Raw genomic sequence first — 72089 nt, 5'->3', positions numbered from 1 at the left:
ATCCCACACACACACACACACCACACACACACACCCCATGTGACGCCCCAAAAATTATAATATATAATTGGGGGATCAATTGGTAAATTTTTATGAAACTTAGTTAATTAGTACATAAATTATGGGCTATAATTGAAATATAATAAAATTTGAACGGATTGAATTGGAGTTCGTTATAATATTTTGGGACAATTCATATTAATTAAGAAAATTAGGAAGGACGTAAATGGTATTTTGAGAAAAGTTTAATTAAATAAATAAATTAATAATAATATTATATATATAATACATAAATATATACATATAATAATACATATATTATTTGGTGAGAAAAGAGGAAAAGGATGAGGGTGGGGGCCACCGCCACCTCTCTCCTCTCTCTCATGATATATATATATATATATATATATATATATGTAAGATATACTTTATATATTAAAGTTACTGCTTCAGAAATTTGCAATTCCTCGCGGGCGAAGGAAGAAACAGGTAATTTATGTTTTAATTTTTATTAATTCATATAATTACATTATTTAATTAGTCTTTTTATTAAATATAGTTTATATTAAGCGATGTACTATTTAATCAGAGTATTTTATGATTTTGGCTATTTAAATTAGTATCGTATTAAATATCACATTTGCTATAAAAATGATATAGTTGGGTAATTAAAATATTAGATTTGTTAGCTTTAATTATTATTATAGCTAATTTACACAATTCCATCGGAATGATTAACGAAATATGTAATTCTATGTATTGTTGCTTAATTAAATTATATAGCAACGATAAATTGGTAGAAAATTCATAGAAATGATTTTAAAATTATATTTAAGAAATATTATGTTATTAAAGAGGAAAAATGAAGATTTGTATTTTGATAGAAATGGAACATTAAAGAATTATTAGATATTGTACAAATGATAGTCAATATTATATTTAAAAGAAATTACGATATTCTCGATATTAATTGTATGTGGTATAACTCATTATAGGATATGGGGGTAAAGTGAAAAGACCGAACCACCACCTATTGGATAGATAAAAGCGTTGTAAGGTCGAGGTAAGTAAATAATTAGTATTATCTATATATGCTTTCTGTATTTGTGGTTTTATTGTTATATGAATTTGTGGTTCGTGTTGACGTGGATTTATCTGAAAATATATGAGTAATGGATGATTTGATTTGATTGACGGTATTGTGTACGTGGAATGTGGAAATACGTTGCAATATAATGTTTGTTGTATGTTATGTTGTGGATGTCTGAAAATTAGAATATATGTATATATTATTTTACGTTACTAGTTGCTTACAAGAATGGTGATATGTGGAAATGAGGGAGTGGTGGAAATTGAATATAATTGTGGTGTGAATACCCCTTGACGTGTTGAAAATGCTATGTGCAAAAAGAAAGTGCTATGTGCGAAAAGAAAGTGCTATGTGCGAAAAGAAAATGCTATGTGCGCAATGAAAGAGCTTTGATGCGAAATGAAAATGCTATGTGCGAAATGAGATTGATGAGCCGGCTGTCAAGGGGGTTCACTTAAATTTATATAACGGTGAGACTGAGTTGGTGGGAAAAACACAAATCACCTTCTGGTAAACAAACTAGGAGAAATGGAGTTTGGTTAGTTGTCTCATTATGAGATAGTCATGTGGTGTAATAAAGTTGATTATATTGGAATTAAATTGATTGTATTCCATTCGTGTTGCTTATTTATCTTGTTTGGGCTATGGTTGACATGCATATATAGATAGGACTAGTTATTTGCTTACTGAGTGGCAAGCTCATTCCCCTGCTGACATTTTCTTTCAGGAATAGACTTTGAGGTGTCTGACTATTGAAGAATAGGTCCACGCGCTATACTCAGGCAGGTCGGGCCAGTATGCAGTTTTCTCCTCTGAGTCAGTTAGAGTACAACTCACATTTTGTTTGTACAGAGAGAATATAATTGTACGGATTACTTGTGGTGAATCACCTTGTGGTGTTTGATATGTATATATATATATATAATATTGTAGGTTGATAATACTTGCTATGACATGTTGGGATTACGTATGCAAATTGATTAGTTGATTATGTGCATTTATATATATGAATACAGGGATTACTATAAGTATGACGTTTAGGGTAGATATAGCCCTTGTATCAAAGGGGGTGTTACACCCCACACATACGCACACACACACACACACACACCCACATGCACAAACACACACACACCCCCACATGCACAAACACACACCCCACAGACACCCAAACACCACATAAAAAAAAAAGATGGAATAAAAAATTCGAAACAAGGAGGGGAATCATTAAGCAAAACTTCTCAAGTTTGTGGCCTATAAAATTGAAAAAGAAATGCAGTAGCTGATTATAACATATAAAAATATATTTGTTGACATTATGATCTCAACAGAAACCTGCTACAATAGATCTTAATTTTTAGAGAGGTTGATCCAGAAACTAGATAATATTAATGAAAAAATCATTGCCCTAATACTATTACATATGTAAACACACTGGGAAATGTTGCAACTTTCTTTGCTCCAATAATAACACTGGGTTCAATAGAGCAGTAATAGTTAAGCTCTTCTTGATGCCCACAGGCAGGCTTCTCCCAAAGCATCGAATAGCAACCAACAAGTAAAATAACTTTAAACTTAATAAAATTACAAAGCATCACTGCAATATTTCAACTAACAGGACCGATCACATATCGGAATCACACATATCATACTCAGTAAGTATCAGAATTGTTACAACCAAAATAATAAAATAATTATAATAATACATTACATCAAACTGAAAAACAGCAAATGCAGCAAACTATGCATTGTCTACTAAGCTAAAGTGGTTTTCATCAAGAAGCTCATCAATCACCAGATTAAAGATTGAATAGTGCACAGTGAGCAGCAGTTTAGAGGAACCTTAAAAGCACATGACATATCACCCAATGTAGAAGCTAGTCCTCTTCATGAGCAAAAGCACCATTCTCCCTCTTCCATGCGAGTACCCAAAAATCACGGTGATGCCACAGAAACTACCATGTGATTCAAGGGTGAAAATTATAGAGACCGCTATTAGCAAAAAGGAAATCAAAATGGCTAAACATACCAAAGTCAGGGTTCAAAACTACAACATTTTGTAATGGTCGTTGTCAACCAATTCAAGAATTGGTTAGCATATCATAACCACCCAAGCCAGTTATCAGATTTTATCAATCCTCCACTCATTTTTCCTTACTATATCCCCTCTAGTAAATTAAATCAATCCAAGACCACTTTTGCTAACGAGATATATTGAAAGAAAAAAAGAAGAGGGTAATGCACTCTCTCCAGTCTTGTTATTGCTCTTATTTCAATAAATACTATTTCATATCAGGTAAACAAAAATGAGAATACACATCTATGCAAGCACACAAAAATATTACAAATGACAAAAATAGACCACAAAGACACACAATACCCATAATGAGCATAAAATATTACGAAATTATGGTGACATCCTGCACGAGAAAAAAGATTGTGTAGATAAAAATGAAGACTTAGAAATTGAATGAGATTGACAAATATAACAAAACGTAGATGGCATTCGTTGGCGCTGAAGAGAAAAGCAACACCTCATTTCTTCTATTTTCAGAATGAAAGTAAACATGTTCTATCGTGACACACACACACAAACCCCACCCCAAACACACACACCCACCCACACACTCCACACGCATACACACACACACACCCCACACGCACACACACACACATCCCACGCACACACACACACACACACACACATCCCCACACGCACGCACACATCCCCACACACGCACACACACTCACACACACCCCCACATGCACAAACACACACACACACTCCCACACGCACGCACACCCCACAGACACCCAAACACCACATAAAAAAAAAAGATGGACAGACAAGGAAATAAAAAATTCAAAACAAGGAGGGGCATCATTAAGCAAAACTTCTCAAGTTTGTGGCGATAAAATTGAAAAAGAAATGCAGTAGCTGATTAGAACATATAAAAATATATTCATTGACATCATGATCTCAACAGAAACCTGCTACAATAGATCTTAATTTTCAGAATGGTTGATCTAGAAACTAGATAATATTAATGAAAAAATCATTGCCCTAATACTATTACATATGTAAAACACACTGGGAAATGTTGCAACTTTCTTTGTTCCAATAATAACACTGGGTTCAATAGAGCAGTAATAGTTAAGCTCTTCTTGATGCCCACAAGCAGGCTTCTCCGAAAGCATCGAATAACAACCAACAAGTAATGCAACTTTAAACTCAATAAAATTACAAAGCATTACTACAATATGTCAACTAACAGGACCGATCACATGTCGGAATCACACATATCATACTCAGTAAGTATCAGAATTGTTACAACCAAAATAATAAAGCAATTACAATGATACATTACATCAAACTGAAAAACAGCAAACGCACCAAACTATGCATTGTCTACTAAGCTAAAGTGGTTTTCATCAAGAAGCTCATCAATCACCAGATTAAAGATTGAATAGCGCACACTGAGCAGCAGTTTAGAGGAACCCTAAAAGCACATGACATATCACCCACTGTAGAAGCTAGTACTCTTCATGAGCAAAAACACCATTCTCCCTCTTCCATGCGACTGCACAAAAATCACGGTGATACCACAGAAACTACCATGTGATTCAAGGGTAAAAATTATAGAGACCGCTATTAGCAAGAAGGAAATCAAAATGGCTAAACACACCAAAGTCAGGGTTCAAAACTACAACATTTTGTAATGGTCGCTGTCAACTAATTCAAGAATTGGTTAAGATATCATAACCACCTAAGGCAGTTATGAGATTTTATCAATCCTCCACTCAGTTTTCCTTACTATATCCCCTCTAGTAAATTAAATCAATCCAAGACTACTCTTGCTAACGAGATATATTGAAAGGAAAAAAGAAGAGGGCAATGCACTCTCTCTGGTCCTATTATTGCTCTTATTTCAATAAATAATATTTCATATCAGGTAAACAAAAATGAGAATACACATCTATGCAAGCACACTAAAATGTTACAAATGACATAAATAGACCACAAAGGCACACAATACCCGTAATGAGCATAAAATATTGCGAAACTTTGGTGACATCCTGCATGAGGAAAAAGGTTGTGTAGATAAAAATGAAGACTTAGAAATTGAAGAAAAATGGCAAATGTAACAAGATGCAGATGGCATTCGTTGGCATTGAAGACAAAAGCAACACCTCACTTCTTCTATGTTCAGAATGAAAGTAAAACATGTTCTATCGTGACACACACACACACACACACACCCCACCCCAAACACACACACACCCCCACACACACACCCAACACGCACGCACACACCCCCCACACACATGCGCACACACACACACACACCCCACACCGCACACGTGCATGCACACACACACACACACACACCACACCCACACACCACAAAAAAAAAAGACGGACAGACAAAGAAATGGAAAATTCGAAACAAGGAGGGGGCATCATTAAGCAAAACTTCTCAAATTTGTCGCCGATAAAATTGAGAAAAAAACGCAGTTAATTTTTTCAGACGATGAAGTTTCATACTCTAAGTTGTCCTGCACCTGCAGCGTTTTCATGGCATCCGAAGTTCGTAGATATGTGTAAGAAGCACTTCGATTTGATGAAGGCCCTGGATTGGTAATTCTGCTTGCAAGGAAGCTACGAATAATTTTTCTTTATGAGTTTTCTCTAGACTATCATGGTCTTCTGAGTTGCCTTATAGATTGTTAAAGATCCCGAGCCCGCTTCTAAAATGATGTAGTCAAAAAAGTGTCGTTTAAAGGGGATTGGGGCATATAGTTTAGTTATAGTAATCTGGTAGGGGGCACTGGTATATAGTTTACGACGCCAAACAAGGGAGACACCCCCCTGTAACCCCCCCCCCATTAGTCGTCTCTCGCGCCTTCCAACTAGGAAGTCGCTCTCTCCCTCGATCGCTACGCTAGGCCTGCTACACTCTTTGATTTCCCATCCATGTAAAGAAGAAACCAATATTGTGAAAACAGGGTGTTAATGGTAGATGGGGTAATCTGGAAGAAAGGGGACATGTTATACTACCTGAGAAGGCCATGCCTCAGCATTCTTGATATTTGGAAGCAAATAGCGGATCAGTCTTAGACGATGCTCCTGTAAGCCCCTTGAAGCTCTATCAGACGTTGGCATGGCAGGTTTGCATGTCAGTGTGCATGGGTGCCAGCATGGTGTGGCACTCGAGCTAGTTAAGTTTTGAACCAGTTTAAGGCAGACGGTTCATCGTATTAGAGTGACAATTAGCCATGCAGAGGTGTGAGCAACAATACGTTGGTGTCGTAGCCTTGTTCTACAGTGGTGAATGATTGTGGGTATGTGTGGATAGGGGCTTTGCATGGAAGGTTGCGGGAGTTGGCTAAATGGTACCCGAGTTTAGTGAAGATAGCACTTGAGTTGCAACAAAGAAAGGTGCCGCCCACACAGACCGCATGCATTTGAAGTAAGACCAGATGTCATGCACTCATATAGGACACGACGTTCAAAAGGTAGGAAGTTGCACGTGCAGGCAACATCCAATGTTTAGACGACATCAAGTTGTGCGACAGGCAGCACCCTACGTGCGGCAGACTAGCAGACAATGTGCGTCACGGAAGAACGGGAATATATGCGCTCAGGCTGATTGATGATAGCAGTTATGTGTGGCACTTTTATGGTTGTTGTCTTCCCTATCGCATGTGCCATTATCCGTCATGACAACCGTCGATAGATAGGAGACAAAAATTTATTTTTTATTACTACAAGAAAATAGAAAATTATCAATAAAAAGTATTTAATAATAATTTTAATATCTTATCTCAATCAAACATATTTTACTCGCAAGTAATTACAGCCTAAACTATTTACATTTTGAGATATAAAGAGACACTGTTCTTAAGTTAATTATGTAATTGGTTGAGTGTGGAAAATACTTGGCTAGGTCCAATAATAAATGACGTCTTGATTCTCATAGTTAGATGATATTCTTGTGCCAAAAATGCAAATTTTTTATTTACAACAATTACAAAATATTAAATATGTTATACTATTTTAAAAGCTACATTCACGTACTCATTAATATTTTCAATAATAATGATTTTAAGTTACTTATTAATGTATTTTCAATAATAATACGCGTTAATGAAAGACAGATATAATAATATAAAATAATCATTATTTTTGTAGTATAATCAATATTTTTTTAATACATAATTAATTGTGAGATAAAATAATATATAATGATTATAGTTGATGTGATATATTTTTTTTCAAATGTATTTAAAATACTTTTTCTTAAGTTAAAGAATAGTTTTTACAAAATAATTATATCTGCTAGTTCACTTAATTAATTCCTGTATTTACCAGCTCACTAACTGTACTACTTCTCTTGGCGTTATTTTTTTGTTCACGACCATTAACTCTCTCAAGAGTTACTGAACTGGTAAATATAAGAGTTAATTTTTACAATTAGAAACTAATTATAATTTTTATAAAATAATTATCTTCAATAAAACTTTAAAATTCATTGTTGTAATAAAATAATAATTCTTGCCACTAAATAAATATAATTTGTGATAATATTAAAATTATCATTAATTATTTTTTATCGATAATTTTCTATCTCTTTGCCATAGATTTTATCTTTTTTAATTTTTTATTTCGATCTACTTTTTCTATATATTTTCTCTCTCTTGCCCCACGATTTTTACACCACATTTTCTCTCACTTAAGATTATCCACACGGCAATCATCTCAAAAAGCAATAGGAGATGAAATAGGAAAATGAAATAGAAGATCCAATGCCGAAATTGAATAGTGGGATTTTTTAAACTTTAATTGCATTTACTGTCATGTATATAAGAGGTGACAAAATAGTAACCTCGAATTAATTGATTTTTTACAATTGCAAGATTCTGATCGTCGATTTTAAAAGTGGCTAAAATATGGTGAGATGGACAAAATTGAGATTTTTTAATTTGAGGATTTTATTGATTGGACATTTTTTTAATTAGTCTTTCATCCGCTACATAAACACTTACATGTAAAAAGAAAATATCAAATTGCATAATATAAATGAGCAAAAATCGTCTATAAAAAATAAAATAGTAAATTGTTTCATGTGTTGTCATAAGGGGATATTTGCTCATTTCGTATATCAGATGAGTAAATTGCATTTAACCCCATTTTTTTTATAACATGGAACTTATTTCACCTACATGTGTGGGTTATATGTGATTATATTTTTAAATTATGTATGATTTAATTATATTTTAATTCAACACATGCCAGTCATATATTAATGTATTAACACGAAAATGGTGCGGATTTTTCTAATTGATATCATATGATATAATATTGTATTGATATAGCATTTTTTAATATTTCTCGTTCTTCGCCAGATCCTAACAGGAATAAGGTTCTACACAAGATTAATAAAAATATCGAATTTTTAACCTATTTTTTTTAACATAGGGGTTCTTTGCATTTTGATGATAATATAGGGGCAAAAATGCAATTTACCCTTGAAATCATCATCTTGTTCACGGGTCTGTCACTTTCTCACCCTCAAACCACAGTGAAACCTAATCTTCCCAACTTTACCGTTGTGATTTCAAGAAAGAAAAGAACAAAAAAACTTTACCGTTGTGTTCCCCGCGCCGGCGCATATTTATATAAGAGGAACATCCACGACCAGATTTTGAAAAATCAAAAATAGTGCAGAAGAAAAGCAAGAGGGCGCTCACATTGACATGCCCTTCTTTTTTAACAGCGGCGTTTTTGAACATCGTCTCAGACGTCCGGCCGCCTCCGCCGACTGCCCTCAGCCTCGATCTGTTCTTTCTTAAGGTATTTCTTGAGAGTCTGACATCACCTCATTGCATAAGAGTTCTTTTAAGTTTCTTGCATTATGGGTTCTTGCATTGTGAACTTAAGAGTATCTTGGTTAAAGGAAGTCTGTCTTCCCAACGGAAGATTTAATACGAGTACTTTTCAGTGTCACTGAATTGTGAAATTACGGCCTTACTCTTTTTCCTTTTTGTCTTTTTTAAGGTCTCGATTTGTTATTTCAAGGTTCTTGAATTTCAATTACACATGGGCTCTACTGTATGTCTTGGATTACGACTGCAGTCTGCGGACAAGTGTCTGGGACTTACATACAAGGATGCTGGTGTGGACATTGTTGCTGGATCAGAACTTGTTCAGAGAATAGGCAAGATGGCTCTCTGAATTGGAGGTTTTGAAGGCTTTTCCCTTTGGGTATGGTTGTTTTTTCATATGATTATATTCAGTAGTGATCCTGTTGTCATTTTGATCGCTAGTGTCTTGAGGGATATTAAAACATATTGCCTACACTCACAAACTGGTCAATTTTTTGGCAGTCTTGTTTTTCAGAGCTTCTTTCTTGAAGGCAGATTTGGCTTTGCTTATTCCACTTGCATTTTCTGTGTCTAGTTTTTCCTTTTTTCTTTTTGGCTCTGATTTCATTGGTCTTTTCCCATCTTATAATGTTATTTAATTGCATCCAAATGCTTTCACAGGGGATTCGTATAGAGATGGAGTGGGAACGAAACTTATGTTGGGTTTAGGGACTCGAATCGACGAGACTACTGGCATTGAATTGGTAATCTTTTGGTCTTTTACGTGTTCTTTGTTAATAATGCATGCGTTAATCATTGTTTCGAATCAAGTTTTCACGAGTGTTAATGATATAGTAACTCCTAGGGCAAAACCTTTGTTTTTCCAAATCTGCCAGGAGAACCTGCAGGCTTTGGATTGGATTGTCATCTTTGTCCGCTGGCTGATCTTCCCTACCATTAGGTTGGGAAAGAATGTGAGTCTAGCAATGTTATAACTTGCGTGAATGTTGTGTTTCAGAAAAGTTATTTACAAATATATATTTGGTTGCAGTTGTTAATATATTTTGCTTGTGTGAATGTATTGGCCATGATTTTCATTTTCCATCCGTATAAATTGCTGCCAATGATCCTTGGTTTACGTGGGACTTTGTTTCTGAAAATGTTTGGCTGCAGTTGTTAATATATGGGGCTAGGATATACTAGAAATATGATGATTTTTGTTAGTCACACCATGTCGATTATCTTACACAATCTAGCATAAGACAGTTGCTTGAAACTAATGGGACCCCACATGTATCTTCACTTAGATCAGCAACTATGAACCTACTTTAGGAACAGTAAGTAACACTTTGTTTTTCCTGCTATTATCTTTGTTGCCGATCAAGTTCACTTATCTTCTTTCTTAATGCATATATGTGATTCGCTGAATATGAGCTTGACTTTAAATATCTCAATTTCCTCTTTGGACTGTAATGGAACTTCGTAAACCAATTGATACTTGCTCAATTGATGGGCCAGCAAAATATCTTTTCTCAAGTGCATCAAGTGCGGTATTTGTTCTTATGCCTTTTAATTGGAGAGTGCTACAATGTTGTATCTATGTTGTTTTCTTCCATGTCTGTTCGTAATTCTGTCTTGATACAAAGTACAGAGATTCAATAGAGTCACACGGAATTGCTGTTATCAATTCTTTTATTTGCAAGTTTTATTTGTTGAAAAAAGCACTATACTCTAAATTTGATGCAGGCAATGCCGTCACTGAAGTCTCGCTGAAACCCATATTTATTTGCAAGTTTGTTTCTAATTGCATTAAAATTGTGAAATTGTTCGATAGGTTTTGGGTCCCACAACCCATTGACTAGGTAAGGTGAGTATTTATTTATTGGTGAATTTCTATCCGTACATATAAAGTGAAATTTTAAGAGATTTTCAAATAAAAATTGGACCATATTGAACTAATGTTGGAGGTGATATCTGGTTTTCTTTAGCCCTAACACATATAGCGTTCAATTAGCAAAGGGCATCACCCTACCTGATACATCATTCTCCACATGCATTAAAGTGAAGCATATAAGTTAGTATAGTTTTTTCATACTTGTTTATTAAAAGATTGAAGGCTAGAGTTTGAATTGGGTTTGCCAATTAGGTGCAAACTAGATAACCTCATATCGATAAGAATTGTGTGGGAATTTGTTGACATTTTAGAACCTAATGGTAGCCTTACGTATCTTCAGTCTTCTCTTCAAGTTTCTAACTGAAAAGCAACCAACGGCCCCTATCAATTCTTCTTTGCTGATTTTTCTCCTATATTTTGGAATCAAGAATGGTTGAGACCATTGATTTTATACTTTGTATAATTCAAACCTAAAATTTGCTGCTCTGATTTCTTTGGAAAGCCGTGCTTTCTCCATTCTGGTTTGGAAAGTATGGGATTAGGGAATTTTTTAGGCTGCTAAAAAATGTGAATGATGCAAGTATAGAGTTGAGACCTTAATGAGAGAACAAATACCTCATCTTTTTGTAAATTTATTTTTGGTTCGTTTATTATGTTGGGTTTTCTTCATGAGCTGCCTTAAAACTTTTTGTTATTAATACGTTTGACATTTGTGTATGATTTACAAAAACCATGTTAGTTCTTGTTATTAACATCTTATTTTTGAAGGTGTATTACAGAATAGTATGTTGGAACATCTATATTATACAATCATGAATTATTTTTTATTTGCGAACTTTGGGATTAAATGCTATGCTAATGTGGAACAGTTGTCGAGATGCCAATTAAAAATATATTTTTCAAGATTACTTGGTAAAACTTTTGTGAGTATTATTATGTACGTTCAAGAGTTCATCAATGATTTTTAAGGAACACAAAGTTTTGATAAGTTGAAATGTATTACTAGAAAATTGTTTCTCTCTTTTGCCCAAAAGATTTGTTTTCCTTGTCAAGTGTTCTTTTGTTTTCACGTAAAGTTCTTAAAATAAATTTTTCTCTTTGACTCAAAGATTTGTTTTTCTTGTGGGTGGTCTTCTTTAATTCTCAAAATCAGCTGTGGTTTTCTTTAATTCTCAAAATCAGCTTGAATTGCAGTAATTTCTTTCAAATTATTTAAAATAAATTTACAGCGTTTAGAATATTTTTTATATTTGATTATTCATGGGCATATATTCATTTAATTATTTTTTATAAATGCATGAATAAGTCACGTTTTTGGATTTTCAAGGAAATCTGTTATTGATTTTTATTTCCATAAAAAAGAATTGGATTCAAAACAGTTTTTGCAGCTCTTTGGAAAATTTTAAGCTGCATTAAGTTTTCTGTTTTTTAGCAAATTGCATTCATCACCATCTTTGTTTAGACTTCCAAAAAAGTACACTATTTTTTAGCAAATTGCATCCATCACTATCTTTTATTTTGATAAATGATAAAAGTCTTTTAAGATATATATACAAGTGATTTTAACACAAATAATGAGATTGGCATCTCGACTGTTTTGCAATTTAGTATGCAGTATTTGATTTCTGAATTTCGTGTGATTGTGTAATAATGATTTTTCAACAAATTTTTTTGTGATACACCTTCAAATGTTAGATGTCAATGATATGGACATATATGGAGTTTTTGTAAAATTTGTAGCAAAATGCAAATGTATGACAAACAAAAATTTCTAAGAAAGCAACATGAGGCCAAAAGCCAACATAATGAACAGACCAAGAATAAATCTACAAAAACATTGGAGTATTATCTCTCTTGTAGGCCTCAACTCCGAACTGCCTTGCGTCCGTCATGTTTAAAGTGGCCTTGGAATTCATAATCCTATTGCTTTCCCCATTAGAATGTTGAGAACGTGAAGGCATAATAGAAATCAGTCCGAATTTTGGGTTTGAATTATGCAAAGGATAATAAAATGGTCTCAATATTTCTTGATTTTTAAATATGGGGAAAAATCAGTAGAGGTGAAATGGATGAGGACAAAGGTTGCTTTTTGGGTAGAAATGGGAGAGAAGGATATAGGTTGTCCTATAGTTTACATGCCATTATGTGTTGCATACTTTTCTTATATGGTTGATTTTGCTCAAGTTTTCTTCTTTGTTTTTGCAGTTAAGTTAGCAGTGAAGATGATCTGAATGAAAGAGTCTGCTTAACAACGTTCATGGATTTGTCGATATCAGTTGTGGCGTTCAAGTAATTCTAAGTATGAGCCTCATGGGTTCGCCGTGGAAGTAAATCTTGCCTACTGTAAATAGAACCAAGCATGTTTGTAATACTTAGATCATAATCATGTATTAAGGAAACCAGAAACAGGGAAAGTATGTCTGGTTCATGCCTAAAAGTGATCCCTAGAGATCCTATGTAGTTGTTTCCTACTATCTTGTTAGTAAATATTTGATGTGGTACCATGTTTTGAGCAAGCAAGCAATTTTTCTTTTTCCTTTCTCATGTGCACTATTATACCTTCTCTATCTTTTTCTGTTTTTTTTTTTTTATTGAGAGGAACAAACTTCACTCGAATTATCTGGCTAACTCGCCACACATGACAACATCAAGTCCAAGGGGACAGTAGGATGAATCAAGTAAACGACCAAGTAGGAAACAGACTATATATCCAATAAAAAGATTAAATACAAAATAATATTTTAACACGATTAATTTGATAGAAGATATTTTTATTATAATTTACTTGGCATAGTAAAATTTAAAATAAATAAAATGTGAATAATATATAAACACTAATCTAAACTTCAAATCCATCAATTCAAATATAGTCTAAGTGTTTCAGTCCTATTGTGAAAAGACATAAGAGCAAAACTCTGTCAAAGAAGAAAATTATTTGCCATTAATTCCTAATTTCTCTAAACTAATTAAAGAATGAACACTATATTCTTAAAAATAAATAGGCAAATAACATTTCAACATTGTTAATTTGCCAGGAATTTTAGTTAAAATAAACGATTTAAAATAAATGAGCAATACTCATTTTAATGAATATTTTTATTACCAAGAATTTCTTATTCTTGTTTGATAAGATATTTTTTAATAAGGTTTTAAAAATTTTTATATAGTAAACTATAATATTAGTATAATATTAATTTATTTATTTACTAATACAAAATAAGGAGAAGGGTTATGTTGGAAAAATATTTGGTTTCAAGCAATCGAAACGATGTTTTGAAATATTACAATCGGATTTAAGAAATCAAAAGCAAATAAAGCCACGTTGGAACAAATAACAAAAAGCAATTAGAAATGCTATTTCTGACAAGAAATTTAAATTGAAAACTTACAACGAGAATCGTATCGTAACAATTTTCAGTCCACTTTGAAATCGTTAATTTTAACCGAATCGCAGAATTACTGCTTGCCTTGAAGAAAATATACACCTCGTAACAGCAGTGCACCGGGTGCAACGTAATTTCTCTCAGGATAAGACGGTTACAGTTCTTTTGGTTTTTAGCACTATACCGAAGAACACCTCGACCAAACACTCAGAAGCTCGTAATCAAAACTTGATCGCTCAAATCTTTAAAGAATGATAGAAATCGAGAAAGAGAGGGAGAGAGTTCGCAAAGGAAGAGAGATTGTGATTGTCGTTGTGTTTTTACAAATGGGAAGTGGCATGCCTTTATATAGGCATGCCCAAAGTACAGCCATAAAAGAAAATATAATGGCAATTAATCTCCCCCCACAAGAAACCGTGCGAAATGAATCAGCAATGAAGAAAGAAATTGCTGTTACACTCATATTCAATTGCAAATTGAAAGCAGCAATCCAATTTCTTTTTCAAATTGTAAATTGAAAACAACAATTGAAAATGGGTTTTGCGGTTTTTGATCCTCAATCAATCACATTCAATAGCAAATGAAATGAAGAAAATTGAAGGTGAATTCAATTGCTGCTGCTGTTACAAATCTGTGGGTTTCTGCTTTTGAAAATTCAAATTCAACAATCCCCCACAAACTCATAGATTTGAACTCAAGTTTCCATGACTTGCTTTCAACAAAGGTACCTTTCGGTTTGAACCACTGTCTAAGTTATCTAACGTCAGTTGTCACCAGGTTAAATGGAACTAAGCCTTGAATTTAAGCCTGTGAGTGTGACAACGTCTGTCAGTAACAACGAGCAACCAGCTTTGTGTTGATCTTTAGGGTTGACACTTAGGCCATGTGTCTTGATCCTGTTCATGAATGCTTTCAGGAAAAATCCAATTCCGTAGTTACGGCCAAACAACGACATTCACTTAGTTGGGCGTCTCCAGGGATGCACTGCTAGCATCTCATCTTATAAGACTTGACCCCATTCAGAGATGAACTCTTACTATACTTGCAGTAGCAGCACCTTCTAGAATTTGAGGGGATAGACTCCAGATACAAAGTATTAGTCTATTTGGTGCTCTAACATACCCTTACGACTTGTTGATACCACATTGAACTTTTTTTATAGGATCTCCACTCAAAAGGTTGGGTTGCCGTCGTAGATATATCACTCATAGGTTTTCAGTCTCATCTCCAATCTAGACTTATGAACTTGCGATAGATTCAATCCTTTTGTCAAAGGATCAACCACATTGTCCTTTGTTCCCACAAAGTCAATACCTATTACTCTATCTAACACTAATGCCCTTATAGATTTTAGTCTAACTTAGATGTGTCGTTTGGTCTTTTGATTGTATTTACGACTCCTCACCTTTGCTATTGTAGTTTGGCTATCATGGTGAAAGAGGCTGATTTACAACGGGAAGTTGTGATAACAACCCAAATAGCCATTCTGCCTCGGTACAATTCGTATCTAACGCACATAACTCGGCTTCAAACGTAGACCGAGTTATCAAAGTCTGTTTTGCAGACTTCCTGGAGACTGCGTCCCCACCTAAGGTAAAAACATATCCTGAGCACCTATTACTCCCGGAGTTTTTGGCTATCCAGCTAGCATCATTATATCTCTCAAGAACAACAGGGAATCTGCCATAATTTATGGCCAGTGACACCGTGCCCTTTAGATACCTTAGTACTCTATCCAAGGCACCCCAATGAGTTTTGTCAGGACAACTAGTATATCTAGCCAGCTTAGAGACAGAAAAAGATATATCTGGTCTCGTGCCATTTGCCAGATACTGTAAGCTCCCAATAATTTGGGAATACCTTAGCTGTGCAACCGAAACACCACTTTCATTTTTGAATAAAGCTACAGAAGGATCATATGGTGTTTTAGCAATTCTGCTGTTTTGATAACCAAATTTCTCAATTATCTTCTCAACATAATGAGACTGAGAAATGGCTATTCCATCAGTTGATCGAGTCAACTTGATGCCAAGAATCACATTAGCCTCACCCATATCCTTCATTTCAAACTTATTTTTCAAAAATGACTTGGTTTCGATAATAATATCTAGACATGACCCTATTAATAGAATATCGTCCACATACAGATATAGAATTATCATTTTATCTCCTTTAACCTTGCATTATATGCATTTATCATTCTCATTTACAGTGAAGCCGAACGCAAGAATAATTTTATCAAACTTTTCATGCCACTGTTTGGATGCTTGTTTAAGTCCATATAGAGACTTAACAAGTTTACAAACTTTATGCTCGTTACCATGAGCTACAAACCCCTCAGGCTGTTCCATGTAAATCTCTTACTCGAGTTCACCATACAAGAAGGTTGTTTTCACATCCATCTGATGAATTGGGAGATTATACCCTGAAGCAATTGCTATAAGCACCCGGATTGTAGTCAATCGAGCTACCGGAGAATAGGTATCGAAATAGTCTATCCCCTCCTTTTATTTAAACCCTTTAGCCACCAATCTGGCTTTAAACTTATCTATGGTCCCATTAGGTTTCAGTTTCCTTTTAAAAATCCACTTACACCCAATAGTAGTACACCCCGGAGGAAGATCGACTAGCACCCACGTTCCATTAGAAACAATGGAGTCCATCTCACTTTTAACAGCTTCTTTCCACTGCTTGGCTTCTGAAGAAGCCATAGCATCTTTGAAAGTTATCGGATCATTCTCGATGTTGTAAGTGACAAAGTCACTTCCAAAATATTTAAAATAAATAAAATGTGAATAATATATAAACACTAATCTAAACTTCAAATCCATCAATTCAAATATAGTCTAAGTGTTTCAGTCCTATTGTGAAAAGACATAAGAGCAAAACTCTGTCAAAGAAGAAAATTATTTTCCATTAATTCCTAATTTCTCTAAACTAATTAAAGAATGAATACTATATTCTTAAAAATAAATAGGCAAATAACATTTCAACGTTGTTAATTTGCTAGGAATTTTATTTAAAATAAACGATTTAAAATAAATGAGCAATACTCATTTTAATGAATATTTTTATTACCAAGAAAATTTCTTATTCTTGTTTGATAAGATATTTTTTAATAAGGTTTTAAAATTTTTTATATAGTAAACTATAATATTAATTTATTTATTTACTAATACAAAATAAGGAGAAGGGTTATGTTGGAAAAATATTTGGTTTCAAGCAATCGAAACGATGTTTTGAAATATTACAATCGGATTTAAAAAATTAAAAGCAAATAAAGCCACGTTGGAACAAATAACATTCCTTAAATTGGGCTGAAAATACTAATTTTTAAAGGTGGAATGCTAGTTTCCAATTATCGCATGTGGGCTGAAAATTGCTAGCAGTGGGCCACAGCCTAACACTCCACAGTTGATGCCCATAATGATGTGATTGTTCCATAATTCTATCTTATTTTTTATTTTTTATGTTTCGCAACTGTTCAAAATATAGCATAAATCCTTTTAATTGTTAAGAATTAAAATAAATAATATTCTTTTACTTGTCAAGAATTTAAAAAAAACAGTATAATTGTAAAAAATAGCAGCAGTGTTGTTGCCTACTTTTTAAACACCTCCAAAACCACCCCACTCTTGTAACTTTCTTTTTCTTTGCATTATTACAATAATTTCCCCTAAAAAAATACATTCTTTTTATTTACTCTCACACCTGTTTATATATATATAATTTTTCTCTGAAACTGTTTTGGCCATCATCTCTAAGCTTTGTCTTGAAGATCCATTTACAACCAATTGCCCGTTTACCAGGCAAAAAAGGGGCAAGCTTCCAAGTGTTGTTGTGCTCTAAGGCCTGCAGCTCATTGTTCATGGCCTCCCGCTATTCCTCATGCTGGATGGCCTAAAGAAAGACTTGGGCTCCTGCAAAACAGATAACGAGGCTACAAACAACTTAAATGCAGGAGTGGTGGAGTGTAAAGAAGGAGGTACATGTGCAGAACATATAAAATCATTAAGCCAAGGAGTACATTGAGTATTTCTGGTGGAACGACGAAGAGGAGGTGCAGGTGGTTGAGGAGCAAGAGGAGAAACAGAAGCGACACAGGAGCCAGAGGAACTGGGGGAAATGGGTGAAAAGTGCAGTAGGATCACAGAGAGCATCATCAGTATAAGGGGGAACTAATGAAAAAGGACAGAGACTAAGAGAAGAGAGAGAAACAGGGTAGAAAAAGGAAAGTAATGTTCATGGAAGTGAACATCTCTAGAGATGATAATACGGTTTTTATCCAAGTCATAGAGTTTATATGCTTTCTAGGTCATGGCATACCCTAATAGAATGCACTTGAGAGCCCTAGGATGAAACTTAGACTTGTGAGGATCTACATTACTGGCATAGCAAAGGCAACCAAAGGCACAGAGATGAGTGTGAGAGGGACTGTGATCTATTAATTGTTCAAAGAGAGTTTTCTAGTGGAGGAGCTTTGAAGGTGTTCTATTGATTAAGTAGGTTGCTGTGAGAATGGAATTACCCCGGAACTGTAGGAGGCTTGGTATAGCAAGGCTCTAGTAATATTTAGAAGTTATTTATGTTTGCGTTCAATTCTCCAATTTTCCTGAGGTGTATATGTGCAAGAAGTTTGATGGATGACACCTAGATCTTAACAAAGAGTGTGGCAGTCGTTGTTGAGGAATTCAGAACCATTGTCCGTCCTTATGACTTTTATATTTATGGCAAATTGGTTATTGATCATGGAGAAGAAATACTTGAGAGTGGAAGCAACTTAGGATTTGTGTCTCAAGAGGTAAGTCCACAAGGAGTGACTGTAATCATCTAGAATTTTGAGGACATAGTTGCACTTTGAAATTGTATAGGTTGTATAATGGCCCCAAACATCTAAATGTATAAGATGAAAGGGTGCTTCAGATTGTGATTCACTGGAAAGAAATGTCATTAGTTTGTTTGGCTTTGTGACACACATCACAGGGTACATCAAGATCGACATTAGTGAAAGCACAGATTGGAATATGTTTCATTACGTTTAAAAGAATGTCCCAGCCCATTGTGCCAGGTTTGTACATCACATTGAACTGAGCTAGAACATACAATATTGCAATGCACAGAGGGAGGAAAGGCATATGTGTTAAGGCTCTGTCTAACAATGTAGAGATTCTTGGAAGCAGTCCCTTCAACCAAGCTCCTTTCGTAACTTGGTCCTGCAATAAGCACTTAGCTTTAGGGAACTGAAAAGTATAAGCATTGTGATGACATAACTGGCTGACAAATAACAAGTTGATAGAGAAAGAAGGAATATAAAGACTTGCGTGTGTGTGACATGGTCATTTAAGTGAACAATACCAACGTATGATGCAAGCTTCATGGAACCACCAGGCAAGTGAATGTATTTGGTGTGTGGAGGCTTAGTGTATGAATGAAAAAGTTGAATGTTTCACATATATGGTTAGTAGCCCTGCAATCAATTATCCAACAGTCTGAATCATTTTCAGATGGTCCAGAGGTATTACCAGCAAACTCTTCTGTATTTTGTGACAAGCAAAGTTCGGTAGTGGTGGTATCTACAGATGTTGCCCTTTCATCCAGTGTTGCTGCAGCAACAAAAATTCGATTGCTTGTTCCTTCTACTTGTACTTGTACCAGTTTTGCTCTCCATGAACCTGGAAGCATGTGTCTTATGTAAGACCAGGTTTATAACAGTAGGTGCGCAACAAATTATGTTTATTCAAATATGGTTTCCTCCTGTTTGAGAACATATCTCCTACATCCTTCTTGTTATCTTTCAACATGAGCTGGTAGACCATTTGTCTTGAGACTTCTCCTATATCAGTGTGAACCTGCCTTTGTTTCTCCACCGTGAAAACCATGGAGAATGCTCGCTCTAAATCTGCCAAAGGTTCTTGCATCAAAATCTAGCTTCTTTCATAATCAAAGCTTTCATGTAACTCTATGAGTAATTGCATCAATTGTGTGTTCTCATTCATCTCTGCAATTACTTTGTGTAACCACATGTGCAGCCTCCAGTGGTGCATTTGGGATTAGGCGCCAGGTACGACAATTTGTTCCATATTTTATTAAGTCTGGTCCCATAAGCAGTCAGTGATAGATCCCGTTGAATTTGATAGACCATAGGGCTATTGCTCCGCCCATATCTACCTTGAATCTCAAGCCAAAGTTCATGTGAGGAAGATACGTACATGAACAAGTCAACAAAATCTCTGGAAATTGAATTCCAAATCCATGACGTGACCATTAAATCCACCTATCTCCATTGTTCAAAGATCACCGAACCAGCTGTTGGTTTGGGGAAAGTCCCATCAATGAAACCGAGTTTCATCTTTGTCCCAAGCGCTACATAAACAGAGCGACTCCATGGTAGAAAGTTTGTTCCGTCTAACGGAGAAGGGGGTAGTGTCAAGCTCGAATTCTTAGAGGGATATATATATATAGTGCATCTCTTTCCAATTGTTCTGCAGCAGCTTTGCTGCCCGGACTCACAATCGAATCCGCCATAATTCAGCAATTCTCTATGCGCCATTGAAGTAAAATTGGTTTTAGCACCCCGAGATCTTCACAAGGAAGGCTTTGATACCATGTTATAATTTGATCTTGAAGAGATATGACACAGTGGAAGCCATGAAAATGAACATTCAAGCTCTGTTTTCTGTGAATTCGTGTATATATCAATGAGGAAGAAGATGATTGTGATTTATATACAAATGAGCTCCTATAACTATCACTAACAGATTAACTGACTAAGTAATGACGTGGCCGAATAGACATGAGAATAAATGAATCAGCATACACATCAGACGTAAGAAGTGAAAAAATAAAACAAGCGTGTGACAATAGCGACTTCATCTTGCGTCTACAATATCAGTGTCGTCTTCTTCATGGTTTCATCATCTTCAGGCTAGTGTTTGTTGTTGTTGTTGCTGCTGCTGCTCATGGAATCCATCATCTAAGAATATCATTTGATCTGAGGTTGGATCCAGACAAAAAGAGCAGAGTGGATAACTTACCAAGCTCTATAGCCGCCACAAACAGTTAAAGTCAATTAAGACATCTCTTAAACTATTGAAAGGGTTCAAATTTTAATAAGATTTGAGTATTGCAATTATTTACTTGGAATATGCTTTAGCTACAGGAATAACAATATGGGAAACAATCAATTCAATAATTCTGAGCAAAGGTCATATTGATTGATGAACTATGCTGTAAGAGAAGGAACAAAAATACGAACTAGTCTTCCTTTGGTTATCACATCAAGCACATACCTCATTTGCCTGGAAAACAAATATGATATAAATGAATGTATTGAAGTCCAACTGTACCTTGGCTGAGCAATGGAAAAAAAATGCTCAGAGTCCACGTATTGATTAATTGTTTACCTGATAAACTGTAAGCCACATGTAAACACAAGCATGAGTCAAGCATCAGCTACAACATATATAATTAATTAATTGTTCATAAGCAAAAGCACCATTCTCCCTCTTCTATGCGAGTACCCAAAAATCACGGTGATGCCACAGAAACTACCATGTGATTCAAGGGTGAAAATTATAGAGACCGCTATTAGCAGGAAGAAAATCAAAATGGCTAAACACACCAAAGTCAGGGTTCAAAACTACAACATTTTGTAATGGTCGCTTTCAACCAATTCAAGAATTGGTTAGCATATCATAACCACCCAAGGCAGTTATCAGATTTTATCAATCCTCCACTCATTTTTCCTTACTATATCCTCTCTAGTAAATTAAATCAATGCAAGACCACTCTTGCTAACGAGATACAGTAAAACCTCTATAAATTAATAAACTCTCTAAAATAATAAGATTTTTCGGTCCCGACTTGTGCCTTTGTAAAAAGTCATCAAATTCAGTTGTCTTGCACCTGCAGCGTTTTCATGGCATCCGAAGTTCGTAGATATGTGTAAGAAGCACTTCGATTTGATGAAGGCCCTCGATTGATAATTCTGCTTCCAAGGAAGCAACGAATAATTTCTCCTCTTTCCACAAAATGCATGCGCGTAGCTGTGAGAGGATTTCCCATCCATGTAAAGAAGAAACCAATATTGTGAAGACAGGGTGTTAATGGTGGACGGGGTAATCTGGTACAAAGGGGCCATGTTATACTACCCAAGAAGGCCATGCCTCAGCATTCTTGATATTTGGAAGCAAATGGCGGATCAGCCTTAGACGATGCTCCTATAAGCCCCTTGAAGCTCTATCAGACGTTGGCATGGCTGGTTTGCCTGTCAGTGTGCATGGGTGCCAGCATGGTGTGGCACTCGGGCTGGTTAAGTGTTGAACCAGTTTAAGGCAGACTGTTCATCGTATTAGACTGTTCAAAATGAAAGTAAAACATGTTCTATCGTGACACACACACACACACACATACCCCACCCCAAACACACACTCCCCACGCATACACACACACACACACCCCACACGCGCACACACACACACACACACCCCATGCACACACACACACATATGCGCACACACACACACACCCCACACCACACACACACACACACACACTCCACACGCACGCACACACACTCACACACACCCCCACATGCACAAACACACACACACTCCCACACGCACACACACACACCCCACAGACACCCGAACACCACATAAAAAAAAAGATGGACAGACAAGGAAATAAAATTTCGAAACAAGGAGGGGCATCATTAAGCAAAACTTCTCAAGTTTGTGGACGATAAAATTGAAAAAGAAATGCAGTAGCTGATCATAACATATAAAAATATATTCGTTGACATCATGATCTCAACAGAAACCTGCTATAATAGATCTTAATTTTCAGAGAGGTTGATCCAGAAACTAGATAATATTAATGAAAAAATCATTGCCCTAATACTATTACATATGTAAAACACATTGGGAAATATTGCAACTTTCTTTGCTCCAATAATAACACTGGGTTCAATAGAGCAGTAATAGTTAAGCTCTTCTTGATGCCCAGAGGCAGGCTTCTCTCAAAGCATCGAATAGCAACCAACAAGTAAGGCAACTTTAAACTCAATAAAATTACAAAGCATTACTGCAATATTTCAACTAACAGGACCGATCACATGTCGGAATCACACATATCATACTCAGTAAGTATCAGAATTGTTACAACCAAAATAATAAAGCAATTACAATGATACATTACGTCAAACTGAAAAAGAGCAAATGCACCAAACTATGCATTGTCTACTAAGCTGAAGTGGTTTTCATCAAGAAGCTCATCAATCACCAAATTAAAGATTGAATAGCGCACACTGAGCAGCAGTTTACAGGAACCCTAAAAGCACATGACATATCACCCACTGTAGAAGCTAGTCCTATTCATGAGCAAAAGCACATTCTCCCTCTTCCATGTACCCAAAAATCACGGTGATGCCACATAAACTACCATGTGATTCAAGGGTGAAAATTATAGAGACCGCTATTAGCAGGAAGGAAATCAAAATGGCTAAACATACCAAAGTCAGGGTTCAAAACTACAATATTTTGTAATGGTCGTTGTCAACCAATTCAAGAATTGGTTAGCATATCATAACCACCTAAGGCAGTTATCAGATTTTATCAATCCTCCGCTCATTTTTCCTAACTATATCCCCTCTAGTAAATTAAATCAATCCAAGACCACTCTTGTTAACGAGATATATTAAAAGAAAAAAAGAAGAGGGCAATGCACTCTCTCCGGTCCTGTTATTGCTCTTATTTCAATAAATACTATTTCATATCAGGTAAACAAAAATGAGAATACACATCTATGCAATCACACAAAAATATTACAAAGGACAAAAATAGATCACAAAGACACAATACCCGTAATTAGCATAAAATATTACGAAACTATGGTGACATCCTGCACGAGAAAAAAAATTGTGTAGATAAAAATGAAGACTTAGAAATTGAAGGAGAATGACAAATGTAACAAGACGCAGATGGCATTCGTTGGCGCTGAAGACAAAAGCAACACCTCATTTCTTCTATGTTCAGAATGAAAGTAAACATGTTCTATCGTGACACACACACACACACCCCATCCCAAACACACACACCCACCCACACACTCCACACGCATACACACACACACACACACACACCCCCCACACACACCCCTCCCCCACACACACACCCCACACATACGCGCGCACACACACACACACACCCACATGCACAAACACACACACGCCCCCACATGCACAAACACACACCCCACAGACACACAAACACCACATAAAAAAAAAAGATGGAATAAAAAATTCGAAACAAGGAGGGGAATCATTAAGCTAAACTTCTCAAGTTTGTGGCCTATAAAATTGAAAAAGAAATGTAGTAGCTGATTATAACATATAAAAATATATTCGTTGACATTATGATCTCAACAGAAACCTACTACAATAGATCTTAATTTTTAGAGAGGTTGATCCAGAAACTAGATAATACTAATGAAAAAATCATTGCCCTAATACTATTACATATGTAAACACACTGGGAAATGTTGCAACTTTCTTTGCTCCAATAATAACACTGGGTTCAATAGAGCAGTACTAGTTAAGCTCTTCTTGATGCCCACAGGCAGGCTTCTCTCAAAGCATCGAATAGCAACCAACAAGTAAAATAACTTTAAACTTAATAAAATTACAAAGCATCACTGCAATATTTCAACTAACAGGACCGATCACATGTCGGAATCACACATATCATACTCAGTAAGTATCAGAATTGTTACAACCAAAATAATAAAACAATTACAATGATACATTACATCAAACTGAAAAAACAACAAATGCAGCAAACTATACATTGTCTACTAAGCTAAAGTGGTTTTCATCAAGAAGCTCATCAATCACCAGATTAAAGATTGAATAGCGCACACTGAGCACTCTTGCTAACGAGATACATTGAAAGGAAAAAAAGCACCATTCTCCCTCTTCTATGCGAGTACCCAAAAATCACGGTGATGCCACAGAAACTACCATGTGATTCAAGGGTGAAAATTATAGAGACCGCTATTAGCAGGAAGAAAATCAAAATGGCTAAACACACCAAAGTCAGGTTCAAAACTACAACATTTTGTAATGGTCGCTGTCAACCAATTCAAGAATTGGTTAGCATATCATAACCACCCAATGCAGTTATCAGATTTTATCAATCCTCCACTCATTTTTCCTTACTCACAGCTCGTGCCTCTGCTAGTCGTTACTAGCACACCTCCAGCTAATGAGTAGCGCGCTCGATGTGCTCAAAGTGCATATCTACCCTAGCTTCAATCCCTTTAAAGGTAGTTCCCAAAGTCGAAGGATCCGCACCCTTACAGGGACCTTGAGGAGGATTGACGGGCTCAACAGAACTAATGGACACATCACCATGTATCATAATGGAAAGATCATGATTCCTTCTGGAAGCAAGAGAAACTTCGAGATTAATGGGACCTTCCATGTTTGGTTGGGGGATGCAGGAGAAGTCACCCTCCTTCCCCTAATTAGAAGCTGCACATCATCTCAACCACTTCATCACTCTCATCCCTTAGCACTCTCTTCCCATGAGATCGACTCTTAGCTCCAGGTCGGGATTTAGGAGCAACCTCGGGGCAAGGTCGAAACTCAAGAACAATGTCAAAGTGAGGTCAGGACTTAGGAACAATATTAGGGCGAATATTGAAAGGGTGAGCAGAAATAAGAGGCAGACCAGAATCGGGGATTGGGGCAACTACGACAAGCTCAGTCATAGGGGGAATCCGATAAGGAATAGCAGAGGAAGAACGATGTGAGGATGAGCGAAATAGATTAGGAGGTAGAACCTATCCCAGGAGTACGAGCTCTAGCCAAAAGTTCTTCATGGCGAAGCCTTTCGAGTTTGGCAATCAGAGCAGCTCAGCAATCCATATCTGTAAAAAAGAAGTGAATTTTCTCTATTGTATGGAAAAATAAATTACCTAAGGCTCTGTTGGATCAAAGAAAAGCAGGGGATAAACACGCTAGTACAAGGATCGTCTTTGTTATGAGATTTAAGGTACTAAACTCGTGTTCAACAAGGATCTCTTAGATAAAGTTACCTTTCTAGTTAGGTAGGAAGTCTTATCCCATCTAAGGAAGGTTCCTGAAAATTCCACTCGCAAGGCACATTCTAGCTAGGATCGGGATGAGGGAGCCCTAGGGTAGAAAATTTTGTTTTTCAATGACCCAGCTGAGTTGAGGAGTTTGCCTATGAAGCAACAACCACGGCAACCATTGATAGAAGAACCTAGGATTGCGGGAATGAGCGGACTGGGTAATGGAAAACAAAGAACAGAAGTTAGAAAAAGAGGTCTCTTGCTCGAAGGACCTCATGAGAATGATAAAACACAAAATGTTCCGCACGGCACTAGGAACTAATTGTGTAGGGCTTAAACCTAGATGCCTGATAATGTTGGCCACAGGACCAGTAATGGGAAAGTGAATGCCAACGCTCAAAGCAGGAAGACACAAGGTAAGATAATTAAGGAGTGGTGCATATACTGACCTAAAGAGGGAATAACAATGTCATAGTCTAAAGGTATGAAATTGATTCCCAATTTTGCCCGCATCGTTGCGAGTCAAGGAATAAGAAACCTTTAAAGACACTATAGCTTCAAGTGTAATTTCTCTATTTGATTTAGACCCAAACATAATACTAGAGATCGAGAGGGAAGAGAATACCTAAAAGTTATAGCGAATGAATAAACTCCACAACAGCATGATAATTTCTCAAGTCACCAACAAGAAAGAAAAACACCAAGGGGGCAGGACTAGATACAGTCATCTCAGAGTCAAGAGTAGTAAAAGAGGATTGAGAGAAATCCTAATATTTATAAACTTAAGGAGGTAAGAAGGGGTGATTTCAGCTAAAGGGTATACGATAGGACATTTGAAATTATGACAAAGCAGTTGAAAAGATGGAAATCGCCAATATATAAAGTTCAAATATTCGCATGATGTCTTACCTCCATCTCAAAATAATTAAACTTATGAGAGTAAATGATATGGTTAAAATTAGCCAAGGCCCAAGATGTTAAAAGGAGTCCAAAAACATCCCAATAATAATATAGGCCCAAGAACGAACGACCCGTCAGACTTCATCAAGTACACAAGTCAGCAAAAGATGTTGGATGTGGGACACGCGTTCGCATCTCCTGGAAGGACATATGTCGTCCATACTAGTGATATTGAGTACTTATACCCCAAGCATTTATAAAAGTCAAGGTAACTATTCATTAACCAGCTTTTACTATTTATAATGATACACAACCTAATCTCTTAGATTACGTAGCTTTGGCATCGGAGTACTCATGTTAGATCTAGTCCGACACCTCTTCATTATGCAGATCTCATGTTCGTTCCCAAAAATCCGAACCCAAAAGTTGGACTTCTTCACAACCTAACAACCATATTGCATTACGTACTTTTATATTTTTCAACATCAAAGTATTCATATATCTTCATATACATATCTAAACAATATATTAGGCCAAATTATATAAAACTCTCTTATGTTATAAAAAGTCAGCAAAAAAATCCCCTCTGATTTGAGTAAGAGGACCGACATCGTCTCCCTTGCGTAGAATTTTTAATTAATTTAATTATATTTATTAAATATATTTTAGTGAATTAACAATAATTTTTAGATAATTATAATAATTAAATATTTCAGTTAATTAAAATAATTTTAGATAATTATAATAATATAATATATACTTTCATTAATTAAAATAATATAAGATAATTATCTTATAATAATTATTATATATAAATTAATATATGATTTTTTAATATTTATATTAATGTAGATTCTAAATTTTAAAAATAAAATTTAGTAATTGTTTTTTTTTGTATTTTGATATTTAATATAAGTATGTTTAAGAATAAAAGAATTTGTATTTTTAGAAGAGATGAAAATGCGCAAAGAAATTTTTGAAAAAGTCTATTTGACCATAATAAATTTAGATAATTTTCCATTAATTTTTAACAAAAGATTTTTTTTTGCTAAATTTATTAAAACACAAGATAATTTTTAATTATTTCAAGAAAATATAGAGATAAAATGGAATTTAGCCCAATCTATTATGGGAAACCAAATCCAGTGTTGGGTTCAACGACCCCAGGGTTCACGAGTCACGACCCACCAGCCCAATACCCAAACGCTGCTCCTCGGTTGCACTAAATTCCAACTCAATCGCGAGTATTGACGTGCACGGTCCAGATCTAATTTCACCAGCCGCATCTACCTGCTCTCTCTCCTCCAAAACTTTTCTCCCTCCTCGACTCTGCCTCCTAGTTGAGTTCAAACCCGACTTCGGAAACAAAAGGGGTTAACTCTTTTGGGAAGAAAAAGAAAAGAAACAAGGATCAATTTAGTATATCCAAAAATTTAAGATCCTCCTCGATCTCAAATTTGTTTGAGGAAAAACAATTATCATCTCTAAAACCCCTCAAACTCTCGCGGAATCTTTCTCTCGGTCAATTCCAACGCTTTCAATTAATTTCCTTTCCCAAAATCCGCGAGAAATTTTGTTTGGCACCTCTTAATCCTTTTTAATTGCTTCTGGGTGTAGGAATTGTGTTTAATTTCCTGATTCGGTTTGGTAAGTACTCCAATTTGTGTTATTGTTTGTATAATTCAACATATGGTTGTCGGTGATTTGAATTTAAATTGTTTAATTAAGGAAAAAAATTACCCCAGCTTTTTTAAATATGGAAGACGATTGTAAAGAGCAGCGACTAGTTAAAGTTGAGGTTCACGATGTAGAGGAAGGTGAGATCTCAGATTCCGCCTCCGTCGAAGAAATTACTGAAGAAGCTTTTAACACTAAGCAAGCGCCGTTGCCTTCTCTGACACCCCCGCCGCCGCAGCGAAGTAATCCGAATAATATTAATGTTACTAATAATAATACTGGTGGCGGGAGTGGGGCTAGGGTTTGGACGATGAGAGATCTCTACAAGTATCAGATTGCTTCGAAGACGTCATATTCGGGTTTGTATAATTTGGCGTGGGCGCAGGCGGTGAATAACAAGCCACTGGGTGAGGTTTTTGTGATGATGGAGGATGGTAGTAACGATAGTGGTAATGGTAATAATGATAATAGCATAGGAAAGAGTTCGAACGGGAATCAGAGTAAGGTTGTCATTGACGTGGAGGATGAGCGTGAGAAGGAGGAAGGTGAGTTGGAGGAGGGTGAAATTGATTTGGACTCTGAATTGGTTGTTGAAAATAAGGATTTACATGTTGAAATTAAGGAGGAAGGAGGTGATGTGAATGAGAGTAGCGAGCTGGAGAGGAGCAAGCGTGTTCATTCGATAAAGGAACAGCTCGAGAATCTGAATGTAGCTGATGCACAGAAGTAAGTCAGATTGGAATTGTTTGATTGTTGAGTTGATTATAGTTCAGCACTGATAATTGGAAATATTTTTTGGAAAACTAAAACTTCTTCGCTTGTTTAGATCTTATGATGCATTGTGTAGAAGCTTGGAGGCCACAGCGGAAACATTGCAGAAAATGGTTTTCGAGGGTTCTTTTGCTGAGAAAGACACTCTTGTTCAACTGTTATTAACTGCAATTGGGACACTCTACTCAGTATGATGTTCAATCAAATTCTTGATAGTGTCTTGCATTGCGACAATAGTTTTATTTATTTCTTATGTGCTGGGTTAATTTTGTACTTCATCTAGTCTTGGTAAACTTCTGAAACAATGCTTAGACATTTGTATTTGCAGGTGTTTTCTTCCATGACTCTGAAACTCAAGGAGCAGAATAGAGCCGCTTTCTCGAGGTCTATATTGCAATGCATTTCTGTTGGGCGTTCTTTTTGTGTTGTCCTTGAATTATTGACCATATAAACCTTGTAAATCTGCATACAGGTTGCTATCTCAAGTAACAAGCTTAGAGCCACCTCTTTTTTCTCCTTTGCAGTTAAAAGAGGTGCCAAATTTTGTCTACCCCCTCCCCATTTCTCAACCTTTCTGATATGTAGTAGTTATAGTCTCATTTAAATTATGTTGTCACAGATAGAGGCCATTGGATCTTCCCTGGAGTCTTCTGCTGATCTTTTAAGCAATAAGAATAATAATGGAAGGAAACAAGTGGGTGATGGGTTTTGTACGACTGATTTGCTGTTGCTTGAGAATGGTAATAACAATTCAACTTGCCTAAAGAAGTCTGGAATAGATTCTGAGTTTACTGGATCATTAGATCAAACTGGGCACAGCTTTCCCTTGCAATATTCAAAATCCAGACTAGTTAATTCCAGGCATAAAGGGCTGGCTCTTCCATTGCTAGACCTTCACAAAGATCATGATGCAGACAGTCTTCCTTCACCCACACGAGACCTTTCTGCACCTTTGCCTTTTGAGAAGGGTTTCATTTTGGGACATGGATTGCTGAAACCTGAGTGGCCTGTCCCCAAACGAACTCTTGATAGAGAAAATGCAGTGATGCATCCTTATGAAACTGATGCTGTCAAAGCTGTTTCCAGTTATCAGCAGAAATTTGGTCGGAGTTCTTTTTTTATGAATGACAAGCTTCCAAGTCCAACTCCATCAGAAGAGGGTGATGCTACTGGTGATGGTGAAATCAGCGGGGAGGTTTCCAGTTCTATTCACAATGTCAACGTTGCCTTGAACATCTTATCTTCAGGACAACCAGTGGTTTCTTCTTCTACTGCCAAAGATGTCTTAGCTGGTCCAGAAATCAGCATTACTAGAAATATTGGTCCTGTAAGTAGTTTTGGGAGTCCTGTGTTGAAATCCTTGGCAAAAAGTAGGGACCCTAGGCTTCGACTGGCCAATCCTGATACAGGTGCAAGGATTCTCAACCAAAGCATGTCTCCTGCAGGGGGTGATGAGTCTAAATTGGAGTCTCTTGGTATGATGAGTTCGCGAAAGCAGAAGACAGTTGAGGAGCTGGTCTTGGATGGTCCTGCACTGAAACGACAAAGAAATGAAATATCAGTTCCAAACACAACCCTGCCACTTGTTAGTACAACCTCGATCTTTCCGGTGACAAATCCATCCGCAACTCTACCTGTTAGCAGTCCCATTGCATCACCATTAAAAAGTCTAAGTGAAAAATTGCCAGTGAAAAATGCCAATGCAACTACTTCTCTTCATTCTCTATTAAGAGATATAGCTGGAAATCCATCTATGTGGATGAATATACTCAAAATGGAACATCAGAAGTCTTCTGATGATATCAAAAGTATGACCCAAATGCCAAAATCAAATTCTATACTAGGAGCAGTTCCTTCAACAGTTAGGGTCCCTTTATCCTCGACGATTGGGCAGACATCAGCAGGAAAAATTCAGACTCCTTCCCAGACGGTCTGTGTGGTAGGTACTTATGAATGTTTTATATTGTGTCTGCATTTTCTTTTAATCAAAACATTATGCTTGATGCCTTTCCTGTAGCTCTTGGTCATCTAATTCTTGGTGCTATATTTGTTGCTTTTTACCTTCTCATCCGTCTTTGCTCGACTCATGGTCTCCTTCCTGAAAAGCCCTATGATGGAAAACTGATACGCTTCAGGAGATTGTTGGAGCATCCTTCTACAATAATTTTTGTACTTGTCAGTTTATTCTGTCTGTGTTCAGGGTTAGATGAAACATTACTCTCTGTTGCTTTAGAGTGGAATCATCTAGCATCTTCATTTTTTTGAGTTGTTATACTCTATTTGTTTTTCCAATATGTAAATTGCAGGAGGAAGCTGGAAAAGTTCGAATGAAACCTCGTGATCCGCGTCGTATTCTTCATAATAATAATGCACTTCAGAAGATTGCAGGTTCTGATCAGTCGAAAATAAATTCATCACTTGGTTCAGCAGTGATGGGCAACTTGAGCATCCTAAAACAAGAAGATCAATTGGAGAAGTCAGTGTCTTCCAGTAGCGTGAAACCTCCTGATATTACTATGCAATTCACTAGTAACTTGAGAAACATTGCTGATATCTTGTCTGTATCTCAACCGTCCGTGCCTTCACCAGTACTTCCTCAAATTCCATCATCACAACCAGTTCTGGGTCATCCAGCTGGAATGGAGACTAAAGCAGTAGTCACTGATTCTGGTAACCTAAGAAATGGAAATGACTCAACTACTGAAGCAGCTATTGCTGTCCCTCCCCGACCACTGAATGCCAATGCATGGAGTGACGTTGAACATTTGTTTGAGGGCTTTGATGACCAGCAAAAAGCTGCTATCCAGAGAGAAAGGGCTAGGAGGCTTGAAGAACAGAAGAAAATGTTTTCTGTTCGCAAGCTTTGCCTTGTCTTGGATCTGGATCATACACTCCTAAATTCAGCTAAGGCACGAAATTTTGCTCTTTCAATTAATTTTGGTTAAAACAACAGATTTTCACCAACTTTCTGCTGTATTTTCAGTTTGTTGAAGTTGATCCTCTGCACGATGAAATGCTCAGAAAGAAAGAAGAACAGGATCGTGAAAAGCCTCAGAGGCATCTATTTCGGTTTCCACATATGGGAATGTGGACCAAATTGCGGCCTGGGATATGGAATTTCTTGGAGAAGGTGATCCATAGCAGCTTTTTGCGCTTATTTGAATCAAAATCACATTAATACTTTCATTAATTCTTGAAGCATCTTCATTTACGTTTAGGCAAGTAAACTTTATGAGCTTCATCTGTACACCATGGGGAACAAGTATTATGCCACTGAGATGGCAAAATTGCTTGATCCGAAAGGGGAGCTGTTCTCTGGACGAGTTATCTCACGGGGTGATGATGGGGAGCCATTTGACAGTGATGACAGGGTTCCCAAGAGTAAGGACTTGGAGGGGGTTCTGGGTATGGAGTCAGCTGTTGTAATTATAGATGATTCTGTGCGAGTCTGGCCTCATAACAAGCTAAACTTGATAGTTGTGGAACGGTAAGGATTTGCCATGTTCCTGATGAGATTATGCTCATCACTTGATTTAGATTTTTAATACATTTAGTTTTTTAAGCTGAATTCTTCTCTCTTTCCGCAGGTATATTTATTTTCCCTGTAGTAGACGGCAATTTGGGTTACCAGGTCCCTCCCTTCTTGAGATTGATCACGATGAGAGACCAGAAGATGGGACCTTGGCCTCTTCTTTAGCGGTGAGCTTTTATTTTAGCAACATAATCCAATCATCAAAATATCCTTTAACAAATGAAACTAAAATTATTCAATAAACTCAAGAAAACAAAATGATGGTATTATTTATACCTATTAATGGGACAAAAAGAATTGACCGGAAGAAAAGGAGAGAACAATGGTACCTTTCTCTTTTGGGGGGGAGGGTGGTGGTGGTGGTGGGAGTTGTAGTCGTAATGGTAGTGGTGCTGCTACCTTGAATTAAAGGAAGAATAGTTTTCTTTGTGGGTGTGAACTTCCTCCACTTTTTGATTTGCTATTTTTATTTTTATTTTTTTTGGCTTAAGACAGGTTATTCAGAGAATACATGAAAACTTTTTTGCGCATCAGTCATTAGATGAAGCTGATGTTAGAAACATCTTAGCGTCTGAACAACGAAAGATACTTGCGGGTTGCCGAATTGTTTTCAGCAGAGTGTTCCCAGTTGGTGAAGCCAATCCTCACATGCATCCACTATGGCAGACAGCTGAGCAATTTGGTGCTGTCTGCATTAATCAGATCGATGAGCAGGTTACACATGTAGTCGCAAATTCACTTGGGACTGATAAGGTATTTCGTAGGTAGTTTAGTAGTCTGAATGTGTGCATCTCAGCTTAATAATATACCATAATAATAATAATAATATGAAACTTAGGTTGATTTCAATATCTATAATGTTTGCCTGTCATTCTCTTAATCCGGGAGTTCTTTAATGGAATTTTGCACGGTTTTTTGAGGAAAAAAAAAAAGAACAAAGAAAAAAAGAACAACTCTGATATTGGGTTCTGCTATCCTACTAAACAGGTGAATTGGGCCCTCTCCAGGGGAAGATTTGTTGTGCATCCTGGATGGTAAGATTGCATTCAATTGTTTTTGGATCAGAAATATTTTCCTAGTTACTTTGAGCGTTGCTGTCACATTAAGTTTATTTACTACTAAATAACACATGCAGGGTGGAAGCATCAGCTTTGCTATACCGAAGAGCTAATGAGCATGACTTTGCCATTAAACAACAATAAACAATCACCATATCATCTGGTAAAAAATGCCCCAACTATAAAATCTTCCATGTGATTGAATATGGGGAATGCGGACTATAAACTTGGAATTGGTAAACCACTCTGTTGCAAGTGGAATCTCGAAAGTCCATGACCACTTCCAAGAACCCTTGCTGGACAGTGTCTTGTGAGTCGAGGGTGCACCCAAGGTTTTCCCACCTCTTGAGGCCTTATGACTGCCATGATTCTCTGTAGCACGTGGAGATAATGGACCAAGGATAGTGGCTAATTCATCTTCTGAACTTTGCCGGGTCCTAATAAGTTGAGGGTTTTGAGGCATGAACCAAATTAAAATTTCAGAATTGTTGCATATTGATTTGAAGACCTCAAAACCAAAGAACTAAATCAGTTTATTGGCAGAGAAACTCGTTAGAGCAATCGATTCAAAACTGTGGTCGACCCGGTGGATAAAATTGGGACCATGGAACAAGGAATGTCCATGATTGTGAAGTGTCCTGAGGGTTCAAATATGAACAGGCCTCAAGAATGAACGTGTTGTAAATCTGTATGAAATTTATTCTCGGGCAACAGAGAAGAAAATGGTTTCCTCAGTTATATTTATTTCTCTCTTTATCAGATGGGCGTGCCGTTTGGTTCTTAGTAAAGAATAGCTGTTCACAGGATTTTTAATTGGCATGATAAATGTTTGAACCTGGGTGTGGGGATGTCTTAGGGGTGTAAGAAAATAAAAATAAAAAGAAAATGAAGACGACGATGTAGTGGCATTATAAATGCATGCGCATTTCGCACAGTTGAAGTTTCTAAAAAGATATTAAGCTTATGTAAAATATTATTAAATGTAAATTTAATATATTAAGAAATGCTTTTATCCCTGTGCTAAAATCTATAAATAAGAATTAAATGTAAATTAGTACTCCTAACGTTTGATTTTATCTTTTAAATAAATTTGTTAGTTAGTTAAATTTCATAGAATTTATATTTAATTTTAATTTATTTATTATTAATTTATTGTAGATTAAATAATTTTTTTGATCAAATTACCTTCAATTATTCAACATTTCAACATTTCAGGGAAGGATGCTGCAATCATCCTTTAAATTTATAAACGACTAATGCAAACTCTTAACATATTTTTCATACATAACTTCAAGCCTTCAATCTTTTGATATAAGAGTACATGCCATATCTTTTTAAAAAATATATTTATAATTTATGCACTCATATGTATACATACTTATCTTAATTTTTTAGATACTAACAGTTGTAGCTTTTTTCTTCATAGTAAAGATGACATAGCATTCTCGGGAAAAATTGTCAATTTCAGAATGATATCAAGGGAATGTTTTCAAAAACTTTCGCTTTTCAGTTGGAAGCTGAAGTAGAATTATAGTTGATGATGTTTGTCAAAAAAATAAAAAATAGATAAAAGTTAAACGGTATAGTATTTGAAAAAAAAATTACTTTTAAAATAAATTTAATGGATTAATGGATTAAAAGGATATTATTTTTTTTTGCTTATCATTTCACTTGTTATTTGTCTATAATAATTATTTTTTTATAAAAAATAATAAATTTTATTTTGATTAGTATATTTCATAATTACTTTTAAAAAAATAAAAAAGAGTTTGATTTAATAATGCTCCCACTAAGTAATACAATTATTAATTCATAATTAAATTTGCATGATTGCAAAAAAATATATAGTTTATTAATTAATCAAATAATAATATTTAAATAAAATGATATAATTAGACAAATAAAATATAAAAATTTTAAAATATTTAATATGTAAAAGTGTAAATTTGATTATTAATTATTAAAATTATTCAAATTATTTAAAAAGTCCAACTTAAAAATAAATTAAGACGATAAAGTTGAATTAAGATTATTATAATAAGAGTATGGTAGGAAAAAATAAAGTTGGATTTGTTTACAAAAAAGCCAAAACAACTAGCTTTTGGCTTAAAAGTACTTTTTTTAGTCATTTCAAAAGTAGAAGTTCAAATATTTCAAAAGTAATTTTTGGAAGTTAGAAATTGAAAAACTCTTTTTTAAAACAGTTACAAACACTCTCCAGATTGGAGCAGGGGATATTTCATTGCTTCTCTTGCTCAAAGAGACAAAGTTCATTTTATTTTGTTTTGATTTGGAATAAGAGGCCTTCAACTCTGATCAATTATCTTGAAACTGGTGGTGAATCTCCGGGGATGATTGTTTAAGCCTCTCATTCGATTTATTATTAATTAAAAAAGTTGTATAAAATGCACTAGATATATGCAACTCTTCCTCCTAAGAAGCAGAACCTGCGTTCATTTTCGCATAATTGTAGCTGTCAAAGTAGTCTAAAACGAAGCATACATGGTCGATAATTAATCATATAGCTGTGGGTTTTATGTCAGCTTTGTGAAACTGCGATCTGCACTGACATCCAATTCCTAGGCACACCACCGTTTCAGTACTATCGTAGACTTGTAGTTAAGTTGGTTGGTTTATTTAAGTTGAATGTCAAGGAAGAAAAATAAAAGACTTGGGGTTCATATTCTAAGGTTGGGTTTAAATTAATAGCTACGGACTTTCCTGAAGCAAGTAAAATCCTGAAGTCAACGGAAGAAACCTCATTGCGTGTATAGAAAAAGGAGGACATCCCCTTAACATGTATACATAGTTAATTACAGTCAAACATAGATGCTCTTAATTTTTCCGCCCTTTTGAATCTTTCACCTGGCTCGTGGACTGCAAATTCTGTTGACCTCTTCTCTTAACATGAATAGGTTTGAACAGCTAGAAAATCAGCTTGTTCAGCAGTTGATGGTGTCCGTTACCTGCATCTGATTTGAGTCAAAATTCTGGTTTTCAATATAAATAACTAGAGACACGCAACAAATTGATCAAGCTTATACATCACACCTTACTTCTTCCATTATGATGAGGTTGAAAGTTGTGGTTCCCCTTGTTTTTGCCTTTGTCATCATAGCTACGGAATGCAATTATGAAGGTATTGATTTTCCGTAATCGCGATAAATGCAGATGGACCACTGTTTTTTGGTGCTTCCTTTTCATCTAAATTAAATTTACTAACATTATAAGTCTTGTCATTAGGAACTTGAAAATGTGGAATATCTTTCACTGACAAGTAGTTTTCTGTAACTAACATTATTGATCAGTGGATGTGCTGTATGCATGGAGGCTTGAGCTGACAGATCCAAATAATGTGCTTCGGAGTTGGGATCCGACACAAAGAAATCCCTGCCCCTGGTTTCATGTAACTTGCAACTCCGACAACAGAGTGGTGAGAGTGTAAGTTAGACTTCTCTCTTGATGTAATTTTTTTCTTTGAGAACAACATGATCTATTAATATTACCAATATTTATTTATTTTAAAGGGTATGAAAGTAATTTTTATACATCAGCCATATAATAAATACATTCACCCTACCACATTATAAAACACTCAACATCACTATAAGTACTCAAGATCAAATTTTTAATGCAAGTTCATTGTTCATTGATAAGAAAACTCATAACCCTCTCTCTCTCTATTAATACTAGACTTGAAAAACAATCGTATGCACAAGGTATTTTTCCTATAAAATCCCTTAGTCTCTTACCACATCACAACAATAATCTTTGTTTCTTTTTTTGATGGGAGTCTTTTTCGATTCTCTTGAAAATGAAATGAACTTCAATAATACAGGGACCTCGGCAACGCTGGACTGTCTGGGTCGCTTGTGGCTGAGCTGGGAGGTTTGACTTATCTTCAATATCTGTAAGTGTGAGGAAAGAAATTTAACTATAGGAACTGAAAAAAGAGTTCATTAATTTCATTTTACAACAGCAAGTATCATGACGATTTTTCTTTTAAAAAAAATAATTAATAGGCAATTGGAGGGAAATAAGATCAGTGGAAGAATACCAAGCGAGCTGGGCAATTTGACAAATCTCATCAGTCTTGGGCTATCTCAAAATATACTAAGTGGACCCATCCCAGTATCTCTTGGCAACTTGAGATCCTTGAGATTCATGTATGCTCGTCTCGTCTTTATACTGCAAATCTCTATTTTATTTTTAATGACACAATTGAAAATAAGTTAGCAAAACTTAATTAATATTATTGGATGCAGGAACTTAAACAGCAACAAATTAAGTGGGAGGATCCCAGACACCGTAATTCAACTGATCAAATGGGGTCAATTGCAGACTCTGTAAGTTAGTAGCTATCCCATCCTTCACCTATCTTTTTTTAAGTTAAACCACCTCGGTTAGTGAGTTTTTTGGGATCCCGTTCTCTTCTTTATTCAAAAATAAAAAATAACTAAATTTAAAAAAGGGAATACTAACTTCCTAGTATCACCTAAACCATCATAAATAAAAAGTATTACTCCCTTACGATAAATGAGCAATAAAGCATAAATAAGTAGTATTACTCCCTTACAAAAAATTTTTTAGTTAAAATGTCAAAGAAGAGAATGAGTTAAAGGCGATAATCCAATATGTCAAAAAAATTTCTATCAATTTACTCAGATTTTCTATCAATATTAAACTACCGGCAAAATGCATCCTACCCTCCTGTGTGATGCAAAATTACCAATTTATCCTCTTGTATTAAAAAAATAAGTAATTTATTACCTTGTGTTTTAATAATATGAGCATAATACCCCCTCCCGCGAGTAGTGTGATACACGTACCTATTTTTTTTAAGTTACTTTTTATTTACAATTGTTGGATCTTACTTAACACAAATCAACCGTTCATATTACATCAATAATATTCTATGATTTATAAATCTTATTTAAATTAACAGTTGACATCTTATTTTAAAAAATTACCTGTCCAAATTTAATTTAAATATATATTTTATATACAAATTTTTTTAAAATATATATTTGAAATGTATGCCATATATATGGTGTATATATATATAAATAATATTTTACATATGTACAGTTGTGTATAGCTCAACGGGGCCAACCCCCCATCCCTCCATTGCCGGGGCCCATCCCCCTCCCTTACAGACCGCCCCCCTCCCTTCCCCTTTCTTCCCCTCCCCCATCTCTCCTCCCCTTTCCCATCGCTCTTCCCCTCCCCCAGCCTCCCGCCGTCGTCCCCTTCCCCCCTTTCTCATCGCCCTTCCCTTCCCCTTTCCCTGCCCTCTTTCCTTCCCCCACCTCTCGACGTGGCCACCCTCCCCTCCCCTCCCCTTTCCCATCGCCCCTTCCCCTCCCCCAGCCTCCCACCGTCGCCCCCTCCCCTTCCCGTCACCATTTTTTATTTTTTATTAGAATTATATGTAAATATTGTGTATATATATGTATGTGTATGTATAATTTATAATTTATTTTTTTGTAATTAATTATTTTTTTATTTATATTATATATGTATATATTGTATATATATGTATGTATATATAAATTATAATAATGTTTATAACTTGTATAAATTTGAACCATCAATCTGATTCAAATAAATATGAGCCATTGATCCTATATATAAATATGAATAGTTGATCTAAATAAAAAAAGATCTAATTTATTGATTTGTTTATCAAAAATCTCCACTGTTAATATATACATAAAAAAATCTAACGGTTCAATTTTATGAGTATAAACGTCATTTTATAGGTAAAGTTTAATCAAAATCGTGTATAGGACGCGTGTATTGCACCTCTCGCATAAGGGGTAGTATTTTGCTTCTTTTTTAAGAATACAAAGAAATAAATTATTTATTTTTTTAATACAAGAGAAAAAATTGCTATTTTTATATAATATAGGGGCAGGATGCATTTTTGCCTGTTAAACTACACTACCATTGTAATCATTCGTTGACTTGCAATCAAATTTTCAGGAATGTTTCGGACAATCAATTGGCGGGGACTACCCGCCTTACGAATACAACAGGTAGATTCGGACACCCCCCTTTTTCGATAATTGGCAACCCCTTTGATTTCCAGCACTATTTGATTCTTAATAGTTAATAATCAAATATACCAATTGACCCTCTACAATTTTTTAGGACTTAGCAATAGCCACCCCGACACCAGATATCAAATTCTGTTTAAATTCTTCTTTATTCAATCAATTACCAGTGATTATATATCTTATTTATTGAAGGATTTCAAATCACGACTATAATTCAAGATCCAAAAGCCTAGACGGACTGCTGAGCCGGAGGCTTACGTCTTGCGATGCAACAAGTGCTTCAATCTGTGTGCTGGCAATGTTATGATACATAAACATGCGTATAAATAATTTTGCAAGGAATTAATAATGGAAGCCTCACTGTTACTTGGTGGCTCTTACTCTTGGAGATAATGTAATGTCTCATCAAACTAAACTAGTAAATGTGACACTATGTATGTGTATAATTTTTTAAAAATATTTAAAATAGTAAAATTAAATCATAAATTGTATTATTATTTTCTATAGAGTAAAAAGTTACCTAAAATATATACTAATTACAAAAACAAAGGCTCTTTTGTGTTTAAAAAGGAAGTTATTTAATTATACATTTTCAAAAATAAGTGTTTTATTTTTACATAATAATTCATTCCCCACTTTATTTCTACAAAATAAATTATTTAATTTATAGAGGTTAAAAATATAAAGTTAACATATTTCGATAGTTCTTATGCCGCAATTTTAAACTACCAAAAGAAAACCCATGTCAATTGCCCCCCCCCCCCCCCCCACACACACACACACAATGCATCACACGTCTCCATCTTCCTCTCTCGCTAAGTGCATCAACCCCACTATCCCACTCTCTCTCTCTCCAATTTTAATTACAAATGTACCAAATGCTCTCATAGTGCAAAATACTTGCTTGAATAAAAGAATGCTATGTACAAAGGTAATGATTTTTAATATACAATTTTTATCACCTTTTGCTACACCTCTTTATAATTAAACCACTTTCTCTAATAAATATGTTTGGAGTTACTTTTAAGAAGCAAATAACAGAAAATGATGATCCTCAAATCCAGTGGTGTAGAATTAACTTTAAAAAAAAAAAACATACACTCACAGTCACATTGTTCTTTTAAAAATATATATTCTTTTTGAATGAAAATACAAAAAAATTTGGATGAAAGTACTTTGTATCGGTATTGTTGGATAATAAAATGGTCCATGACCATAAGGTAGGCCCATAACTCACTTGAATGGCCCGGTTACTTTGGCCCACTCCATTTGCTCCGGCCCATGGCCCCTTAGTCCACAACCTGTTTCGCCCCATGACTCGGTTTGCTAAGTACTTAAGTTGACCTAATCCGAACCCTACCTCATTTCCTCTCATCTGACTCTCTCTCTTCTCTCTCTCATTCGCGGTCTCCTCTGTTTCTCCTCCCCTTTCCTCATTGCTCCAGTTTCCCATGGTTTTGGGACTTCAACCACAGCCTTCCTCCTCCTTTCTCCTGCAATCAGAGCCACCTTATATAGTGGTCAATTCTACTAATTGTGGGTAACAAAGTGAACCCTAAGTGGTGAACCTTTATGGTCTTAGAAAAAAGGTCTTTGTGGCGAAGGACTAAGTGTCAAAACCTTGAGCAATCGTGAGTTTTTAAGGTTGTCAATCTTTGTGACTGTGAGAAAGGCCTAAATAACGGATCTGGCTCTCTAAGCCTTGTTATACTTGTTCTTTTATTGTTAATATTACTGTGTATGATTTGTTCTGTAATCAATCTGTAATTAAAGGTTTGAAAACTCACTGGTTTGTAATAGTAAATAGGGTTTCCACACAACAGTGGTATCAGAGCACGGGTGCTCTGTCTCGAAGACCTACTGTAACATCTCTCCTTTTACTCTGTTTCTTATTTTTCTGTTCTAATATTGCTATCTATTGTTGTTAAATATTCCACTGCTAAATATCTATCTTAACCGCGGTTTTACTACCCTCAATCTCTCACCTGGTCGGACCTTGACGTCATCGGGTATCTGATCAGGAATTAGGTTGGGAAGCCTCGGAATAATCAATGAATTTTTTGTTCGAATAATCTGTGATATTTCTCTTGATTTTTATTACTATTTTTTTGTGTATAATCTGTGATATTCTCTCGATTGATTATTCTATGATTTTTTTGCTCTATTATTGCATTCTTGCTTGCTTGAAAAATTAGCTTAATTGTAAACCTATTTACTGTTTTTGGAAAAATTTTCGAACATCTTTTTTGGCTTTTCTGAAAATTGATTTTTTTTAAGAAATTGCAATTGTGAAAAATCCCTAAATTTTTAAAATTCTAAAAATCATTAATAAGTCTTTTAAATATGGCGGGTTATAATCTCCAACCTTTTGACAGTAAAAGTAATTTTTTTATTTGGCAACAAAAGATGAAAGGGATATTAATTCATGAAAAAATATTTAAAGCAATAGATGGGAAATATGCTGAAGGAGTTTTAGAAGAAAAGAGGTTAGAAAATGACAAGTATGGCTACTCATCCATAATTTTAAATTTGTCAGAGACAGTCCCTAGGAAGGTAGAAAAATAGGAATATGCTAAAGACTTATGGGAAAAACTTGAAGAACTTTACACTAAAACCTCTTTACCCAGTAAACTATTTCTATTAGAAAAGTTTTTTCGGTATATAAATAATTTTGGAAGATCATATTTGGAGAAAGAGAAAACAAATATTAACTATAAATATATAACAACTTATAGTTTTTACCACTTGTAGATAGTGGGAGAAATGTCAAAGTTAGTGGGTGGAAAAAAAAAACAGAAAAAAAAAAAGTAAACTAGAAAAAATAGACACCAAATGAATGTTCTTTCTTAATATATAGTATAGATAAGTGCTAGCACAATCTACAAGTGTGCAGAATATAAATACAAAAAATTCTATAATTCTTTAAAGAAAATTATTAAATTAGAATTACTATATTTTTAAAGTTTAGCTATGATACTTTCTTAAATAAATGTTGAAAAAGCATAAAAGTATTTTAATAGTTGTAGGATATCAAGTTGTACTTGCCAAATCAATTGTGCATTCTTACTCTCATTTATAGATTAATATTATATGGGATGATCATTTTATATGTAAGTGAGAAAGATATTTTAATAAAATAATATAAGAATATAGAAGAGAAAACCTACTCCTGAACTGCTCCTCCACATTTCAAATTCAAATCTTATTTGGGAAAACCTGTTTATGACATGAACGGCTACTCCTGTATATTTTCCCCAAAACTGCATGTGCTGGAAAATTTTTAACATGCAACATGAGAAAAATAGCATTTATAACGAGTTAATATTACAAATTATGATGTTAAATTTAATTTAATCTAACTTCTACTGATTATACACTGGATCCATCCCTATATTACTTCTACTGCATGATATTATATCTGTGATTTCACACATAAAAATATAAAAACATAAATAAGAAACGAGAAAATGAAACAATATAAGACTACAATTGAATTGATTGATTTAAAATTATGAATTTCAAATATCTAACAATAGATTTTTTGTATTTATTTGGATCATCTTAAATTCCAAATATTTGAAATCCTTCTACTCTATTTTTGAATTACATTCTATTGAACACCGAAGAATTTCAAATTCTTTTAATATGGGATGACTTTAAATCCTTTATCCAAATCATTTCCTCAAATGCAAATCCAAATTTAGCTGAGTATAGTACAAAAGCATGATACAAACAATTTTTGTCTTACCGTTCCCTGTATAAATTTTATTCCATTACAAAATACACTGACAAAATTGACAAATTTACTGAGGGTAAATACAGAATTTTGTAGATAATGTCATTATTTTTATGTTCCAAACTTTATTACCGACAGAATCATGCGAGTTTTGTTGGGAAATGAAAGGACATTTATGTAGCTAGTGCTACTGTTTTCTGCAGCTAATGGTACAATAGATCCATCAGAGCTTAGCATATAAAGGTTTTCTCTTCTGGTGTTGAGCTGATATTGCTTCTGTTAGATCATCCGACAGAAGAACTCCAGAGTTCCATGTTGCAACATAATCCAAACCTTGATCCAATCTCAGGTCTCTGCTTTGTATCAATACCCTCTTCGTTCCAGTGACTGCAAGTGGAGACTTTGCCGCAATACCTATTCACAGAAGTAAAACATTCCTTGATACAGAATATGAACAATTGATTTCCTCAGAAAATTGTTTGACCTCTACATAGTTTTAACGTAGACACCACTGAAAATACAGGGTCCACCATGTTAAGGCCACATGTTAGAAACTGCAGTTAAATTCATCCCAAGTACGACTGAGCTTGTTTGAAGCTAATCAAGCTCAATCCACAAAATCATTCCCTATGACAATGCTTCATCTACTTCTTTTGTGAGCCCGCCAAACAGAGCCTTGAAATCTAATTCGGGCATTTCCTCAACGTCCTATCATTTTGAGAGAAAAAAGTAAACTACCAATCATGTCAATAGAGATGGTACCTTTTGCTTTGCAAATCAAATGTCCAAACCAAATCCAGAAAGCAAGAAAGAAAAAAACCAGACATTTTCTCACAGAAACTTGAGACAACAAAACAAAAATCTATACTTAAACAAAATTAAAAAACCATCACAAAAGGATAATACCATTTTAAGTCACACTATGAAAAGAGTATGCCAATTGCCAAGATACCATGTTATTACTCAACAAGAATTATCAAACTAATATATCTATCTTTAACTTTGAATGAGCCTGCTCCAAAATGCTAGGGAGATAAGGTTAATAGAACAACTAAATGTGAAAAAGACTAACTTACCCTCAGCAATTTCTGCAACCCCTTTCTCCAAGGCTTCCTTGGTGCTAAAAACCCTCGTGACTAGTCCCAAATCCTTCGCCTCCAAACCCGAGAACCTTCGAGCCGTGAGAGCCAGCTCCATGGCATTACCAAACCCAACAATTCCTGGAAGCCTCTGGAGCGATCCTAGATCCGCCGTGATCGCCAAGTCCACTTCTTTCACCGAAAAGAAGGCATTTTCAGTAGAATACCTGACGTCACAGGCGGTAATTATGTCCACACCTCCCCCAAGGCACGCCCCGTGGACGGCAGCAATCACGGGCTTCCTGCACTCCTCAATGGCAGTCACGGCTCGTTGCAAGAACTTTATCTCCCGACGGAGCTTCTCCCCGGTGCGTCCGGTGTCGGCAGCCCGGGTTTCTTGAGAGAGGGAGTTGAGCAATTGGAGATCGATACCGGTGCAGAAATGATTGCCGACCCCGGAGAGGATGATGACGCCGGCTTCCGGATTCTGGTCGAGGGAGGAGAGTGCGGCAGGGAATTCAGTGAAGAAGTCACGTGAGAGGGAGTTGCCACGTGATGGGCGGTCGATGAACAAATAGAAGACTCGAGAATCGGGGGATTTCTGCTTGATCTTTAAGGATTTGTAATTTTCTTCCATTGTCACCTTACCGTCAGTGTGAATGAATTATTGTTAGAAGATAAGCTGATAATATAATGAAATGGGAAATTGAAGGAAATTGTATTGCAGGGCTGTCAATTGTAGGCTAGCCAGGCCCATATCATTTAAAGGCCTAACATATTAATTACTGCTCAACCCACCACAAGGCCCAGGAGGTTTTTCCATCAGAAGCTATTGTACCAGACCCAATTTTCCCAGCTGGGTCAGACCCGACCCGACCCCCTCTATTTTTCTTTTTTATTTTAAAAAGTTGATTAGAAAATTTAAAAAAATCGAATTAAGTAAAAATCCATTAATATACATATATATTTTCCTTAGATCAAAATCACTAAAATGAACAAAAATATATGGTTGGGTATCAAACTAAATGATTATCAAAGACAAAAGTTGCATTTCCAATTAGCAATAATTCACTGCGTTAGTCAATACATGTATTAGATTTATCAATATTTTATATTTTTATGTTTATTTTCTATTTATCAGTAATATATCAGTAAATTTATGGTTATTGAGACCCAAATAACAGAGAACTCTTTTGAATTGATTTTTTCTAAAGAATTGATCCACGATGGGTCCAACAAAATTACTTTCTATGCAAAATCTTGTAGAAATAATGAGTAGGGCCAAGTTCATATGGATTAGGGGTTTAAATCAATTTTCTTCAACAAGAGAAATTTTGGGGGGAGGGGGGGTGTTTTGTTAAGATCATAATTAAAAGAGATAAAGTTGGAAGGAGAAATAAATATGAGAAGAACTTTTCAATTAAAGATAGGATTCAATTAGTTTCACTATTGATTATCGATATAAAATAGCATTCATTCATAATAGATGAATTGACTACGATTATTGGTATGACCTAACAGCCTCACAATGCTTTACATTTTCATTAACCAAGACAAACTTGAAAATATTCTCAATATTTAATCTATCAATGGCATTAAGACTTAGAAATATTCAATTCTAACTGACAAATTCCGACGAGAATTCATTCAATTTAAATTGTGCATTCCATCACAACATAATTTACTATTATGACATAACGAATTATTAACACTAATGATTAGATTAAACAAACAATTACATGTATGAAATTTCAATTGATTAAGCAAATATTTCTTGACAATAAATTATATATCCTATCATTCAAAATTTAGATTATTTGTAATAAACCCCTAGAAAACAACACAAATACTTAAGTAAATGAAAATAAAAAATAAAATTAAATCTTACAATATAACGGAATCTTTCCTGTGTTTTTAATCCAACATAATGGAGTTAGCCACACATATTAATAAAAGAACACATAAAAAAAATAGTGTTCATAAAGACCGAAAGAATGAGAAAATAAGGTGAACTAGGAATTATATCCTCTATTTATAGCGGAAATAATTTAAATAATGCTAATAAAAGAAATATTATAAAAATATAGTCGTTTGAAAAATTTTACAAATTTATGCAGATCCTCCTATAGGAATGGTGGCTTAGTGAATAAAAGAAAAAGAAAAGTCGATAAAACCGCTTGAAATCAATTGTTGTACTTACAGAATGTAAAACCACCGACCTTGCATGGGGTTTTCCTCGATATTGCAGCGGTTCTCTCAAAAGTTTGTTCGCGGATTGTCACCTACGATTTCTAAATGAGTGATGTTCGCCCATTATAATCAAGGGGTGAGGTAAGGCGGAGTACCACATCGTCATCTAGGAGAAAATCGTTAAAAAAAAAAAAGGTCCAAGCAAAAAATCATAGAGAGAGTAGAATTATGATTGATGTATGTATATGTTGGTAGTGATCTTGCTCGAAATCAGCGATTTGGAATAAGCGACCTCACTGCAGTTGACCAACTCCTATCAAGACCAAGTGTTTGGGATCCTGAGAATAAACAAGCAAAGTGAGCTCGTCGGGCACGTCCCCGACAACGACCCTCCAACGTTCAAGTTAGGCTAATCGAGGAAAAAGTATGCGATAAGGCAGGCAGATCGAATGAATCCAGCATTTATTATTTCGTAATTTGACGTCTTGGGGTATTTATAGGATTTAGCCGGATACTGTTGAACAGGCCACGTGGCGTCATCCGGCTAGCTCACGTCCTGGATCGGGCGGCTGTTGCCTGGTTCTTCAAATGGTTTTTCAGGTCCGGGTCGAGTCGCACATGACCCGATTGATAGGAAGACGCGGATCTTGAGGAAAAAGACAAAAAGACCCCTCATTAAAGGTATTTTAGGTATTTTGACATTATCTCTATCAGGTAGTATTTATTTATTTTATAAGGGTAAAAAAGTAACTTTTACATATAAGTCATACAATAAATACATACACCTTACTACACTATATAAGTTCTAACACTACTGTTAATATTCAAAATATTATTTTTTTTAAGGAAATCTACTATTCATTGATTTTGACCTCTCATACATACCAAAAACCCTTTCGTAAACTGTGTATTGTCACTTGGTGCACAATTGTATCGTAGGTAAGATTTTCGTTTCATCCTTTCTACATCATTGGTGGCGTCTGTGGAAAATTTGCCTCGGCACTGAGTATGCAAACTAGGTCCCAAGCTCGTGATGTCCACGATTTAGACATGAGCCGCAAAGCTCAAGTGAACGGGGTGGAACAAGACCCCCCTCGCGAACAGTCGTCACTCCAGCGGGTAACTCCCTACCTCATGAACAAGTTTCTCTCAATGGAGAGATCCCTTCACCACGTCGACAATCTCCACCCGCGCCCCCAGAAGAACACTCCCCTTGAAAGTTCTACCACAAGAACCGATGATCCAATTGACACAACAGGCTTTGTTGGCTCTGATTCGCAACGCTTCTACTCTAGAGACGGCACAAGTTGTGGCCCCAATTTATAGCACAATAACCCGTGAACCTGCCCCCTCCTTCCCCTCGTAGAAGTAAAAATTATCCTCGACTCCCGAAGAGGAGCAGAGGCAGGAGGAAGGGAACAACAGAATCTCTCGACCTGAGGTTGCACAGACCCAAAATCAAAACCCTCACAATCGATAATCATCAGCTCCTCCATGCCTAGGGGAGCCAAGGATCTTTATTTGCCATGTGTTGTCGCCCCTCCTCGGCGAAGCCCTTTCTCCACTGTAATTTTAGCCGAAGCACTTCCAGCGAGCATCAACGTATCGAATTTGTCAGAATATGATGGAACAAGGGACCTGCAAGAACACTTGGACAAATGCTAAAACCGATTTGTACGACTTGAGTGACGCCCCTATTGCAAGGTCTTCCGCACTACGCTATCCAAACATGCTTTAGCGTGGTTCAACCAACTATCAGTTGGAACTATCTCCAATCTCAAGCAGTTGACATTTTTTGCATCACTTCTACATGAACAAGAAAGTCCCAAAAACGGCCACATATTTCTTCACCATTCGTCAGAGAGAAAAAGAGTCGTTAAGAGATTACGTTTAAAGGTTTGTGGAGGCAGTGCACAAGGTGCCGCATGTCAATCACGAGTTGACATAATTCAACAAAATTTGCTACCAGGAAATTCAAAGAAACTATAGCTGGAAAACCCCTTAGCTCTCTAGAATATTGCTCATGGAATCACAAAAATATATTAGAATCGAGGAACCTAATGTTTCGAACACTTCCTTTGATGTCAAGAGGAAAGGTCAAGAAAAGGAAAAAGAATCGAGAAACAAGGAGCGCAAACATTTACCTCTGATGGGATTCCCGCACTATACCCCCTTGAATGCATCCAGAGGAGAGATATTAGTTGTGGCAAAACAACAAATCAGTCAGTGGCCGATAAAGATGAAAGATAACCCCAAGAGACTTAAATCCGATAAGTATTGTCGTTTTTACCTGGATAGAGGCACATGACGGAGGAATGCCATCACCTGAACAATGACATATAAAAATTGATCTAGCAGGGACATTTGAAAGAATATATGAACCATTATCCACAAGGGCGTCAATTTGACCGTGGTCCAAATGTGTCAACTCCTTGTGATGATAATTATCCCACAGTAGGAATCATCCCATGACCTCAAAAAGATCAGCAAGCTACGAAGGAGTGACCCTAAGTTCACATAGCAGAAAAAATTATTTTTTGGCTATTCACTTGTAATAGGAGAAAACTCGAGTAGTAGCTCAACATATCCTTCTCCCCTTTTGATTTCTCCTAAGATATTGTAATGCAAATTTTAAGTTTTCTTGTCGTAGTCCTAACAAATCAAATTAATTTAGACGTAGAGATCCCTGAAATTTCAAGAGGACCCTAGAGGCAAAAATTGACATTGCCCTATGGCAAAAGTTGTTATTGCCCCGGGACCTTATATACGTAAGTTCATTAAGATCCCCATCAATAATGTTGTCCCGAAAATTTTATATTCCTTTGAAGTTGGTAAAAGACTGACTTTGGGATACGAAGTATCCTTTGGGGCAACATCATTTTATCAAAAATCCTTTGAGGCAATGTCCCCTCATAAAAAATATTGGATTCGAAAAATTTTACCCCCCCTTCTTCCGAAGTTGGTAAAAACCCAACTTCGGGCCATGAGCGAAAGCATCTCTTGACGCAATATCTGACGAAAATAAGCCGTAAGAGAACAAAACAACAACTAAATAAATACAGTGACTATATTTATGAATATGGAATATTGTCGAGTTTAACGCTAACATATCCGACCAGGTAAGTCGAAAAAAATTCACCCCAAGTATAAAATACCTAATTTAACGTTAAAATATCAGACTAAGTGAGTCGGAATAAATTCACCCCAAGTATAAAATACCTCTTATAGTCAGAAGAAATTTATTCCAAGTGATAAATGTCAAATTACATACCAAAATTTTCGATCATATGAGTTGGAAAAAAACCACCCCGTGAGGCAACATCCCTATAATTCAAAAAAAAGAAAAAAAATGGGCTACCTGACCTTCCTCAAAGTCTTGGGGGGCTTCGTTACCACAAGTAAGAGTTGTCTACTCTTCTTCACCCACCTCGTAGTCGAGAAGAGGCAAACCTCTCTAAAAACAAAACAAAAAAAATTTAATTACACCCCAAAAGAGGATAGAAATAAAAATACCTTTCATCATTATTAGAGGAATACAATTTGGCGACGGATTGCACGATCCACAACACATAAAAATCCTCTAGTGTGATAGGGAGTCTCATCTCTTGAAGACGATATCGAAATCCCACAAAACATATAAAAGAATTTTGAATAACCTTTATTAATAGAGAATTGATGGGTGCTGAGAGCACTAAAAATAATTCCTACTATACTTGTGAAAATGGGTCGATTCCAAAGAGACTGGTTTTAAGTTGATTTTTTTAAGTAGAAATAGAAAATAATTGGAGGGGGGGGGGTGTTTGAGGATAAAAAGAAAAAATAAAAAAAACTAATAAACTAGAAAGCAGTCAAAATTTACCTGATGAGAATATGGGAGAAGGCTTTTCCGGTTAAAGTCGGGATCATGCTTGATTCTTATGAGTTGTTCATTGATGCAAAAATAACACTTACATAAACAAATAAATCAGTTATAGTTGTTGGTACGACCTAACAATCTTACCTTTCCTTACCTTTTCGTCAGCCAAGGTAAGACCGTTGGCCGAATCCCTAATTAACAGACAACTCTAGGAACGTCCACAAGATTTAATCTATTAACAGCGTTAAGAATTAGAAAAGCCTGATTCTAATCAACAAATTCCTATGAGGATAATTCGTTTAAACTAGATTATGCAAATTCCCATAACATAACTAATTACTATAACATAATTAATCATGCTACGTTGCTACTAAGCATTGAACTAAACAAACAATTACACAGATTTGTAAAGTCCAATTAGCAAACCTTCTTGATAATGAACAATTGGTAATATTATTCAAAAATCAGATGTTTGTAATAAAAGTACAGAGAATAGCATGAATATTCATTAAATAAGTGTAAAAAGAGCAAATTAGATCTCACAATATGTTACAAATCAAGCAATCACCATACCTTAACTAGAAAATAAGAAATTTAGCCGGACATGTTAATGGAAGAACACACTAAAAAATTGAATTCCATTAACTCCGGTTATAAATTAAACTAAAAGAGAGAGAGAGAGAGAGAGAGAGAGAGAGAGAGAGAGTGAAATAAGCTAATGAATATAAAGTATTCTATCGAATTTCAAGATCATCCTCAAATGAAGAGACCCCCCTAATTTATAATAAAAGTATCATACGAATCTAAACGTAGGGTGGGTAAGTACATGATTAGTTCTAAAAAGATAAATAAATCACAAATAATATATTTTGAGGAATTCTTTCCAAATCTAAGTACATTATTCCTTGGAAATCACGCATTTTCTTTCTTCATCTGTGTTGACCAAATCACTAAGCGTAGGCACGTTTAGTCAAATCCTGCAAAACTGCCTTGAAATCTTGTCTTCTCTTTTTTATGCCTTCAATTTCAAGTTTTAGCTTGATTTTTGCCATCTTTATCTCATATCATCCCTTTTTAGCTGAATATGCAATAAATTCACATGATTAGGAATGTTTTGGCTTAAAAAGAAAAATTAAATCACTATAAAACCGTGACAATTTGCGTAGTTATCAAGAATGATAATAAAAAAAAAATTGAAATATACTTGGTGGTGGAGTGATGGAGAGGTGGAGGTTGTCGCTTTTCATCTTTTTGACCTGGGTTCAAAACTCAGAGCGCGTGACATTGTGCTTTCCCCAAAACTGCATGGATCGCTAGCCCCTGCACTTGAGAATAGGAGCCTCGAGCCCAACTTTACCTCGCCAGATCGAGGTTCTTCAACCTGGCGAGTCCAAGTCCGAGTTCACGCCTAAACTCAAGCACCACGCGCGGGCTCGCCAACCATTGCGCTCGAGGCATGTGCCTCAAGCTGGAACCTCGAGGAGGCCGCTCCAGCTTGAGGCACAGCCACGAACCCACCTTTGCCTCGCCAGCTCGAGGTTCTTCGAGCTAGCGAGTCGGAGTCCACGCCTGGGCGCAAGCACCAGGCGCGGGCTTGAGCTCGAGCCTACCTTCTCCCTACCACCTGACCCAACAACTTGGGCCACTTTCAGCAATAATATTAGGCTTGGTTAACACATCTTGGACCCATTAACAATTAAATATTAGCTCAAATAGTTATTTAATCTAAATCAAAGACTTAAATACTCTTAGATGACTTATTAGACTTATCTAGTAACTCATTTGAGAGTGAGGGGCTACATGATGTATATGTTGGTAGTATTTATTTATTTACAACGATAAAAAAGTAAATTTTTACATGCAAGTGATACAATAAACATATACACATTACCATTCTACATAATTTCTAACACCACTATAAATACTCAAAATATTATTTTTTTAAGGAGATCTACTATTCATTGATTTTGACATCTCATACATACCAAAAATCCTCTCGTAAATCGTGTATTTTCACTAGGTGCGCAATTGTATTGTAAATAAAATTCTCATTTTATTCTTTCATTAAAATAACAACCATATCAATGACTAATTTTAGTCCATGTGTAAGAACAAGTGTACCGTCAATCTGAAGATGTGTCTGGAGACCAAGACACACATCACATCTTCACGTGGCGATATTTCTCTTTTTTGATTTCTTTAATTAGCTTTACGTTGCGTGCGTGTTCTGCAAATATTGCAGAATATGGGCTTTTTAGGGGTTAATTATGTAGTATAGTCAGAACTAGCCTAACGATTTAACAAACCATATTACGTTAATTGGACCTTTTTGGTACGTTTTATACAATAAGGAGTATTTATGACCAAATGTATATTTTGAGAGTGGTAAATATAATCAATCAAAAATATCTCTCATAATTGTACACGAGATTTTATTTAGAAAATGCAATATTAACGAATTTATTTTTTCAATTCACAAAAGGCTCTTACAACGGTAGAAATTGGGCTGGTGGATAGAGAAAAGTGAATATGTGAATCAAATGAATAAAGCTGCATTTCTCAAGCAGCACAAACAACAAGTACAGGTGATTCCAGCTGCACGTTCACTTGGCTTGGTTCAAGGCTTATTGCACAAGGTACACAGTTCTCTTGAGCTTCATCCTCTTCATCCTTGTTCTCCTCTTGGCTAACACCAATCTTGTCTGGACAATTTTGAGAGTCAACTGGATGCACTTCAGGGGTCCCTAGCACCATGATGTTTATTACATGCTCTGGCAATTTTTTGTCCTCATTTTCTGGCTTCACATTTCGGAAAATCCCATAGAGCAACATTTGTAACAGCCCCAGGAAAAATCCCAACACATTTGGCAGCTACATAAATTAAGCAACCGATGAAACATAAATAAATCGATTTGGCAAATCAAGAAATTATTTTGGCATACATATACATATAAGAGTTGATCAATGAATGTTACGTTTCTTACTCACCGCAACACATAAATCCTTCTGAAATAGACCATAGGCAAACCACATGACTGCACTCAGTGTCAAGAAAAATGACAAGGGAAATGGCATGAATTCAACACTGCGTGTTCGGACAACTTGAAACTGTGGAAAGAAAAAAAGAAATAACAATTGAAGAAAGAAAAACATACAATAATTCCAAAAAAGCTGTGTATTTTTGCTTTTACATGTAATTATGAGTCCTTACCACAATGGTTAACGGTGCTGCAAAAACGCTCACAGAGACAGCAACGCATATCCATCCAACTACATGAACTCGAATTGGACCTTTGAATATGAAGAATGTGAGCAGAAAAATCAAAGCCAATAGTCCCACATTGATGAGGCTCAACAGCTTGGCAGTATGAGTCTGCAACAATAATTAATAAACAAAACCAGTGATGTCAATACCTAGCCAGTATATAACTTTAAATTTAATATATATATATATATATAGGAATGGTATTAAATGCTGCCATTATGTAAGATGATTACATACCCTGGCCTTTTTTGATGCATAAAAGAGGTATATGAAAATGTAAATAGCCTCGATAACGCATCCAAATAAGTTGATGGAGATTAGAAGAATCGCGTTTGTCTTGAGGAATGCATAATACATCCACAACATGGCAGAGAAAAGTGCAACCACATAAGGTAGTGAGTCGAATCCCATTGTTGATCTTTCCTTATAAATTCGAAAAAATGTGGGCCTGCAAGAGGAAATTAGCTAGAGTAGATCATCAGAAAGTGCTCTAATTATTAAAATTAGAAGAAGAAAATTAAGTGAGCAACTCACAGAGGAGCCAGGTACACGAAGACTGATATGATGTTACCTGCACCACAAAAAGAAATGTCCGTTATTGGAATAATCCAACCAAAGAAATAAAAAGAAAAATCACCATCTACATGAGTGACTTAGTTGAACAAATTAACTGCTGGTGAGATTATTTAATTCTTTTTAATTTCTCTCTTATAATTAAAGAAGAAGAAGAAAAATAAGGAGAAGGAGAATGCTGCATGCTCTTTCAGGCTTTAATATATAGCCAACATGAAAAATATGCCTACACCAGAGTTTCTATTATATATATTCTTGATATCTGTGGAAGGTTAATCATGCAAGTTGTACTGACAACAGCGCAGGAACGTTGCAGCTCCTGAAATTATATCTTATTTATTTTCTCCTTAATTTGCCCCTTGTCTGCAGGAGAAAATTAATGAATCCAGGTGTGTGCATGTCTACACAGAAATTAGTCGGACTCTTGTTGTCCATATGAGAAAGTTAATGACATGAGTGAAGAAATTTAACCAAAACTCGGATTCTTTTGAAGATCCAAAGCAGAGGAGTTAAGAAAAACAAAAAACAAAGAGAGAAGCAATACATATACAAAATTTACCTAGAACACCAAATGTAAACGCCCAAGGATGGTGAATGTCAAAGACAGCCATGGCTAGCAGCTATATATATAGCTACTTAAAATATATAAAATGAAGCTATAGAAGCAGGGGTCTCTTAATTAGAAACCCTTGCTAGCTATATATATATATTAATGATATATTTGCTTCTTTGCTCTCTCTAATTAAAATGCCGGCTCTCTCGCTGGCTCATGCAGAATGCAAGTACAAGTAGAGGGGACGAGTGAATATATAGGAGGTGAAAGTGAGAGTTGCGCGATGAAATCATCTTTGTTGCATGACAAGTGGAATCATAAGTAGGTGGCGTACGATAAAATCATTCACCAAACAAATGCCACCGTCACGTGCCCTTGCAATCGCGTGCATGAGTATACCATTTTTCCACACATGATGATGATAATTTATATTGTTTAATATACCACATTCCCATCACTAGATACCATATATAATTAATATCAGGTGTTATATTATTAATAACAAATGATCGAGGGATAGATAATATATAATTAATGTTTTTCTTTTAAGTATAAATTGTTTCCTTTTATGAAATATAGTAATATATTTGTTTATATTATTAAATATCATGAATTAATTAACTTTTGTTGATATGTATATATACATGAAAATGAAATAGTGTAGCTAGCTAGGTAGTAGATAATAAAAAAAAAAAAAAAGAGGAGGATTGGAGGGCGAGAGGGTATTGTCACGCTGTATGGTTATTTTTGGTTAGTCCCGTAATCCAATAAAGCATTTTCTGGTGGAGGAAAGAGCTCAATAATTCACGTGATCCCCTCCCACACAACGCAACTTTCTGGCGTTTCCATTCTCTCTCTTGTGCACAAAAATAAGCAGAAAACACGCACCCTCGAATCATGATCACCTTATGCTTTGTCCTTTTTCCCACACCGCTACATTTTTCTGTTATTGTTTTCTAGTACTGTTGGCTCATTGCTCCCATCATTTCTAATTTTCTTCTTATAATTCTAGATATTTTCCAAGTGAAGCCCTGCTTGATTGATGAGCTCTGCAGATTTTCGAGCCTCCATATATGTTACCATCCACAAATCATATATATATATATATATATATATATATATATATACACTCTTTCCTATTAATTAAAAATTCATTTTTAAACATATATATTCCAAGTGCAGGATTTGGTGTCATTTTAATATGGATTCATGCTCCAACTATCCTAGCTCCTAATTAAAGATTGCTCCAGTCTATTGACACCGATGATATTTAGTTCATAATTATTAAAATTGTATGTCTATATTTTTGTATCATGATATTTAGTTCATAATTATTAAAATTGTAATCAATAGTCATTTTTTTTTCTACTGTATATATATAGCTTGCAAGCACTTCGTTTGGTTTAATTAATTTTTTCATCTAATTCTTTTCTTAAATTTCCATAACATGGTGTATTTATACGGGATGTCAAATTCTTATACCAAAAAATGAAATAAATTAGATTCCATGCATAATTGATGTGGTTGTTGTATGTAAACCATTCTAATTTAAAGATACATATATTGATGGGGTGTATAATTTGATCAACGTATACTTTATTGTATCGTAGTATTATTCATTCTAACTTTGTAATTATCTTACAGTTTTGTCTACCCAATATATGTGTGTATGTGTGTTTGCGGGGGCATTTATGAGTGTGTTTGTTGTCACCGTCTGTGTACTTCATGATTATGAGCTGAGATTAATTAATTATAGAGTGGTGGGCGCTGTGCTAAAAATTTTGCAGCACTACGTAAGTACACCTACGCGAATGGAATATTTCGCGATTGACAAATGATGGATGGAATTCAATATGATGATTGCCATTGTCTGTGTCAAGCAAATAATTGTGATGATGATGATAAGGTCGATTGCATGATTAAAATTGACTGTCAAAATCCACGGGGGAATGATTGGAATGTAAATTATGAGTATGCTGATTAACGATCAGCTGGTGGAACCCCTCTCATGGACTCTCCAACAGGTGGCTACATCATTTTCCTCAAAACTTGTACTACTAAATAATTTTCAGTTGTCCAAAAAGTTAATAAAACTATCCTGGCAAGACATGCATGATGACCTCAATTAGAGTGTGTGTACATGTGTGTGTGTGGTGGGAGGGTGTCCATTTGTTCTCTCGTATTACCACGAACATATAACCGAAAAAAAGAAGTGCCTCCAGCTGAGATCAGACTTTGGCAGAGGCAATAATTGGTGCACGCAGAGTGAAATATACTACTAATTATATAAATCATGATGAATTAATCTTAATCTCAAACAAGGAAAAAAATATAACACTCTAAATAATTATCATTACAATCTTCATTCCGTTTTGGTCCAAAGCAAAATTGTTAAAAGAGCACTAGGTAGCTCCTGGAATTAAAAGTCAAGCGATGATGTATGAAGAACGGTTATTTTTGTGTAATATTGTATGAAATACAATTTATTTGTTTACTTTTTATAAAATTGATAATTATATTATTTCATCATTTTTTCAATAAGACATTAATATATTTTTCAGTAAAAAATAAAATTATACAATGAAATAATAAACTCATTAAAGTAAAATAATAAATATTCACACATAGTTGAATAGGAATGTGTGGGAGCCGGAGGCAGCGGATAGAAAGCGGGACGAGTGGAAGTTAGCAAGACTCTCAATTACGTGCAAGCAGGGTCCATAAATTCGCCTTTATCTAAGCAAGTCATAAAACGGTTACGTGCATATATATACTGCACCTTAGGCTTCCTTTGGATTCAAACTGATTTATAAATTACAAATTTTCACTTGAAAATATATTGAAACACTAGTCGTCATGACACGTTATTTTTAGGTGCATATAATAAATAATTATTTACTTTTTAAAATATATTTTAATTTAAATAAAATATATAAATCGGCACATCATATTTAAAAATAAATAAATAAAATTAATTTAGGAATATTACAAATACAAAAAAAAATTGGTGTGAGTGAAATATTCATATTAGTATAGATATAGAATAGATCATATAGATGAGAAGAAAATTTTGAGTAGAGGTGGTTGAGAATGTATAAAGACATTTTTAGTAATTTAAAAAAATTGATGTTCTGATGTAAAAAATCGTTCTGTGGGTGAAAATATAATTTTTTTTTTTATATATATATGTGGTATAAGATGAGAAACACTTATAGACAATAACAAGTAAAAAATTAAATCAAAAGAACATCAAAATTATCGTTAAAAAGGATGGGATCCGTAACCTCTCATCCAGGTTCTATGGTGTAGTGGTTAGCACTCTGGACTTTGAATCCAGCGACCTGGGTTCGACTCCCGGTAGGACCTTCATAATCTTTGTAGTTCTCGTTTTTGTGGACTACGATGGAGGGTCACGTAATCTGTGTGTTGTGTTGTGTATGGGGGGCTTCATATCTTGCATCATTGACCTCAATCTTTGAAGATGATGATTTACATATTCTGCAGGTTGTTTCTCTCTGTGTAGCAAATTTTGTGAAATGTGATTTTTGCTGAACAATTATCAGAAAGCTAATATTTTGGAAAAGACCGAATTTATCAGAAAAAGTTGTTCAAGGGCATTCACTTTAATCTTTGATTTAGTGAATAATTTTTCTAAAAATTGAATTGTAGTCCTTAAATTTCTAAAAATTTTATATAATTTATATTTTCCTAAAATTTCTAAAACATATTACATACATTTAAAACATTCAAGAAAAAAAATTACATAAAATTTAAAACAATAAAAAACTTACCTGGTAGGGGCGGCCGAAAATGGTGGTGGGGACGGCGGAAGGGAGCGAGAGAGAGAGAGAGGGGCGATGGGGCGGCAGTGGGGCAAGGGGGTGGGTAGGCGGCGGTAGGGAGAGGAGAAAAAAAGGGAAGAAAAGGAAGGAAAAAAAATCTATAAGTGTTGTATATATATAATTTTGGAATGGCTGTGCCAAAGGGAATTACAAAATTTGAAATATATAAATTTGGGATAGTCGTGCGAAAGGGAGTTACAAAATTTGAAAAGTTATTATAGAAGTCGTTACAAAATATATAATTTAATGTAATCGTTTAAAACTCCGTTACATTTGAGATTACAAAATACGGGTACGACGTCGTTTTGATAAATTTCGTTACAAAAGCTATTACAATTAATTAATTAACTGTATTAAAAATTATTATTAAAAAAAAATTCCGTTTTCGACGATTTAATGTTGTGGAAACGTATCATTGTACTGGAATAATATAATTGAAATATATTAAAAAAATAAAAAAAAATGACATTCATACATGTATGCAATTTGCAATAAATTATATTCGTAAATGTTAATATTATATTGATGCAACTATCATCTTATAGCATTGAACTGTATGGGTTAATCGAATTGTCAAAATTAAGATCCAACCGTCATATATGATCACACTTATAAAAGGATCCATTTGACCAAGTTGTAGCCTTATTGGGTATACGGATTTCGATATATCATTCCTAGAACGTAATAATAATCATTCAAATCGATGTATTTTCAGGTCATGTGATTTAAAATCACACTGTTGTTCTTGTATACATTTAAATTTGGTATGAATCGTGTGATCGGATGGAAATATATTGTATTTTCCAATTTGAATTTTTGAAATGACTTATTTTTTGTGATTGCTTTTGAAACGGCCTGTGTAATTTATATGTGTAACGGCCTTTGTTACAATGTTTATAACGGCCAATCGAATTTAGAATTCCCCCATTCTTTTAATTTTGATTTCGAAAATATTAACTTGTAATAGCGTTTGTCACGGTTATATACAATTCGGCCGTTATAAATACCATTTCCCGCCTCCATTTGGAACGACCATTGTTTAAATCATTTTGTATCGGCTTCTGAAACTCTTCATATTCTGTTATTTTGTAGCGGCTTTTATAACAGTCTATAATAAAAAGCAATGCCAATTGTCATGGTTTTTGTAATACCGCATTTTTGTATATTTTTCTTGCGCCTTTTCCCATTGTCATTGTAACTACTCCTTATTTTACCTAAAAATCGTTACAGAAAAACCTAGCTGTTACAAAGATCATAGCAAATTAGTAACAACCAATAAATTTTAATGGTTTTATGCACACCACATATTTGTAATGGCGATAGTAACGATTGTGGCCATTACAAAATAAATATATTTTTATCACCCCCTCAATAATGTCAGCATGTTCAATCTGTTATAAAACTGTTAGAACTGTCATTTCAATTGGAACATCCATATAGCCGTTACAAGTCCCGCTTTTTTTTATAATATTTTTTTATTGTACACAAAATCAAACAATAACACTATTTTTTCATTCATTTAAACATTTTTAGTTTTTAATACTTATTTCAACACTTTCCACCCCAAACAAATCAAACACCACACTTTTACTTGCATTATTTATTTCATAAGTGCGCTTTTTGCACGATCATTGGGAATCAAATAAAAACATGAGTTCCTTAATTCGGTCAACCAAAGACAGAAATAGATGCATGCTTGCTCGGTGCAGTGGATGGAGTAACAGAGGGGTAAAACGAGCTAAAACGTGAAAAGTGTGGGGGGACAATAAAGTTACAGAAATTTCCTTGGGGGAAGGGCAATAGATTCGCCGGGTTCGCCGCGCCTGTACTATTTTCGCCGCCTGACTCATACCCTGCCGCCGCTGACTCAGTGCAGGCGCAACCACTTTTGCACCTAGCTAGGAACTGCCACCTTTGTCACCACTTTAGGTGGACGAAAGTGCAGTTATCGGTTATGAAATTAATCCCTCTCATATCGAGTTGTTTTAATTTGTGTTTCCCTTCCTTCCTATATATAATTATATTATCTTATATTTGTTTTCACTACATGAAGTGAGATTTTGCTTTGCAAGCTCATCTTCTTTTACCGAATAAACACAAAACGTCATCTATTAATTTCTGCCACGTGCATCTTAATAATATATATATTTTTTAAGATCATTCGTTTGATTTCATAAAATTCGAAATTTGTTTTTCAAATATCCTCTCATCTAAATTAACAATTTATTTAACACCATTCATATATATATTTTAGAAGTACTACTCCAGAAATAATAATTTGTATATATATATATATATGTATCAAATTTTAAATTCTTATTTAAAACTAATGCCTATTAATTAATGGAGTAATTGTTTTAGGTAGGGCGTAGGTGCAAATATTTGATGTGTGGTGAGGTCATGGGCATTATTAATAATATCTATATATATCCGTGGCGTATTGATGATGTATTAAGGAGAGGTCCGATTCATCTTCATCTGGTTCTGGTGTAGGAAATTAAATTCCCACAAATTGAAAGCTAATCGGCAACATCATTTTAGTAGTTCAATTTCACTTAATTATTTCAAACATTAATTTAAAACTTAGGTCATACTTTATGGTGGGAATAGAGCACAAAATGTGGACGAAACATTAATTGAAGTATAGTAGCAAGGCGTGGCTATATATGCATCTACTACATCTACCTAATTATATAAACTCTAAGTAACTCTCTCCACGAGATTGAGGAGGGGGTGGTTAAAACCAATTTATATTTTTAATAAATTGAGGGCTAGGAATGACAAGATCAGCCCAGAAATTTGCATGCCATCTACAAACATAATACATACATACATATATATATACATCAGTGCTGGCTCCTGTACGTACATTAAATTGCTATATACTATAAATTTGTCCTTATATTGTTGTTCTAGTATTGGCAGTTAATATAAGAAATTTTATTATGGTCTGCAGAATCCACCACCATCATAACAACCAAGGATTCTGTGACCTATCGCGTCATCTCTCTGCTAATTTGAATGTTTTTCCCCATATCTTTAGAAAAGTGATGTCATGTACAATATAATAACAGAGATTGCTATGTGATTAAGAGAAAAAGTTATTTAAGGTTGGAATTTTCTTTTTCTTTTATTTTTTAGTTTGGTTACGTTGACCATGAGGGAGGGACAAAGTTACTTAATTATATGATATTATCAACATATATATTAAGTATATGTCAAAATTACTTAACTAATACAAAATAAAACGGACAAGCAAGACAATGAATCGGCAGCATAGCGCAAATTGACCCTTTTTTTATAGATTTGAAACTAATATATTTCATTTTAGTTGGTGATGCGTAATTGTTTAAATTATAAATAAACATATGTAATAGCTGACCGTAAGCACCCGAGCAAGAAAAAGATCAACAGTGAGGTAGCACACGGTTGTTGAAATTAAGGAGAGAAAATAATTACTTATATATAATCACAAAACATATATGAAATTATAACTTATAATGTCTAACATATATATATATATATATGTATATAGGCGTATGTCTACCGGGCATTAAAAGCAGTTGGGAGAGCAAGCATTAATATCTAATTACATAAGTTATGACCGTTGGAACACATTATGATGGCTGCATTGCAGATTCGTGGGACTAGTTAAGAATGAAATCAATTAATGTACGTGCGCACTATCTATCTATATATATTGATTAAAACCCGACAAGGAGGACATGCACCAGCCGTCTCTACATACACATAATTAATTATACTTAATTTGCCTTCTCAACGTACTAAGCTATACATATATAGTAGCAGTAGCTAGAATACAATTAAAACCCCACCTCCACCAATCTTAAATAATATTTATTTAAAATATTAGCATCCAACCCAACCAGGCTCTTGTATAAGTAATAGCTGATATACAGACACAAATGCATATTGATATAGCCAGCCCGAGCCGCCTTACAGTTTCAGAGCTTGCCTGTTGCGCTGTCCCACACCTACACCCACAATTAATCTAGTAATTAATGCTTTTCCAAATCCTACAATTCTAGCAGTAAACTACAAGCATACCTTTACGTACGTGTATTTGCCTAGCTAGCACGCCTTGAGACAACAAGAGACAGATAGCTAGGACTATCTGCATGCAGTGCACCCTCCACCTCCCCATCCTCACTATATATACACCCCCATAATGCATCCATCCATCATCCCAAATCCATATATATATCAATCCTCTCCACAAGACAACCACTTAATTGCCTTCTTCAACTTTTTCACCCTATATATATATATATAGACTCTGCTTTTTTTACGTCCATTTATTTCATTATTGGTTTACCAATTAACTAACATGCAATACCAATCCGATTCACACAACTACTGTCCGTCCTCCGTCCACAGCCTCACAACGGCGGTGGACCCCTTGGAGAGGGTGGTGCGGTTGGCATCCGGCAGCGCTGTGGTCATATTCAGCATCAGCACCTGCTGCATGTGCCATGCTGTTAAAAGTCTTTTTTGTGGAATGGGAGTCAACCCTACTGTCTATGAGCTTGACCAAGATCCTAGAGGCAAAGAAATCGAGAGGGTCCTCACTAGGCTTCTTGGTGGCGGCTCCGCTGTTCCTGTGGTTTTTATCGGTGGCAGACTCGTCGGAGCAATGGACAGAGTCATGGCTTCACATATTAATGGCACATTGGTTCCACTTCTTAAGGAAGCTGGAGCACTCTGGCTTTAATTAAAAAGTTTGAAGCTTCCCCCCTTATATAAAAAGCCTACAAGATCCTTTTTTTTTTTTTTTTATCATATGTTTCCTTTAAGTTAACCAGGTTCGATAGTTTGTTTTCTTGTATTAGCTAGGGATTATACCGATGGTACATACAAGGAATTATCACTACAGAAAACAATGCCGTAGCAAACGAATTTTTACAGCAGAAAATTTTGTGGCAAATTTGCCATGACTTTGCAACAGAATTCCAAAAAATTGAGTTTTTTTGTGGCAAATTTCTAGGCAAAACAACAATGAAATGTTGCAATGGACATTTCATTGCATATGTCCATTGTAAAAATTGATCAACTTTTAGATGACCCAATTTCATTGCAAGTTGTTGTAAAAGTCGCGGCAAACTTTGCCACGAACCATACCGTTGCTAATCTGGTTTTTGCAATAGTTAATATCCATGGCTAGGTTTGCAATAGATTTTTAATTTATATATGTTGCTAATAATTTGCAACAAATTTTGTATCAGAAAGAATCCATTACAATTTAATTAAATTTTTTACAGTGACTTCTGCAACAATCTTCAAGTTACAAAATTTTCAAGAAAAAATAATAATTATTTTTGCCATGAACTTCTTTGTGTGTATTTTGTTGCAAATTAAAGAGTTGAGTGTTGCAATGGTTTTTGCTACAGACGCAAAGCCGTGACAAAGTTTGATGATAAATTTGCAATGATATTTGCAATGGACTTTTGATCCATGGAAAAATTACAGTTTTGCCTCGGATTTTGCAGCGGATACGAGCTGCAGAAGGCGATAAAAGAATTCTTATATCTTTCTTCATTCTTGTTTTGTAATTGATTTTATTACCTATTCTTATTTCTCATTTCTTTTATTGTTCTGAAAGTTTCATCTTCTATATGAAATTTAACTATTTCTGATCAAGTCGATGCAACAAGTCACATGTCTAGAGTTTGTTTTTTTAAAAAAAATGCAACATGCATTCAATTGAATTCAATATTTTTAATTTTTATTTAATTTTATTTTTATAAATTAATTATATTCAATTAATTTTTAACAACATATTAAAATTTAAAAAATTATAATGTTAAAATTATATTAATTTTAAAAATACCTATACAAATGTAATAGTATATATTTTTTTATACAATTCTAAAGAAAAAATATATTATTACTTATTAACAATATAAATTGCATTAAGACCCAGAATTTAAGTCACATCAACCTTCACTGACACTCTTTAAAAGCTCCTCCTCCTGTTCTCTTCCCAAAGCATGGCTCAGTCGTTCTGTTAATTTTTAACAATATATTAAAATCTAAAAAAAAAATAATGAACTACACAATTAATAGTTAATATATTTGTATGATTATAATATACAATTTTAACATTATCATTTTTTAGATTTGAAAATATTGTTAAAAATTAACAGAATGACTGAACCACGCTTTCAGAAGAAAACAGGAGGAGGAGTGTTTAAATAGTATCGGTGAAGGTTGATGTGACTTAAATTCTGGATTTTAATGCAATTTATATTGTTAATATGCAATAGTGTATTATTCTTTTTTTTAGAATTGTATAAAAAGTTATACACTATTACATTTGTATAGTTCATTATATTTTTAAAATTAATACAATTTTAATATTATAATTTTTTGAATTTTAATATATTATTAAAAATATAATTGATTATAATTAATTTATAAAAAATAAAATTAAATAAAAAAATAAAAATATTGAATTCAATTGAATCCATGTCGTTGTTGTCATGGACCCAATCCATGACATGCACATCTTTTTAAAGAAAATAGATTTTTAATGCCGAGTCGTGGATGTAATTCGCGACTTGACATATTTTATTATATATTATATATAAATTATATTTATAAATCTTATTTATGTATTTATAATAATAAAATAATTAAACATAGTTCGATTTAATTATTTTATTATTATAAAAAACTAAATAAATTAAAACTACCACTTTGAGTGTATAAATTTCTTTTTTTGTATAATAATTAGATATCGTGGAAAAATAATAAATATAATAAATATATTTAATAAACATATAATAAATAATATTTAATTTTTTAAAAATATATTATAAATAATATATATATATATAAACCAACTCTATCACATTGAAGAAAAATAAAAGAAAGAAAGAACACAAAAAAAGAAAATAAACTTAGAGGTATTATCGGCATAAGATATGAGAGAGAGATTTTTCGGTTATGGTTAGGATCATACTTGATTCTTGTAAATTGATCATTGATGCAAAAATAATACATGTATAAACAAATAAATTAGTTATAGTGTCGATACAATTTAACACCTTACCTTTTCGTCAGCCAAGGTACGATAATTGGCTAGATCCCTAATTAACAGACAACCTTGAGAACGTCCACAAGATTGAATCTATTAACAATATTAAGAATTAAAAAAACCTGATTCTAATCAACAAGCTCCTACGAGGATAATTCGTTTAAACTAGATCGTGCATCCCCCATAACATAACTAATTACTATGACATAATTAATCATGCTACGTTGCTACTAAGCATTGAACTAAATAAACAATTACACGGATTTATAAAGTCGAATTAGCTAAGCAAATCTTCTTGATAATGAACAACCGGCTGAATCATTCATAAGTCAGACGTTTGTAATAAAAGTACAGAGAATAACATGAATATTCATTTAACAAGTGTAAAGAGCAGATTAGATCTCACAACATATTAGGAATCAAGCAATCACCATACCATAACTAGAAAATAAAGAATTTAGCCAGACATGTTAATGGAAGAACACACTAAAAAGTGAAATTCCATTAACTCCAGCTATAAATTAAAACTAAAAGAGAGAGGGTGAATAGCTAATGAAAATAAAGTATTCTATTGAGTTTCAATGAACCCCGAACAACCTCCAAATGAAGAGACCCACCCCCTATTTATAATAAAAGTCTCCTACGAATCTAGACGTATGGGGGGATAAGTACATAATTAACTCTAAAAAGGTAAATAAATCACAAATAACATGTTTTAAGGAATCCTTTCCAAATCTAAGCACATCATTCCTTTTTGTCTTGGGAAAATCACTCCTTTCCTTTCTTCATCCATGTTGACCACTCCACTAAGCGTGGGCACGTTCAATTAATCCCGCAGAAATTGCCTTGAAATCTCCTTTTTCCTTGTTGATGTCTTCAATTCCGGTTTTAGCTTGATTTTTGCCATCTTTATCCCATATCTTCCCTTTTTGGTTGAATATGCAATAAAATCACATGATTATGAATGTTTTGAATTAAAAAAGAAAGATTAAATCACTATAAAATCGTAACAATTTGCAGAGTTCTCACTGCACCCCATGAGAAATATCAAGGCGTGTAAACCAAAGGTAGAGGAGTCTGCCTACTAACTTGCCACTACAAAAAATTGAATTAGTTGATACCAACTCTGATACCATGTTGAAATCCACGCATTCCAAAGAGAAATTGAGAGAATCCATTGAGGAAGAAATTGAAAGTATAATTGGAGACCAAGAAGAAATTCTCATTCATCTGTGTAACATGATTACAGCTTCAATTTTAAATAAAAGGCGGAAGAGAGAAGTAGAAAACTGTCTAACAAACTAACTATTTCTAACTAACAGTTTTTCCAAGTCTATTAACTAACTCGTCTAGAGTCGTATTTATACTAATAAAAATGTAAGGTAAAAATTGCGCATCGTCCTCCTTCAAGTGTCTGGCTTTCTGTTGAAATCTGTTCTTCTCCGTTCTCCAGCACCACGCGATCAATTTTTCTGGAGTCTAAGTTCCAAATGTGTTCCGTTACATTCCTCCCCTACTAATCCAAGTAGCCAGAAACTTCATTAACCACAGCTTTTGCTTCCTTCTTGTGGAATATCAATGGAATATGTAAAGCAAAGCATACAAAATTTTTGTAAGTTACTGCACAACTACAACATATATAAAATTCACCAATGAAAAACAGCCAGTCATTACATTATATACATTCATTTTTATTTTTCTAGTTTGGCTTGCTATCAATTGCCATCATGCCTTTTGATTTTGGCAGGACGATGAGCTGTGTTCTTTTAAATTTGTACACTATACATAATAAATATATTGTATTTGTTATGTGATTAATTCAAATATAATCGAGTTGGGGTAAAAATTTCCTTTACATAAGTTGGGAGAATATTCTATTCCTAATTAATACGAGAGATTTAGTGATGAGCGGAGGCCAAGGTTGATGGCCCCAAAGGGCCAAACCTACTAACTAAAAGTGGGCTTCCCCTAAATAAGACTAGTTGTTTCTAGTTTCTTTTTCTGCACAAATCTTGAGTAGTTTGTCACAACACAAGCATCTGATTTGAGGGTTAAACATTTTCTCAAATTTTGACAAGTCAAACGATAAAAAATGTCCTCTCAAAATTACACCATTCATCTTCTTCCCAAATTCTTTATCATGCCATACAAATCGTCATCATTAACAAATACGAAACAATCAATCCAATCCACACCTCAGCTGAAAACTAAGAAATTAATTTAACTACTCGACTCGTTACGGTCGGCTACAACATGCCCACCGTCAACACCTTATTAATGCTTCAGTTTAAGTGATTGTATACTGTTTTTTATTTTTTTTCCACTAAAATACTTCAATGATTACTCTTCGCTCATGTCATAGGTTTGCGTGAAATGTGAATAATATGCCAACGCCTAACCTAATCTGTCCTCATCCACATTGAAAAAAAAGCTTATGCTTATTTAAAGACATAAATTTCAATCAAATGTCAAACTCTATTATCTCTAGATGTGATGATGACCACTAAAATTACAAACAAATAGTACTGGCCCATCAATTGGCTGATCCCTTGTTTGGTCCATTATTTGGTTACAACAATGAATTTGTTTTATATCGAAAGTAGCCAATCGAGGGTGCTATAAGTGTGGGATGTATAAATCAATGTGAAAATTTAAATGTTAATCATAGTCAAACAAGATTTAGCATTGTCGGTTGCAATAGTCTTAATTATAAGTATTTATTATGATTTTTAGCAATGACTAAAATAAATTACGATTGTGGTAAATATTTTGATCAACTTGGTAAAAAGTAAAGAACAAGTGTTGCAAAATCATAATGAATTACTATAATTTATTGACTTTTCACTTTAATTGTGATATTCAAAAGATGATTTTTCTTATAGTATTAGGGAAGGTTCATAAATAAAATAACAATAATGACAATTATTAAAACTAACTAGAGAGTTGACAACTTGGTTTATCTTTAATAAAATTAATCTTGAAATTTTATGTCCTCATGCTCTCTGTTTTTTAGTCTATATGTATGTTGACTGCAGCTATAAATATGTATATGGAAATTATTGAAAAGGTTAACCCATTACAATTGGGACTCATCAGGCATTGTATCCCCTGAGCGGCTCTATTGTTTTTCTTCTCCCTCTTTAGGCTAGTGCTTCTCTCTCTCTCTCTCTCTCTCTCTCTCTCTCTCTATATATATATATATATATATTATATATATATATATACCTCTAGACTCGTTCAGATCAATATGTCGTTGCAGTTTATCGTAGTTCAAATTTAGTATAAATAAGCCCTTTCTGAGCTCATTTCTTGCCGCCAGTTCTTCTGTATCCTCTAATTCTCTGGACAACACATTGTTTCTGGAGGGAAAGGGATGTTCTAGTTTTTAAGCTGCAGCATCATGAGTAACACGATGAGGCCAAGGATGAAGGTCATGTTCAATCTGGTATACGACAGAGGTTGAGCACTTGCCATATTGTTCTGCTTGTTCTAATTTTGTTCACCTAAACCAACTAATCAGACACTAGGTACGTACTGGCTAGCTAGCCTTTGGCTGGTTACGTTCTTCCTTTCTGTTTTTGAATTTGTGAGAGGAAAATGGAATATTGTCCGATAAAAGGTGAAGGGAAGAAAGGGATAATTTCCAGGGCATGGGAACGATGCATATCATTCAGCGGTGGCATTGGGAGAAAGGCCCGCAATTCATCAGGAAAGCTAAAGATGAAGAGCAAATCTTGGCCCCGAGGTCTGACCGACAGCGTGGGCGTGGAGATTGGGAAGAAATGGAGGCGAGTGGCTCCAGAAGGATGCTTCTCCATCTACGTTGGACCCCAAAAACAGAGGTTTGTGATAAAGACGGAGTATGTCAACCACCCACTCTTCAGAGACCTACTTGAGGAAGCTGAATCAGAGTATGGATACAGCAGCGAAGGGCCTTTGCTGCTTCCATGTGAAGTTGATCGTTTCCTAGGGGTACTGGACCAGATGGATTTTGAAGACAATATTAGAAAACATAAGAGCCGTAACTTTGTTGCTACAAGAGTCATTGGAGCTGTTACCACCTCCTTAATTACTCCACCAAGATTCCTTGCTGCTGTCGATAATTGATCAATAGTCTCGTCTCGGTTGTCACATTTGCTCCACTGTGGTATATATAGTTTTGAGACTGTGTAAAAAGAAGAGGACAGAGGGAAAGCTCGTCCTCTGCTAGCTATATGCCGTCAGACATATTTTAGATTGACCACGCGCGGCATTGCGCAGCACCTTTAATGTTGTTTCTGCATTTTCATGTTATCAAATATATAGTTGATAGGTGGATTTGTGTGTGTTGACTGTTGATATTGTAATTGTATGTGCCTGTCTTTACTTTTTTTTTTTTTTTTTTTTTCTATTTCGTTCAGCTTAACTTGTTCTAGAAATTATATCCTATCAACCTCTTGGTTTACAAAGTTTTTGATAATAACATTAAAAGAAAATAACGAATTATATGTAACCATATAAATGCATCTGAGGGAGGGTGGATTGTTAGAGTATAATAGGACAAATCGTGTTTTTTCTTTCTCAAATTTATTTTCTAGCTATACAACCAATTAGGTAATTGGTGCATGGAAGAAAAATATATGAAAAAGAATTATAATTAATGGAGTGGAATTATCCTGAAATAAATAATGTTAATGTATGGATAAAGAGAGAGTAGAGGCAAGCTAATTAAATATATCCATTCCACTTATTCTACTTTAATTAATATATTTTAAGCGCAGATTTAAATGCTTAATTAACAGGAAATATAACTTTACAGTCTTTGCTGCTGCCAGTGCCACAATATTCTACTCCTGCCCCACATCTTATTATAACACAAGTGTTTGCTGAGAAATTAGTGACAGATCCAGGCTGCTCCATTGCCCTTTCCTGCGCTCTAAAAGTCTCTTTACTTGATATAATTAAACTGTGTTAAAAACATTGTTATTTGATTGCACACAGTTTCAAATATTTCCATTTCAACACTGTATTTTGTTTTTGGAAAACTAGCAAGCACGAAATTAAGGAAATTCAATTCTTATTAGTCCACGCCAAACACTTGCCTCTATCCTCATCTACTATATATTAAAAGTGTTAATTTATTCTTAATTTGAAAAAAAAAACGTTATATCCTTACTTAAATATTTTTTTAACATTAAATCAAAATTATTTATAAATGAATAAAACTCTATAAATTTTGTACTATATTTATACTAATATAAAAAGAAAAAGCCCTATACACTCACAAATGGAGGGTTTTTTTTTTTTTTTTTTACACTCACAAAATGGAGGTTATTGACACCGAAGCACCAAATTTTTGTGAAGCCAAAAATGCTTCTTACTTATTCAACTCTTCAAATTTTATATTACTTGATAAATTAGCTTTATTTTCTTTCTTTTTAAATGTAATGAATTGATCTATACTATTTTACTTTTATTTATAGTATATTTTAAAGAGACTAAGATTATTTATTATATGCATGCAAAAATAGCGTGCCACAACGGCTAGTAAAAAAGAAAGGGTCTCTACACTCACAAACGGCGGTTAATGACACTACTGCACCAATTTTTTGTGAAGCTAAAATTACCCTTCAATT

General features: G+C 34.8%; 5 protein-coding genes, 3 long non-coding RNA genes and 1 other non-coding gene across 14 annotated transcripts; 6 read left to right on the top strand and 3 right to left on the bottom strand.

Moving 5' to 3' along the window:
• The first annotated feature begins 8616 nt into the window (after positions 1 to 8616).
• LOC148789285 (uncharacterized) lies at positions 8617 to 13387 on the top strand. Of its 3 annotated transcripts, none has more exons than XR_016064148.1 (5): positions 8617 to 8945; positions 9228 to 9356; positions 9638 to 9720; positions 9822 to 9930; positions 13056 to 13387. It is a non-coding gene; the product is annotated as an uncharacterized LOC148789285 (long non-coding RNA). The 3 variants fall into 3 exon arrangements; XR_016064147.1 differs by having other exon boundaries at positions 8618 to 8945; positions 9150 to 9356; positions 9853 to 9930; XR_016064146.1 differs by having other exon boundaries at positions 8618 to 8945; positions 9150 to 9356.
• A 15086-nt stretch (positions 13388 to 28473) lies between these two features.
• Positions 28474 to 35023, top strand: LOC105156794 (C-terminal domain phosphatase-like 3). 3 transcript variants are annotated; one of them, XM_088877753.1, is made up of 13 exons: positions 28475 to 28873; positions 28972 to 29629; positions 29730 to 29862; positions 30003 to 30058; positions 30147 to 30207; positions 30294 to 31613; positions 31981 to 32583; positions 32658 to 32804; positions 32893 to 33161; positions 33262 to 33373; positions 33702 to 33959; positions 34194 to 34240; positions 34342 to 35023. In XM_088877753.1, the coding sequence occupies exons 2-13, from the start codon at positions 28983 to 28985 to the stop codon at positions 34406 to 34408; spliced, it is 3720 nt and encodes a 1239-aa protein (XP_088733879.1). In that variant the 5' UTR covers positions 28475 to 28873; positions 28972 to 28982; the 3' UTR covers positions 34409 to 35023. The 3 variants fall into 3 exon arrangements, with proteins under 3 accessions (XP_088733880.1, XP_088733879.1, XP_088733878.1); XM_088877752.1 differs by having other exon boundaries at positions 28955 to 29629; XM_088877754.1 differs by lacking the exons at positions 34194 to 34240; positions 34342 to 35023 and having other exon boundaries at positions 28474 to 29629; positions 33698 to 33855.
• Positions 35024 to 37105: 2082 nt separating this feature from the next.
• LOC105156727 (leucine-rich repeat protein 1) lies at positions 37106 to 40825 on the top strand. Of its 2 annotated transcripts, none has more exons than XR_002286612.2 (7): positions 37106 to 37403; positions 37573 to 37705; positions 38103 to 38174; positions 38287 to 38430; positions 38530 to 38614; positions 40250 to 40302; positions 40516 to 40825. It is a non-coding gene; the product is annotated as a leucine-rich repeat protein 1 (long non-coding RNA). The 2 variants fall into 2 exon arrangements; XR_847378.3 differs by having other exon boundaries at positions 37109 to 37403; positions 38530 to 38610; positions 40516 to 40817.
• A 3225-nt stretch (positions 40826 to 44050) lies between these two features.
• Positions 44051 to 45812, bottom strand: DCI1 (delta(3,5),delta(2,4)-dienoyl-CoA isomerase 1). Its single transcript, XM_011072945.3, has 2 exons — positions 45136 to 45812; positions 44051 to 44473 (listed from the first exon to the last, which is right to left on the bottom strand). Exons 1-2 carry the CDS (start codon positions 45773 to 45775, stop codon positions 44283 to 44285), a joined length of 831 nt encoding a protein of 276 aa, XP_011071247.1. The 5' UTR covers positions 45776 to 45812; the 3' UTR covers positions 44051 to 44282.
• Positions 45813 to 53614: 7802 nt separating this feature from the next.
• On the bottom strand, positions 53615 to 55813 carry SAG29 (senescence-associated gene 29). The gene is made up of 6 exons (XM_011072944.3): positions 55582 to 55813; positions 54984 to 55020; positions 54687 to 54897; positions 54396 to 54557; positions 54173 to 54292; positions 53615 to 54055 (listed from the first exon to the last, which is right to left on the bottom strand). Exons 1-6 carry the CDS (start codon positions 55631 to 55633, stop codon positions 53744 to 53746), a joined length of 894 nt encoding a protein of 297 aa, XP_011071246.1. The 5' UTR covers positions 55634 to 55813; the 3' UTR covers positions 53615 to 53743.
• A 2918-nt stretch (positions 55814 to 58731) lies between these two features.
• LOC148789284 (uncharacterized) lies at positions 58732 to 59531 on the bottom strand. The gene is made up of 2 exons (XR_016064101.1): positions 59367 to 59531; positions 58732 to 59090 (listed from the first exon to the last, which is right to left on the bottom strand). It is a non-coding gene; the product is annotated as an uncharacterized LOC148789284 (long non-coding RNA).
• TRNAQ-UUG (transfer RNA glutamine (anticodon UUG)) lies at positions 58870 to 58941 on the top strand. Its single transcript has one exon. It is a non-coding gene; the product is annotated as a tRNA-Gln (tRNA).
• A 4065-nt stretch (positions 59532 to 63596) lies between the features above and the next one.
• Positions 63597 to 64184, top strand: LOC105156722 (glutaredoxin-C1-like). The gene has a single exon (XM_011072943.3). The coding sequence runs from the start codon at positions 63766 to 63768 to the stop codon at positions 64147 to 64149; it is 384 nt and encodes a 127-aa protein (XP_011071245.1). The 5' UTR covers positions 63597 to 63765; the 3' UTR covers positions 64150 to 64184.
• Positions 64185 to 70071: 5887 nt separating this feature from the next.
• On the top strand, positions 70072 to 70581 carry LOC105156793 (uncharacterized). Its single transcript, XM_011073011.1, has one exon. It carries the CDS (start codon positions 70072 to 70074, stop codon positions 70579 to 70581), a length of 510 nt encoding a protein of 169 aa, XP_011071313.1.
• Positions 70582 to 72089: the final 1508 nt, after the last annotated feature.

The sequence above is a fragment of the Sesamum indicum genome, linkage group LG2, assembly GCF_026168435.1.
Source record: "Sesamum indicum cultivar Baizhima isolate 11 linkage group LG2, ASM2616843v1, whole genome shotgun sequence".
Lineage (NCBI taxonomy): Eukaryota > Viridiplantae > Streptophyta > Magnoliopsida > Lamiales > Pedaliaceae > Sesamum > Sesamum indicum.
The sequence above is the reverse complement of the archived record's forward strand: the minus strand, read 5'-3'. Positions and strand labels throughout refer to the sequence as shown.

What these genes read in the sequence shown, in the direction of transcription:
- LOC105156794 (XM_088877753.1), top strand. Translation starts at nt 28,983, where the DNA reads ATGGAAGACGATTGTAAAGAGCAGCGACTAGTTAAAGTTGAGGTTCAC. An exon ending in ATTCACTTGGGACTGATAAG is followed by an intron (nt 33,960 to 34,193) that starts GTATTTCGTAGG and finishes CCTACTAAACAG; the next exon opens with GTGAATTGGGCCCTCTCCAG. An exon ending in TTTGTTGTGCATCCTGGATG is followed by an intron (nt 34,241 to 34,341) that starts GTAAGATTGCAT and finishes TAACACATGCAG; the next exon opens with GGTGGAAGCATCAGCTTTGC.
- DCI1 (XM_011072945.3), bottom strand. Translation starts at nt 45,775, where the DNA reads ATGGAAGAAAATTACAAATCCTTAAAGATCAAGCAGAAATCCCCCGAT. An exon ending in GGTTGCAGAAATTGCTGAGG is followed by an intron (nt 44,474 to 45,135) that starts GTAAGTTAGTCT and finishes TTCTGTGAATAG; the next exon opens with GTATTGCGGCAAAGTCTCCA.
- SAG29 (XM_011072944.3), bottom strand. Translation starts at nt 55,633, where the DNA reads ATGGCTGTCTTTGACATTCACCATCCTTGGGCGTTTACATTTGGTGTT. An exon ending in GTTTACATTTGGTGTTCTAG is followed by an intron (nt 55,021 to 55,581) that starts GTAAATTTTGTA and finishes TTTGTGGTGCAG; the next exon opens with GTAACATCATATCAGTCTTC. An exon ending in AGAAGGATTTATGTGTTGCG is followed by an intron (nt 54,056 to 54,172) that starts GTGAGTAAGAAA and finishes TAATTTATGTAG; the next exon opens with CTGCCAAATGTGTTGGGATT.
- LOC105156722 (XM_011072943.3), top strand. Translation starts at nt 63,766, where the DNA reads ATGCAATACCAATCCGATTCACACAACTACTGTCCGTCCTCCGTCCAC.
- LOC105156793 (XM_011073011.1), top strand. Translation starts at nt 70,072, where the DNA reads ATGGAATATTGTCCGATAAAAGGTGAAGGGAAGAAAGGGATAATTTCC.